Source organism: Dicentrarchus labrax, unplaced genomic scaffold (genome assembly GCF_905237075.1).
Source record: "Dicentrarchus labrax unplaced genomic scaffold, dlabrax2021, whole genome shotgun sequence".
Taxonomy (NCBI): Eukaryota; Metazoa; Chordata; class Actinopteri; family Moronidae; genus Dicentrarchus; species Dicentrarchus labrax.
In genome coordinates this window covers 28,735,601-28,807,270 of record NW_026136715.1, presented here as the reverse complement: position 1 = coordinate 28,807,270, position 71,670 = coordinate 28,735,601, and the positions used below count along the sequence as shown (strand labels likewise).

Sequence of the window (71,670 nt, the reverse complement as noted above, 5' to 3'; positions counted from 1 at the left end):
CCAACTTTTTAAACTTTGGTTTAATAAATCCTTAATTCACCAACATAGATGAGGAAAAACAGCAGTTTCAGTCGCTCTATTTGGAAATGGAGGAACTTGCATCCACTAACACATACACGCGGCCAGACCAGCTTTCTAAACAAACCAGAGAGGCTGCTAGAGTTCGATGACCCAAACATGCCCAAGGGCTGGGTTATGTTACACTGCCATGGGGCGGCTGTGGCTTGGAGGCAGAGCAGGTCGTCCACTAATTGAAAGGTTGTTGGTTCGATCCCCAGCTCCTCCCGCCACATGTCGAAGTATCCTTGAGCAAGATACTGAATCCCAAATTGCTCCTGGTGCTGTGCATCGGTGTGTGAATGTGTGTGAATGCGTTAGTTTCTGTTTGATGGGCTTTTCCATCACTGAGTGAATGCGTGTGAATGTGGCGCGTAGTGCAAAAGCGCTTAGAGTGGTCAGAAGACTAGAAAGGCGCTATACAAGTACAGGTCCATTTACCATTCAAAGCCCCCCCCCCCCTTTGGAACCTTGGTCAAAATGCAGTTATCTAACACACCAGTTTTCTACTTGTTTCTGTCAAGGTTTGATGCTGGAAAGGACAACTACATAGACCTGATGGAGCTGAAGCTGATGATGGAGAAGCTTGGAGCTCCACAGACACACCTCGGCTTGAAGAACATGATCAAGGAGGTGGACGAGGACCTGGACAACAAGCTCAGCTTCAGAGAGGTAATGCAGGAAAACTGGATTGGAATCAGTCACGTTATGTGATATTCCGTTTTGTTTACATCCATATCTTTCTGTTCTTCCTGTGCCCCTCAGTTCCTGCTGATCTTCAGGAAGGCAGCAGCAGGAGAGCTGGCAGAGGACAGCGGCCTCTGCGCCCTTGCTCGCCTCTCTGAAATCGATGTCTCCACAGAGGGGGTCAAAGGAGCCAAGACCTTCTTTGAAGCCAAAGTAAGATGACACCAAACTTTTCATAGTACACTGTGTCAGTCAGTTTTAGAAAAAGAGCGATACTAAACATATGCACACAAAATGACATATGCATGCAAGTTACCTTCGAGGTAAGCATCTAAGCATCAGGTTTCTATGTTCAGATCTTCTGAGGTCAACCATGTTTTCAGAATCCAGTAGTTACGCATGAAAATGGTAGAATATGGACTTGAAGTTGCTATCCACAATGTTGTTGCTACCCACAGGATGAAGCTTCCTTACAAAGCCCTGAGCCTTACAGGCAATGGGTCTTTGAACCTGATTCTTTGGCTGAGGAGCTGCACTGTTGCTATGCTCCGTCACCTGACAGCTGTGTGTCTTCCTGTTGGACAGGTCCAGGCCATCAATGAGTCCAACCGGTTTGAGACAGAGATCCGCCAGGAGCAGGAGGCCAAGAAGAAGCAGGCGGAGGAGCAGAAACAGAGACGCGCCGCTTTCAAAGAGCTGCAGTCAGCCTTCAAGTGACCGCCCCTCTCTCCTCTCAGGACCCGTCGCTCTCTGTGCTGCACTAATGCTGTCAGTTTGTCAATGTGTGTGTGTTTGAATGCGTGTGTCTGTGCGTGTCAGACAGCGGTAGTCCCGAGTCTCACACAGGCTCTCACATGCTGGTCACTAGTCTATGATACAACGGGCTGAATACCTTCTGAAAAATCTGCCCTGTTTATGAAGATAGCAGATAAAGAATGATCTGTTCATTTAGCTCTGTAGCTCTAACATCAAAACTAGTATAGCAGTCTGTACTGAGCTAAATGAACAGATTAATCTGTATTCCACCACTGTCTCAAACATCAAAGAGACCATTTTTATCGAAGTCCAGGCTCTGGGGCCCCGTGTGCACAGGGCTCTGGCAGCTTTAATCTTGCCTCACGTTTTGGCCCCTAATAAACCTTCAAACTCTGGATCTGTTATCTCACCTGAACCTTACGCACTAACTCAGCCACCTATTGTGGGCAGTCTGAACACCCAGTACCTGTAGTGTTGGGAGCTAAGATATGCATCTAAAAAGACAGTGTCCAGTTCTTGATATTTGACTAGTGGTGAATTCACTTGCTGCCCTGTCCTTGCTAAAAAGTATAAGTCTGAACTGTGTTTGACTTCACTCGTTCCACAGTGACATTTAAATGTTTAACAAATCGCTGAGCTCTACATTTTTTACTGTCAGCTCTTATTTTTGTACGATTGGGTTGGGTGGGTGTAGAATTTGGTAGTTGTGGTTAGGGAAGCTTGTGGTGGTGGCTCATTCTTTCTCTGAAGTACAAACAACTTTAAAATCTTTTTTTTTTTGTAGAAATGCGGGTCTTTCTTTTCTAGTTTCTGGCATTATTCCTATCACCTTTTTAAAGGGACAGTTCATCCCAAAATCAATCAATTGAGAGGAACATTTTTTATTTTTGTGGAACATTTTATGCAGTGCTGATATGTGAGGATCAGAATCTGGAAGTGAACGTTAAACATCCATATGGACCAGGAACTGTTTCCTGTATTTGAACATAAAAACAAACATTTAGCTTGTGTGAGTGAGTGAAACATTCTCTTACCTGATTGGAATGATAGCCAAAACTATGCAAAAAAGGCCCAGGCTTTTATTTCTCTCAAAGAAAATGTCCCCACTGTATGCGGGAGGTGGACACAGAATATCACGTGTGCCATGATAGCGGTTAGACCTGTACCACCTACAGTGTTTAAAAGCTTCTGCTGCTTTACTATTTGGCTGTTGTGCGCTGTAAAAGTCATATAAGTTCTGACCGTTTGAGTGTCAGTATGTGTGGTACGGAAAAGGAAGTGCGAGTTCCTATAGAGATGTGAATGGTGCTTCCTCTTGTCTGAAATTCTGTACTCACATCTTATCAAAAGAAGAAGAGTATGACTTCTTCTAACAGAGATCACCAAAATCCTTGTTCAGGAATTGAAACCAGCCGCGAATGCCAATCGGCTCATTTCCTGTGGCCCCTTACTTGTGAGATCCAGCTTGTTGGGGCTCGAGTGTTGTCTGTAATCAGGTAAATCCTTTTTAGCCAAGAGATTTCCACAATTTGCACTTACTTGGTCATTTGATGTCTTAATCAACAGGTAGTAGATTTAACCTTGATTTAATTATTAACTTCAATTCAATATTATCTTCTTGTCTTTGCAACTTTAAGTGTTAATCCTGAAGATGGTTTTGTTGATTGTACTAATGGATGCGTGGTAGCAACCCTTGATTCCACCGGCCACCCTTCTAGTCAGTGCTTTGGTTCCACAAGAATGCCGCTGTGTTTCAGAAGTGTGAGGTGGCTCTCTGCCGAGAATCATGGTCTGTGTCCAGGGGGACATTTTTTGGCACTTCCCAGCATTGCACACTCATATTGACCAACAAAAGGCTCTCTTACCATGCAAACACTTTCTGGCTGCACCTGATTGGATGAACGCTTTCTGGCCTGGGATTTCTAACTAGACCAACATGGCAGCTCGTTACATTCCGAAAATAATTCACTGAAGTGTGTTTTCTGAAAACATCTGAGGCGAGAAATGAACCATGCAGTTGCATGAATCAATCTTCATTTTAGATCGACAGCCAAGATGAAGATAGATTCAGCAACTGCATGGTTGAGTTTCCAGAGTAACGCTGCTCCCAATGGAATGCTCTCAAGGAATAATGCCAAAAATGAACCAAATCTGAGAAAGTTAAAAAAAGATCTGGCGTGCAAAACACTCTTGAAACACTCCCGGTGGGGTATGAAGTGGGACCAAGTGATGTCAGAGCAGTGTCCAGTGGAATGGAGGTGTAAACAACATACATAGTTACTATTAGACGATAGATTACACAGAAAATGTGCTGCCATGTATGATAAAGATAAGTCCAGCAGTAGTATTGCACTCTTTTTCACAAAAACTAACAAAAATATGGTACCGCTAAACTTGTGTGGCTGTCTTTTATTTCAAAAATAAAGTTCAAACGAATGAACTAGTATAAACCAACTGCAAATACATAATTTGTTCAAACTTATTGTAATGGAACACACATAGCCTATTCACAAAACATTTCTCCATTAATTCTCTTACTGAGAGACAACAGTTGACTCAAAGCCCCGTCCAGTCAGAAATCAGTGTCTCTTCCTGTCTCTACAGTGTGCTGTTTGAATGCTGTATGTGCAGAGTTTGACTCTAGAAGGATGTTTTCACATTCATCTGCTGAAAGAGGAAAGTTTCTCTAGTCTGGAAGTCCATCCTGGTCCAGTAAGCAACTCGAAACAGTGTGAAGTAGAAACTTGAAGCCACCAGTGCACATCCACTGAGAATGGACTTTACAGTGAAGTAGGAGACATCTTATGTCCAGCAGGAAAACTTTAGAAATCAACAACATTTGTATATTCATAGATTCTGGAGGTTTTAATGAGGTGGAAGGAGGAGATTACTTAAGGATTTTAATGTGGAAATTATACTTTTTTATTTGCAGACACACATAAGTGTTACAAGCAGACCGTTTGTATATATGTCTTAATACATGTCTGGAGGAGATCTTTGACAGTTGTTGCCATGCTAACGTTACTGCAAGGCAGATGCATTTTAAAAAAGGGAACAAAACAATTATTCCACATCTGATGTCGAGTCCCAAATGCTGCCTCACATCAGATGGTTTGATGTCATGATTACTTGTTCAGTGTTACTCGTTAAATCCCTCAATTTTCCTCTGGCTCCTCCTAGTGCTCCTAATGGTATTTGCAAGAATCTACCGGGCCTGACCAGAAACAACCAATCAGAGCCAAGAATTATAGCAGATTGTTGAGTCTCATTCCCAGGTTGTCAAGTATCGATAGAGACTCAACTATCTTTAAGCCAACAACCCAAAGTGTCTTTCCATCTTTCTTACCTCTATTTGGTTGTCTTCATTTAGGCCTGGTGGATTATTTTCAAATTCCATGAGGAGCACTAAGAGGAGCCAGAGGAACCTGGTTTTTACACAGATTATCTGTCTCATGTACTACTGTCAGGATATAGTGAAAAAATGACAGTTATTTTTATAAAAATTACATACTGCAGCTTTAATGCGGAGAAGGACAAATAGCCTCAGTCACTGACAGGACAACAGGACATGCAATAGGAGCTTTTTTTCTAAATGCCTTGCAGTAATATTACTGAGTGATTGCAATAGTTTACACATCAACTGTGTGAATGGTCTGTTACTTCCTGTAGAGATAATGGACCACATATGCAATCCATACATGGATCATTTCCTGTCAATAGTGCACCAGCAGTGGAAAAACTGCATACTGTATGTGTGGGACTGGGTGATAACCATTTCAATGTTTATTGTATTGTAATGAATTGATCATATTGTTGTATATTTTACAAAATTCTCTTGCCAAAATAATTACAAGCAACTGAAGTAAAAAAATATTTTTACTGATGTGAAACATTTTGTCATACACTGTGACAAGTGCAGGTCGTCTTATGTATCAGAGAAATACTCTTATGAGTGATGAATAGCTCTACATATATTTAAAAGCATTTCTTAAAGCTGTGTATTGAATGGGTGAGTCCTCAAACACACAAACTCACATTTTTATGTTTATAAAATGATCACTTCTAAATCTCTAAAAATTCCATTTATGTATCATGGCACAAAGCAGTTTAATTCTTTTTTAGGACACATTTGTCTACTTAAATGTTTATTTGGAGCCATTTTATAAATGTATGAGGGAGCAACTTTTGCTTTGTACTGTGTAAAATAATCAGTCCCTCCAGAATGCGATCGCATAATTTAAATATTAAATATGCGGGGCTTGCATGATTTCATAATACCCACATTTTCGTTGCAAAAAAAGTCACGTATATCTTAGAAAGTTGAAAAATGTTGCGTTTACTTAACACGAGCAGCCATTTTCCCCTGTTGCCATGGGAACGTTATGAAGTGAGGTAATTACGCGACATGAACGTCATCGAAATACTGCAAACCCCGCGATGAAGCCGCAATTTTTGCAAGTTCCCGCAATTTCATCGCATAAAATTGCTGCATATTCCATCGCGTTTTTTAAGAAAACGTGCCGCATAATCAAGGATTTTGGCCCACAACAATCACAAAACTGCGTTTTTCTGGAGGGACTGAATAACGTGCAAGCTTCCATAGTGTTGTCTCTTGATGCATGCCAGCACTTCATAGCTCATTGTGACTGAAATGTTCTCAATGAACAGTCGAACAAATATTTCATCACTGTATGGAAAGTACAAGAATGAGGGCTTTCTTTGTAATGTCCTCCCAGTTCATTGCTGATGTCTCAACACCAGTGAGGTGGGAGGACATTTTGGGATTTCAGGGTTTACATGTTGGTTTCTTGTGTAAAGCAGGGTGGTTGGTGAGTAGTCGTGATTTGGGGTTTTGTCAGATCATCGTAATTTTTCTGGTGTGTATGATATATACAGTAAGGCTCATTGTTTTCGGTGTTGACCAACTTTCAGAGTTCCCACGCTATCAGAAACTGCTGTGTTGTCTCGCTATAACTAGACACAATTTTGTGGGGTGTATTATGTGGGGGATTTATTTTTATTTTTTATTTTAAATTTCCTAAATATTTACTTTATTTTGTTTTGTTTTCTCTTTTCTCTGGAAAAATTAAAAATCTGAAATGATGAGCCCTTATTATATATATAAATCTGTCATTGTTGTCTCCTTGGTCATTCTCTATAAGGTGCTGCAGGAATGAGTCCTAAAACCTGGAACTGAGTTAGCATTTTAGCACTTCGGGTTCCCTAATCTCAGTCAATGCGTTTTTCTTAATGAGTTTTTGGCTAGATGTCTGAAATAGTCTGTGGTTTTTCTGTGTCTTAACAAAGGCGTTTGCTTCCAAGTGGCTAAAAGAGACTATTGAGGTTGACTGTGGGTTAGACTTATCTACTCAATAGTCCACCTTAACAGCCTCATTGTGTTTATACCTGTGCTCTTGCAAACTATTCTAACTCAAACTTTACAACTTGTAGATTTTAATTACAAGGTTTAATTACAAGTTGGAAGTTTGGTGGTGGTGACGTTGAGGTCATGTGACTGCGGTGTAGCTCGTTCATAGCCTAACATTAGCTTTTTACTTCTGGTGATCGCTTTTACTCTTCAAAAATCTTAAAAGTTGTGTTCATTTGTGAAGATTATCTTGCTGAACAAAACATGCACCATGTTATCATGTTCCTTTGTTCACCAGAGTTTATTTTTTGTAATAATCCAAAATCAAATGGAAAATTCCCATTGGCTGTGGGTAGAAGAACCCAGGATGATGCTAACTTCCTGCAACACTCTACTGATCCTGTCCAGGATTATGCCGGCTCTTGTAGTGGAGGGGTAACGGAACAAAAGTATCATGTATTTTAACTTCATTCCATTAAACATGACCTACTTACTGATGGAGAATAGAGACTCTGAGTTGGGCTCACACACAGTGGATTCCATGAATTGTTATTAGTCCTTCCAATGAAATGTCCTCCCACTTTCCTCAATGTCCTTATTGTTACCAGAGCAGTGCCAAATGTTCAAACTACTGTCATTATGCCCAGTCCGGTGGAGCTTTTCACTCCACGGCAGCAAAAATGTGAATGGAAGTGATATTAATATTGATGACAATAAAATAAAGTTATCTAGAAAGCTGGTGGCTAATTCAGTCTACTCACTGTAAAACCACATAACTCAATTATACTCAGAAAATTGTTGAAACTCTTATACATGAACTCAATTTTGTATGTTAAACAAATTCTTGATCAAGTAGCTAATCTCCATCAATCATTTGTTGTAATGTAAAAACTACTCTTACCATAAATTGTTAGTTAGCAAGTGAGGTAACCTATTGTTAACAGGTACTGTGACTATTGTTGCTTTCATCTTTTAACAATGTTAAAGATTGAAATGAGCCTAGCACATAGCATATCTAATAAGGCATTCCATTTAAACTGGGAAAGTCTAGTCACTTCTAGTGACACACATTTTGAAAATGTTATACTGTGAAAAATACCTAGTAAAAAGTGCTTTTCAACTTAGAAAACTATGAACGTGTCAAGCTAATCAGAAATATATTTTTTAACTTACAAAGTTTAGTGTTTTTAAAATTTTATGTAATCCATTTCAAATTTTTTTTTTTTTGAGTTAAAATAACATCGCTTTACAATGTTGGTTCATTCTATTATACTATTCTTATGAACTCCCACAGTGGCATGGATAGATAGGGGGCGGCAGTAACTCAGTACGTATTTACATATCTTCTGCCGCAATTCTCATTCCCCGGCATGGCATGCATCCACTTGGTGTGAAAGTTAATCACTCAACTGTCCACCCTGTGTTCAGAAACTCAGCTGTGAACTGTGAATCTGTGAACTTTAAAATAGAGCTAGGTGTGTAATATGACAGTGGTTTTCCATCTATAGTTTGACTTTTATTTTGTTTTTCATTCCTTGTTTTTTGTCATGCTGATGAGAAGTGACTCTAATACACCTGTATTCTGATTTTCAGTAACACGCATCCTTTTGTTGCAATAAATTGTCTAAGTGGGCCATCGCCATCTTTCTGTTCGCATTTAAAAGAGAACAACAGAGTTATCCACCTGAAACCCAGCTTTGTGAATTTGTTTTTGTCCTATTTTGTGGCATGATTCTAAAAATAGTTTGAGAAATTACATTTTTTAGCTATGAATCATTTCAGAGTGAGGATTGTTTTCCATATTGTGAAGAATGGAAACCATTTTTTTTTTTCTTTGATTTTCTGAATTTGTACCGCACACTACACTGAACAATTTCATTGAATTAATTAAATTAACTTGTTTTTGTCAGTTTCCAGTCAGGTCAGCTTAAATGGAGCCTTCCTAAGTCCCGCCCCTTTTTGCTCTGACTGCTCCAATAAGAGTTGAGCAAGCCTCAATATATGCTATATGCTATGCTAATCTATGTTAAAAAGACAACCACATTTTGAAGATGGTTAAAAAGACATATAGACATATATATATATATATATATATATATATACATACACATACGTATATATATATATATATATATATAAACGTATATATATATATATATATATACGTATATATATGTGTGTATTGTTTTTTTTTTTTTTTTTATATATATATATATATATATATATATATATATATACACCATAATATACATACATACATACACAACGTATATATATATATATACGTGTGTGTATGTATGTATGTATGTGTGTATATATATATATATATATATATATATATATATATATACATACGTGTATATGTATATATACATATAACGTTACATATGTATTTATATATATATATGTGTATACATACGTGTATATGTATACATACATATACATATGTATATATGTATGTATATATATGTATATATATATATGTGTATAGCGTTATATATATGTAAAATGTTTAGGTAGTTGATGTTAGCCAAATGCTACACAAGCTAGCTCATCTAAACCAGTGTTTAGCTAGTGAGGAGGGAAAACACAATTATCTGTCTGTTCAACTTTTTTAACTTAAAATAGACATTCAATACGTGAACCATGACAACAGGCTATCTGCTGACTGGATTAGGCATTGCCCTGGTGTATCGGAAAATTCGGAAGACGGTGTCAGCAGTCCAAAGCCCCATGAAGCTGCCCGACATGATCGATGGAGTGTACGGAGCTGTTAGTGCTCAGACTGTGGGTATAAACCGCAACATGGAAAACTTCTTGGATAGAGCTGTTAATGCACTGATGGTGGTTATACACCGCAACATGGATCACACCTTGGATAGAGCTGTTAGTGCTCAGACTGTGGGTATAAACCGCAACATGGAAAACTTCTTGGAGAAGTTTTCGGCTTTGCAAAGGAGAATGAATCGATCTGAAGACCAGAATGGACAATCAGAGTAAGTCGTGTCTATTGAAATGTGACTACTCGCCCCAACCCAAACAGTCATAATGTAATCTGCCTTCCGGCCCTCAGTAGCACGCTGCTGGAACAACTCCTCCAGGAGATCGCTGCAGTGAGACGCTCGGCCCTATTCCTCCCTCCCCTCCCTCCCCTCCCACACGGACACCTGTAGATGACTCTGTTTAGGACCCGATCAGGGACGTCTCCATGGCAACCTGCTGTGTTATCGCGATGACACCACGTGAACTGAGGCACTGATTGAGAGGCTAGACGAAGAGACTCTCCAGGCTTATGTGCACACACGCACCCATGGACACTTACACATGCGCATATGCCACACACCCCTCTACCCCCCCCGCCTTCGCCGCTTTTTACCCTCAGTGCGACAGGCGGGGTTCCGCTGGTGCGCCTCCACCCCCCCTTTCCCACCTCCCCGTTGCAAGTTGTAAAGTGTGATCATATGTGCTTATGTTGCTGAGGTTTTTTTCCATGTCCCACACTGTACTCCCCTACAGGAGCAGAGTCTGGGAGCTGCTTTTTTCTCCTCCCCTCTCCTCTTGTTTTTCTCCCCCCCTGTTCCCCCCACAAGTAATTCCCCCACGGGATTATTAAAGTATATCTGAACTTCCAAAACGTACACAACTGAATGATCTGCATTTGTATCCATACTTGTAATCGGCAGGGCTTAATCAGGACATAGGTGGTGCTTAAACCTAAAATGGGCGGGCCAACCTCAAGTTACGTCTGAAATGATGGCTTGATCATAAATTGATACATTTATTAGAAGACTATTAGAGCAGTGTTTTTAATCAGAAGAACGAGAGAACTAGCCTATTTATAGAACACATACAAGAAAGTTTAAAAAATTGTAGCCTCCAACTTCATACATACTGATTCAGCTGTTTTCACTGGCTTTATATAGCACGGCTAGGAAAGTGACCTGTATGTGTTAAATTGATACACTGATAAAGTTAATACTCAACTGGAGTTACAAATGACAGATAATAAAATGATGAAAAACCTGAATATGTACAGATACATATGACTGTATATGTGTTTGTTAAATGGAATAAATGAGGTAAACTGGTTGTAACAGTGTCCTGGAAAACTTTGCAGTTAATATTATTTGATAGTAAAGCAACATTTTATATTGCAGAAATGAGAATCCCAGCAGCAGTGTGTCAGTGGTATCATGACTGTTGTATATAAACAGAAACAGAAAGCACAGTCATCAGTACTGCAATGCATCAACTCCTACTTGTCGAACAGTGTCTCCCTGTTGACTGTGAACATGAGGGGCCGGACAGTAAGCAAGTGCCACATTCAGGGCTCTCAAGTAACACTGCTCTCAATAGTATCGCTGTCCGTCAGCTCCACGCGATGGCTAATGTTCTCAGACAGCAGCCTCTCATGAAGGACCGGTACAGCACAGGTAGGGCCTGTATGCATTTTCTTTCTTCAGATTTGAATGCATTATGTGAAGTATACAGAACTACATGCAGCTGTTACTGTCTCCAATTGTCACATTGCTCCACTGTGGAGTGACCTTAAATTTCAACATGCTCTTAAGACACATGATTGAATGATTAGGATGAGAAATATAGTCCGCTTATTGTAATTTGTCATTTTTGTAACATTAAATTTAGTTTTTTATGTGCTATATATATATATATAAACATATAGTTCTCCATGTGAAACATTTGTGTAATTCTCACTTTTAAGTAAAAAATAGAGCAAATTTAGGGTTGGTTGTAAATTGATGTAACTGCTAGTGTGTGTGCATCTGTTTTTTTTTTTTCCGTAATACTTTGTCACTTGTGATGCCACATGCTTTTCATCAGTTTTTACATTTTCTAGCTCTATAATCGTACACCATTTCTTTTCTCCTGCCTCTTCTAGCTCAGTGAGCTCGATGGTAGATTTGGCATTGAATCTCTGTCACTGTATCATTGCTTATCTGCTGTGTGATGAGTCATTTACATATACGCCTGCTCACTCGAATGATAAATTATACATATCTACGTAAGATATCTGTTTCCACGCTGCTGTGTCTCTGTCTGCTCTGCTTTCTGATTTCAATCTCTCTTCATCACCCTTCGCCCCCCAGCAGCTACCCAGCATGCAACAGGAGCTGGGGCTCCACACCAGGTCCTCAGGTGCTGCCCTCCATCAAGCCTGCACTGAGAACCTCTTCTGCCGCCCCGTTCTTTTGTCTCCCCTGACAATCAAACCGTCCCATCCCTGGTCCAAGCTTCTTACTCTAACTGAATACACCTCACGCCTCACTGGCCACCATGTCCCTCAATGGTTCATTTCCTCACAGCAATAATCACATGCATACGGAGATCCAGCTGGCCTCCAGAAGCAGGATGAACAATAGTCATCTGCAGAGCAACAATCACAGAAGAGGTCAGTGAAACTTGGACAGTCCTCGCAAAATGGCCATCTGAGGTCGCTTATGACATAATATCTGTAGCCCCTTCCCACAGATGGGATTAGAGATATATTCTTCGTTGAGCAGCTCATATTTCAATCAGTTCCTTCAGGATTTCTTTTTATTGGGATCGTTGTGGCCTAAAATGCCTGATTTCATTTTCTAAAAATTGCTTTGCATGTTGGAAGAGTGATTTTAGTTTATTAGTTTATTTTAGTATCCTAAACCTAAGAGCAAGATGTCAAGATCAGTATCAATCTATTGTCTGTCCTGTAAGTGCTGAAATCAATTATATGTGTGTACAGATAAAGAAAAGATACAATGTGTTAATTAGTGAGTTTTAGAGGGGTTTAGCTTTGGGCTAAGCGAGGCATGGTTTGACTCCATACACAGACACGAGGTTGATACTGATTGTCTTATGACACACTCAGAAATAAAGCAAATTTAAGAATGTTTAATTATTTCTTCAGGATGGAATTATCACAGTATCATCATAATGTCCCATCCTTAGCAGCCAAGCTAACAGCAATGCAAACATTATTCAGTGAGGAAAGTAACTGACTCCTTCCCGCCCCTTGTATGCTGTACTCCAATCACAGCTGAGCAAGCTTCAATGAGAACCTCGGTCAACTTTGTCCTTTCCTAGATATGCTATGTGCTATGTTGAAAAGACAACCACATTTTGAAGATGGTTAAAAGTCACATGTAGTTGAATTTAAATTAGTTAGCAATGTTAGCAAAATTCTAGCTAACTCACGAGATAATCCACATCAATTGGCAGCTAACTCATTAGAGCCAGTGTATGGTGTGTCTGTTCCGGGCTACTGTAAATAGCATGGCGGCTGAACATAGAGGACTCCATGGAAAGCGACGTGCAATGTCTTGTTATTTTCAGGTGTTTATACACTTATGAAAACATAGCTATGAATATTATATTCCATTTCTGATAATAAATCCTCCTAAATGTTACACACTGGACCTTTAAGATGTGACTATATGACACTTATCTTTTAACCATCTTCAAAATTTGGTTGTCTTTTTAACATAGATTAGCCTGGCAATTGCATATCTAAGAATAGGAAAAGAGAAAGTTGACCGACGTTCTGACTGAGGCTTACTCAACTGTTATTGGAGCACAGAGCAAAAACGTAAAAAGGGTCAATTCCATGTCCACTCAACATTGTAAAGATCATATCAGCTCTTAAATTTCACTGGGTTCTTGAAAGTAATTCTACCATGCACCATCTCTTCTCCCTGCTGCACAGCAGAGTGAAATCAATATATCTGTATTTATTCAATGTTGTTTTGATGTGTGTTTTTGACATGATTTTCCTGTCAGATAATGGAGTCAAAGCTGAAGCCTCCTCAGGTCAATCAAACCCCATTAAGGCTTCCAGGACTCACAACGAGCTTCACAAAGAACTGCTCCTGGCCCACAAGAAGTAGGTACCATAGAGGAGCAACAGAACGCTCAGATCCTTTCTAAAACATGACTGGTAGAACACTGATGTGATAACCACAAACAAGCATTATTCCTTTGTAATATGAGGAGAAAAACAAAGGGCCATTAAACTATCTTGACTCAGCTTTTTGTAAGGATTTATGTGCTTTTGTGTCTGTCATCAAAATGCACCCCATGCTTCAATCCTCAGTCATTCTTCTCTAAAGCAGGTGTCATTAAGTATACATGAGTCTCTTTCTCTCTCTTACAAACTTGGAATCATACACCTTCTCTCCATGCTGCTGCAGGCCTTTAGGCCACTGGGAGCATGAAGCACTGTAAAGTGATATGTTCATAGGAGGACTGACCTGGCTCCACAACCACCTGATAGCACACATTGTAGCAGTGAAAGCAATGGATCTTGTTGTTGTTGCCTGTTAATCTGACCTCACAGTTCAACATTGGAACAAGAAAAACTTTTTAGCAGAACTTAAAAACGAATCTATTTTAACATCTCAAGTTTGTAATGATCCTAATATAATTTTGCCATTAGTATTTTGGTTCGTCAATTATCATGCAGACAATACAGTATCTGAGACTACAACTATAATACAATATATATCTGCAAAACAAATGTGTGAAAAAACGATTTACAGTTACAGATTTTTCACAGTATTTTACATTAGACATGTAAATTTACAGGCTATTTTTGTAATGTTATTAATATATCCATATATTTCAAAAACACCCCAAAAAATATCAGTAAAATAAACAATAAACCCCTGTAAACATTTTTATGATTTTTTTTTATAGTATGCATTTCAACACGGCACTATTTTCAAAAATTGGTTTAAAACATTGAGAGTACATAATTAGTGGAGCTTCCAGCTCTGTGAAGTGAAGCCATCGCAGAAGTGTCTTAAACCTGGATTCTTTTTAATGGCCAGCAGGGGGCAGCTCCATGGGCAGCAAAAAAGTCATTTAGAACTGAGTCTTATGGAGAAATGAGTCTACTTCTGACTTGATTTATTAGCTCAGTAAACAGTTTCTTAATGAGTTTACGGTCTTAATCTTTAGTTTCAGTCTTCTTCCATACAGCATGATGTTCATTTAGGAAATGATGGTCCCATTTAGAGTAAAATAGACGACAAAGCAGGGTATATTTTAGGGTGTGGCTACCTTGTGATTGACAGGTCATTCTCAGTGAGTCTGTCCAGCTGAACGCACCAAACTCAGATTAAATTGTCAAACTAGGCAGTGCTGATCAAATACCAATCAAGATCATAATATGAGATTGTGTGTGACCAGGGAAGTCGCCATTGTTTTCTGCTATGGATGATTTGAAACCAAGCACAACCAATGAGAGCAGCTCAACTCGCAGTCAACACTACTGGCTCCAAAAAACCAACATGGCGATGGCAATTATGCCAAACTTGAGGCTTCAAAGCGGTACTCAACAAACCAATAGGTGCGTCATGATAGGCTCACACTTGGTTCAAACAAAGATGATTTATTTATTACTGGCTGGCCCGGTTTTATCATGTATGGGAGACAGCAAATTTATTGCTGCCTTGTATTATATTGCCACCAGTTTATGAGTTTATGGGTAAGTTGAATCACAGAGGCCCGAATGTGGTTCTATTAACACATATACTCAGATAAAGCTTGAAAGATGTGAACTGATGTACAGTTTTGGTTAAATATTTCAAGTAAGTCCAGTAATTCCCTAGCAGGAGTCACCATGCAGCAATGCACAGGATTTTAATAAATCAAGTAATTCAATAATGATATATGAATATATATATAAACAGAAAGGACAATCCTAAATGTAATAGCCCTGGTTGATTTGAAGGTCCTTCAAAAAAGAAAACTTAGCAGGTGATTGGATGAACCATCTATCACTGTCTATCATGGGCGAACTTCAACCAATCAGATCAACAAAGCCTATAAGGTAGTCAGACTCTTTCCGAAGTCAATCTGGAGAAGAGCAAAAATGTCTTTTCTATCAGGAAAAGCTTTCAGTGCCATTCTTTGATCTTCTTTCAATGAAGAAATACTCTCCAGTTCTGATAGAGCTGGTGCTAGCAACATCTAGTCTAACCTCTTTAGCAGCTGTCATTGTTGTTTTCCAACAAATAGTCACTTTTCACACAGGTCAATATGCACATAGCGTTGAACCACGCCCTCAGCTACCAGTAGTTCCTCATAGGATGCTGATTAGTCTAAATCACTGTGGTTGGACACAAGCACATAGCTTGAAGCCTGGCAAGACAGAATGTAATGTGATCTTGTGATTTAATGAGCTCCAGTCCAGCGGCTTTGCAAGGTTAGGTTGATTTGGTTGACTTGATCTGTGCTTAGTGAAAACAGCAAATGTGTTTTATACTTGTCCCAAGTTCTGTTTGAAGCAACAAGTCAGGTTCTTAACTTGACATATTTCATAGTTAATGTGTCAACTGAAAATGATGTCATCTAGATGGATATGTCACTGGCTACTGATAATATCGATTCCATCAGATGTGTGCAGTTATTTAAGATGTCGAGATAAAGAGGCACTGTATGTAGTCTGTACTGTAACTAAATTATTGTGATTAGTTTGGGTTAAAATGCATCTTCTTTTTTTTAATTGATTTTTAAAATTTGAGAAAACTAGACCCTGTCTTACTGTCTAAAAACAACCAGTCTTTTGACTTCTTCCACCATATCTCTTCCTTTATGGGCTAAGGGGTCTGGCACTTAGCAGCAGGTCAGAACTTCAGCAGGTGCTGGAGAGGAGGAAGAGGGTCCAAAGTGACCAGGAAGAGGAGGGACAGGGCAGGACTCCTCTGGAAGATGTGCTACTCAGACGTCAGCAGAAACAACTTGAGGTAATAAATTCTGTTTATAAGGAGTCCGTTTAGCAAGGGCAGAAAATGCTTAATTTAGTATTTTCATGCAAATGATCCCTCACTGACTTCTATAGTATGTATATTCTATATTATCTAATATTCCAAATATGCCCTTATTCTGAAAAAGACAATGTTCCTATTAAGCTACTTCCTACTTTACATGGCACTTGAAAATGAGTATTCCACTAAGGTTTTCACCGGTGGCAGACTTGTTCGACCGTGCAAACACAGCCTACCTTTTTTATTCATTCAGCCATCATCTTGAGAATGTTGGCATTGTGACAATTTTGCAGATCCAAAAACCTGTTGATATACAAGTCTTTCATAATATTTAAAAGTAGCTGTATGGAGCTATTATTGTAGCAAAACTAGTCACAAATGTGAGTGGAGAGCTGTGTAACTGTATCTCAATCCATGTGTGTGTAATCAGATTTGCAAATGTATAGAGTTTTGTAAATATCTAGACAAATCTGTAAATGCGTATATATATATATGAAAACTGTAAATGCAGACAAACACAGATCAGCCATTACATTGTGACCACACTGAATAACACTGATTATCTGGTTACCATGGCTCCTGTCAGTGGGTGGGATATATCAGGCAGCAAGTGAACATTTTGTCATCAAAGTTGATGTGTTAGAAGCAAGAAAAATGGGCAGTGTGAGGATCTGAGCGACTTTGACAAGGGCCACATTGTGATGGCTAGACGACTGGGTCAGAGCATCTCCAAACCTGCAGCTCTTGTGGGGGGTTCCCGGTCTGCAGTGATCAGTACCTATCAAAAGTGAAGTGAAGGCTGACCTGGTGGTCCAATCCAACAGACAAGCTACTATAGCCCAAAAAATCTGAAGAAATAAATGCTGGTTCTGATAGAAGGTGTCAGAACACAGTGCATCGCAGTTTGTTGCGTATGGGGCTGCGTACCAGACCAGTCAGGGTGCCCATGCCCCTGTCTATGTATGTTACACATTTTCAGATCTATACATACATTTGTAGATTTTTCTACATATTTACAAATCTCAATACATATTTACAGATTATTTTACACATCTGATTACGCACACATGGATTAAGATAGTTACACAACTCCCAACGCACATTTGTAAATACACTGAACAAAATTATAAACGGAACACTTTTGTTTTTGCACCCATTCATCATGAGCTGAACTCAAAGATCTAAGACTTTCTCTATGTACACAAAAGACCTATTTCTCTCAAATATTGTTCACAAATCTGTCAAAATCTGTGTTAGTGAGCACTTCTCCTTTGCCGAGATAATCCATCCTCCTCACAGGTGTGGCATATCAAGATGCTAATCAGACAGCATGGGTATTGCACAGGTGTGCCTTAGGCTGGCCACAATAAAAGGCCACTCAAAAACGTGCAGTTCCATCACACAGCACAATGCCACAGATGTCGCAAGTTTTGAGGGAGCGTGCAATTGGCATGCTGACTGCAGGAATGTCCACCAGAGCTGTTGCCCGTGAACTGAATGTTCATTTCTCTACCATAAGCCATCTCCAAAGGCGTTTCAGAGAATTTGGCAGTACATCCAACCGGCCTCACAACCGCAGACCACGTGTAACCAGACCAGCCTAGGACCTCCACATCCAGCATCTTCACCTCCAAGATCGTCTGAGACCAGCCACCCGTACAGCTGCTGCAACAATCAGTTTGCATAACCAAAGAATTTCAGCAAAACTGTCAGGAACGTCTCAGGGAAGCTCATCTGCATGCTCGTCGTCTTCATCTGGGTCTCGACCTGACTGCAGTTCGTCGTTGCAACTGACTCGAGTGGGCAAATGCTCACATTCTATGCCGTCTGGCACCTTGGAGAGTTGTTCTCTTCGCGGATGAATCCCGGTTTTCACTTTACAGGGCAGATGGCGTCGTGTGGGTGAGCGGTTTGTTGATGTCAACGTTATGGATCGAGTGGCCCATGGTGGCGGTGGGGTTATGGTATGGGCAGGCGTGTGTTATGGACAATGAACACAGGTGCATTTTATTGATGACATTTTGAATGCACAGAGATATTGTGACGAGATCCTGAGGCCCATTGTTGTGCCATTCATCCACGACCATCACCTCATGTTGCAGCATGATAATGCACGGCCCCATGTTGCAAGGATCTGTACACAATTCCTGGAAGCTGAAAACATCCCGGTTCTTGCATGGCCAGCTTACTCACCGGACATGTCACCCATTGAGCATGTTTGGGATGCTCTGGATCGGCGTATACGACAGCGTGTTCCAGGTCCTGCCAATATCCAGCAACTTCGCACAGCCATTAAAGAGGAGTGGACCAACATTCCACAGGCCACAATCAACAACCTGATCAACTCTATGCGAAGGAGATGTGTTGCACTGCGTGAGGCAAATAGTGGTCACACCAAATACTGACTGGTTTCCGGACCCCCCTGGACCCCCCCAATACAGTTAAACTGCACATTTTCGAGTGGCCTTTCATTGTGGCCAGCCTAAGGCACACCTGTGCAATACCCATGCTGTCTGATCAGCATCTGGATATGCCACACCTGTGAGGTGGATGGATTATCTCGGCAAAGGAGAAGTGCTCACTAACAGATTTTGACAGATTTGTGAACAATATTTGAGAGAAATAGGTACATAGAGAAAGTCTTAGATCTTTGAGTTCAGCTCATGATGAATGGGGTGTTGCATTTATAATTTTGTTCAGTGTAGTTTCGCTACAATAATAACTCCATACAACTGTGTTTCTCATTCCATCCAGCAATGTGAGTAGGAATGTAAATATCTATCACAAGACAGTTAAATCACAATATATATGGGCTAAGGGGTCTGGCACTTACAATATAAATATGTAAAGATTCAAATCAGAGATTAAAAATGTATCTCTTTTTAAACAGCAGAGGGCGCTTTCTACTTTTGACTTCTCTTGTTCAATGTCCTATGTCATAATCCCAAAGTGTCTGTATTTGATAACCTGTGAATGAGACTCAACAATCAACTAACTTTCTTGGCTCTGATTGGTTGTTTTTGTTAGACCCGGTGGATTCTAGTAAATGCCATTAGGAGCACTAGGAGGAGCCAGAGGATTATCTGTCTCATGTTCTACTGTCAGGATATAGTGAAAGTTTTAGCAAATATGACAAAAGGTTATTTTTATAAAAATTACCTACTGCAGCTTTAATACCCAGCACACTGCGACTTTAATTAAATTAGTAGAATTATAACAGTATATACAGCATATACAGTAGTGCATTTCAAATGCAAATACAGAAATAGAAAGCAAGAATACAAAATGAATACAGGAAATATAGGAAAACGAAATGTTTATTACAGACATGCTATGTATTTTTTGGGGCTTTTTAATGTTTAATTAAAGGTATTTAAACATGTAAAAACAATGGGGGTTTTTTGTCTATTAATACAGGCAAACACTGCTATAATACAAATTTACAGAAGAGTGCTGTTATTATTATATCTTTCTTATTTTAATCAGAATTTTAAAAGTTATAGAGCTGTAATTAAAGTCACCATCTGTGAAATTACAGTGATTATTGCTACTTTCAGTGGTGAAACTATATTTTGACAGTTTACCATTGCCTATACACTGATAAAAAAAAAACATTTAATCAGTGTTTTTTGTTGTGAAAACATCTGTATTTTATTAATATTTAAAAAAAATAAATATAATACAATTATATTTAAAAAATAGAAAACTTTTTTTTAAATAAACAGGAAAAGCCCTGTACATTTACAGATTGTGTACATCTTTCTGTTCACATTATGTTTCTCAAATCATACATTTTGCCCTCATCTTGAAATAACAGTTTCTGCCATCTTTACATGCTGTTCTTTTCTCTTGCAGAGGGAGAAGGAACAGGAGGAGAAGGTACGAGAGGAGGCCCAGTTGATGGAGTTTGTTAGAGTCCGACAGAACCTGAGAAAGATCCACTCAGCCATCCAGGGCCAGGCTGCAAACTCCTTAAGTGCAACAGAAGAACGTTTTTTAAAATGAACTCATAACTTAAAACCTACTCCCCTTCACTTCAAGTAATGAGGAGCATGCTGAAAGATAATAAGTATTATAGTTCAATGATAGAGATTTTTTTAAACACACAAATTCACAGATACTTATTGAAGGAGTGTTCTTTTATAGCAATGTGTAAATTTAATCTGCATGTTTATAGCCAATACAACAGATCACTATATCTTGACAGTAGTACATGAGAAAGATAATCTGTGAAATAATCAGGTTCCTCTGGCTCCTCCTAGTGCACCTAATGGCATTTACAAGAATCTACCGAGCCTGAATGAAAATCAGATCAGAGCTCAGAATGATACTTGATTGTTCAGTCTCATTCCCAAACAGATTATCTGTCTCATGTACTACTGTCAGGAAATATTCTTATATAAGGTTACCTACTGCAGCTTTAACCAAATGGGCAGTTCAGGGTTAGGGTTAAGGTTACTGTGGGCAAATGAAAACCAAGAAAAATATAATGCTGCAGCAAGCACAGGTTTGGACATGTGACCACGCTGACCAGAACAGTGCAGGAGAAGAAGTAATTTAGGGACTGAAGATTTGGAGAAACAGAAACCAAATGGAGACTGATGCCCTGGCTGTTTGTTTGCAGAGCACTGGGAGAAATATATTGTAATTGCATGAGTTCTGCACAGGTTCAAAAACAGTTTTCCTGCTGTATCTGTATATTTGTTAAGAAAATTAAATGTCCTAGTTTGATCCATTTATATTTTTTAGCATTTATCAGAGAAATGAGCTTTGTTGGAAGTAGATCTTTTCTACATGGATCTCCCCTTTCTAATGCCTGCTTTGATAATCCATTAAACATCAGCAGTTAAAAAGTAACTTGAGAAGAATACTTTGAAACAATTACCCACATTGGTTTGGTGTGGAAGACTGTGGAAAGACTGTTTTGGAGTTTGTTTTTTTTTTTCTGTTGCATTGTTTTGGTTTGAGATGCTGGTGCTCTGGTGAAATCCAGTGGTTATTTCATACAGTGCATCCGGAAAGTATTCACAGTGCTTCACATTTTGTTATTTTACAGCCTTATTCCAAAATGGATCAAATTCATTCATTTTTGCGAATTTATTAAAAATAAACACCAAAAAAATCACATGTACTTAAGTATTCGCAGCCTTTGCCATGACACTCAAAATTGAGCTGAGGTGCATCCTGTTTTCACTGATCATCTTCTCGATGTTTCTACAACTTGGGGGGGGTGACACACAGCAAAGGGCCACAGGTCAGATTGGAACCCTTGGCTGCTGCAGCAAGTACTCAGCCTTGGTACAGCAGGCTGCTGTTTAATGATAAATCCATGGCACTGTCCATGGTGGTGAAATAGCACACATTGTAATCCACATTTCTCTCTGTTCCGTAGTCTCAGCCTATAGGTTGTATAAGGGCCCACTACAAGTACTCGCCCCCTCTACAATGAGCCCTCAACTCAAGGGCGTGTCCAGAAGGTAGGCCTGGGGTGGCACAGGGGCGGAGCTAGAGGGGTGGCCGGGGTAGCACTGGCCACCTCTGGAACCTGATTGGACACCTTGGGTGCAACCCCAGTTGTTTGACAGGTCACTGCACCTCACGTCGAAAACAGCACAATTTTTAAACGCAAACAGAGAAGACAGAATAAATGTCTTTCAAGTCACTGGCATGGATGGAGAAGGCACACTTTCAGTGAATACTTCATATTTAAATTTTCTGAATGAATGACGGTGCGCCAGTTTAATTGCTGCGCCAGAAACTGAAAGTGAAACTTAGGTCCATTTCCTCCATCCACTTTCAGTTCGTCATAAAGCTCTTTTTGTGTAACTCAACAGTCAAGACGGCATGTTAGGTACCAGGTTAAAGTATCCCAGTATTTTCCTTTATTAGGCCTAGTATATGGCCCCCCTTATAAAGCCTTGACCACCCTCTGGCCACCCCTTGTATAAAAGTCTAGTTCTGCCACTGGGGTGGCACTGCCTGAAATCTGATTGGCCACCCAAGTCCCACCCCATTATTCTTCCTTCTTCCTTTCCACACTGTCTTTCTGAGGTTGTAGCAGGCTCTGCTTTCTAGAGTGAAAATACTGGTATCATATGAAATTAGATGACCTACTGCATCCATTGGCAAACATGCTGTGCTAGCATGCCACCCTACATTAGTCAGTGCCGGTCCTGTGCCACCTCAGTCAAAAAAGTCAGGAAACGCCCCTGACTGGAAGGACACCTTAGAGGTCACTTTATCATGTTTAATCCACCAGTGATCTCTGGTGATCTTTAAAAAAAGGAGAACCTAGCATTTGAGTGATCTGTCAGTATTTACTGATGCTATTTGTAACTCTCTTCCGACTTGAAGCAGTGTGATAACCTGTGAAGCTACAGTTTGTTGTCATTTTTGTCAGTACATTTTGTCAATAGATTAGTAAAATTATCACTGTCCATCCATACAGACCAGGCCTAAAGTCAGAGGCTTGACCTCTGACCTCTGAGCTTACTCTGCAGCTGCTACACATTGGCAGGTGTGATCTGTCTATCCTGCATACTGTTAGCCTTACAACAGAGATTTATTACCCTCCCCACTAGTAGAGGACTACTATTTGTAGTCAAGGACACATTCAGAATAGCCCTGTCTTTGTATGTATTGTTATGTAGACATCTGACGCCACTCTATACTCGGGGCATAGAAAATAAGGAAGATTATATGTAGTTGTGAAAACTAAACATTTAATTTCTTTCAATATCACTAGAGTGGCTGCCCTTCAGAAAGTACAAATATGGAGAGCCTATGTATTTATGGTGAAATGGATATGAGTGACCTAACAAGCATTTTCTGTGATGCCATCCCAATTGTTGGCAGGGCTTTTCAACTGATCCTTCACTTCACCCTGTGAACAACACTTAGCCTGACTGATGAATGCATATTGGCTGATGTTAGCTTATTGCAGATAGTTCGGTTTTGGTATTAAGTGAAAATAAATGTCAGTACATTAAGGCAGAAAATAAGTCTGAGGTGTTGCTGCCAAGTTTATTTTTACACTCTAACTGTCATGCTCAGTACATACATGTATCTGGGTCACTATTCCTTTATAACAATATTCAAGGGATCCTTATTAAAAATGGTTATTTGTTCATGTTTAAAACTAATATGACAGATAAATTGTGATTTTTCTTTTTTAACTCTTGTCAGCCAATAGTTCTCTATTGTGAAATGTTGAGTACCCCAAAGTTATATGTTAGAAATGTACAGTATGGATCCCCAGCATTTAGAAACTGTCAACTTGCTTATGTTAGGCAATTAGCATAATTTGCATTAATAAACATATTTCCCCTATATGGACAGTATTTCAGCAATATTGGCTGATTTGGACAAAATACAAAATGGCTGTTTAAACCAGAAGTGGCCATATTTCAACTGCCAGTGGGCTGATTTAGATTTTGAGTCAATTTTGAATTATTTATATGCTTGATACATAACAACAACACAGGTCAAAAACATAATGCTGCGCAGCAAAACAATGGCAAGATATTTGAAGAAATAATAAGTCTGAACTTCCACACAAATGACATTGAGCTCTCTTTTTTTTGTAAATTTTATTTATGAACATGTTTTATGCATACAGGCACACACAATACAAAAAAAGGACATGGAACCAGACAAAAACAAAAACAAAACATACAGCCAGCACTTACTCATTACATAGAAAAGGAAATGTATAATTATACATGTCAATTCACTGAACATATGTCTCAGAATGTCCACTCACACAGATTAAGTCCAGGAGGCCTGAGCCGAAGGGGAATGGCAAAGTCTCAGTATGGACTAACAAAGGTAAAAAAAAACAGTACAGTGCATTTAGGTCCAAGTTTGTGGTTCAATTCAATTTCAATTCAATTTTATTTGTATAGCGCCAATTTATAATAGAAGTTATCTCAGGACACTTTTCAAATAGAGTAGGTCTAGACCAAACTCTTTATAAGATTATTTACAGAGACCCAACAGTACCACCATGAGCAAGACCTTGGCGACAAGGGCAAGGAAAAACTGCCTGTTAAAAGGCAGAAACCTAGGACAGATCCTCCGGCTCTAGGTGGGTGGTCGTCTGTCTCAACCAGTTGGAGAGAGAGAGAGAGAGAGAGAGAGAGAGAGAGAGAGAGAGAGAGAGAGAGAACAGCAACAACAGTATTGGCAATGGCAATCTAGCAGGACCATGGCAGGAGGCTCCACCAGGATCGATAAGAACCTGCGAGACGAGAAAGCACAAGAACTCCGGGGAAGAAGTGAAGTTAGTAACATGCATTAATGGGACATGAATGAGTGCAAAAAGAGAGAGGAAAAGAGGAGCTCAGTGCACCATGGGAAATCCCCCTGATAGTCTAGGCCTATAGCAGCATATGCAGCAGTGGTCTATCCTTCCTGATGTATTCTATGAAAGGGCCCCAGATGTTCTTAAACTTATCTTGGAAGTTAGACATAGAAAACCAAACTTCTTCAAGGTGTAAACAGGAAACCATATATTTTAGCCACCTCTTGAAGCAGGGAGGGGAAGCTGACCTCCACTCCTTTAGGAGGACCCATTTTGCAATGGCCATACCAAACATGAGGGCTTCTTGTAAAGTAGATGGAAGAGCCAAAGAACCGTTGGAGCAGCCCAGTATCACTAAGAGACAGTCAGGAACCAGTTGTCTATTATAAACAGCACTGTACAAACTAAAAATATCAACCCAGAAACTTGTGAGCTTAGAGCAGGACCAGAAAAGATGCCCAAGAGTTCCATCAGATGATTTGCATTTATCACAAGTGGGAGAGACAGCAGGAAAAATTCTATTCAGTTTAGTCTTGTAATAGCCTATGAACTACTTTAAACTGAATGAGCTGAAGTCGAGCATTAATAGAGCATGCTTTTATCTTATTTAACCCGTTGGCCCATTGCTCGTCAGAGATTACTTCACCGGTGTCCTTGATCCACGCCTCTTTAATATGGAGAGAGGGGGTTGCCATAGTGAAGAGGTTAACAAACCGAGAGATCAAACGTTTGGCGGTGGAAGGTCTGGTCATAATATCATAGAAGACATGTTGTATGGGGGTCGCATCTAGGCAAGAAAATGATTGCTTGACGAAGTTCCTAATTTGTAAATAACAAAAAAATTGACATGTAGGGAGTTTGAACCAATTTAAAGTCCTTCTCCTCACTCACAAAGCTCTCCACAACCAGGCCCCCTCCTACCTTGCAGACCTGCTCCATCGCCATACTCCTTCCCGAAGCCTCCACTCTTCTGATGCCAACCTCCTGTCTCCACCACTGAGGACCAAACATCATACCTGGGACGACAGAGTCTCCTCCATTGCTGCCCCCTCCCTCTGGAACTCTCTCCCCAAACAAATCCGAGATTGTACTGATCTATAAATTAAATGTATTATTATTATTATTATTATTATTATTATTATTAATCTATTCTCCTCTCTGCTGCTTTCAGCTGTCATTTAAGAGTAAAATCATTGCAACTCTTCCTCCACCCCATTTACCTCCAGTTCATCATGTCCAGTGTCCAGGCTGAGCTCATCAATTCAATTCAATTCAGTTCAATTCAATTCAATTCAATTCAATTCAATTTTATTTGAAAAGCACCAATTCATAACAGAACACTTTTCAATTAAAATAATTATTCCATTAATTGAACATGAATGTGTGCAGAAAGAGAGAGAGAGAGGAAGAGAGGAGCTCAGTGCATCATGGGAAATCCCCCGAAAGTCTAGGCCTAGAGCAGAATAACTTCAGGACTCACCTGATCCAGCCCTAACTATAAGCTTTATCAAAGAGGAACGTCTTAAGCCTACTCTTGAATGTGGAGAGGGTGTCTGCCTCCCGAACCACAACTGGAAGCTGGTTCCACAGGAGAGGAGCTTGGTAACTGAAGGCTCTGGCTCCTGTTCTACTTTTTGAGACTATAGGAACCACAAGTAGCCCTGCATTCAGAGAGCGTAGTGTTCTAGTGGGGTAATAGGGTACTATGAGCTCTTTAAGATATGTAGGGGCCTGACCATGAAGAGCTTTGTAGGTGAGGAGGAGAATTTTAAATTCTATTCTAAATTTTACAGGGAGCCAATGCAGAGAGGCTAATACAGGAGAGATATGATCTCTTTTCCTAGTTCCTGTCAGTACTTGTGCTGCAGCATTTTGAATTAATTGGAGCGTCTTAATGGACTTATTTGGGCAACCTGATAATAACGAATTGCAGTAATCCAGCCTAGAAGTAACAAATGCATGGATTCGTTTTTCTGCATCCGTCTGGATGTGTCTAATTTTTTTAATATTACGTAAATGAAAGAAGGCAGTCCTAGATGTTTGCTTTATGTGGGAATTAAATGAGATGTCCTGATCAAAGATAACTCCAAGATTCCTGACAGTGGTGCTAGAGGCCAAGGTAATACCATCTAGAGTAACTATATCTTTAGACAGTGGGTCTCTAAGGTTTTTGGGGCCAAATTCAAGAATTTCGTTTTTAGTTTAACATCAGAAAATTGCACCTCATCCAGGTTTTTATGTCCTTAAGACATGCTTGTAATTAAGATAGTTAATCATTTCATCTGGCTTGATAACTGGGTATCATCTGAATAACAGTGAGAGTTAATGGAGTTATTCCTAATAATGTTGCCTAAGGGAAGCATATATAAAGTGAATAGAATTGGTCCAAGTACAGAACCTTGTGGAACTCCATGACTAACTGTAGTATTTACGGAGGATTCATCGTTAGCGTGTTCAAGCGGATAATGATCTGATAAGTATGACTTAAACCAACTTTAATGCCAATTTGATGCTCAAGTCTCTTTAAAAGAATATTATGGTCAATGGTGTCAAATGCAGCACTAAGATCTAATAATACAAGTACAGGGACAAGTCCATTGTCAGAAGCAGTCAGAAGGTCATTATTAACTTTAACCAGAGCTGTCTCTGTGCTGTGATGAACTCTAAATCCTGACTGAAAATCCTCAAATAAGCTATTGCTATGTAGAAAGTCACACAACTGCTTGGTGACTACTTTCTCCAGAATCTTAGAGAGGAAGGGGAGGTTAGAAATCGGTCTATAGTTGGCTAAAACCCCTGGGTCAAGAGTGGGCTTTTTAAGAAGGGGTTTAATTACAGCTACTTTAAAGGACTGTGGTACATATCCTGACAATAAAGAAAGATTGATCATATCCAGTAAAGCAATTAACCAATTAAGAGTGCAACTTCTTTAAGCAGCCTAGTTGGGATGGGGTCTAACAGACAGGTTGATCATCAGAAGTCCACTCCTCATCACAAGTCAGAACTTCAGCATTGTCTTCATTCTTTCATCACCACCACCACCAGTGTCTAGACTCCATCAGCGGGTCTCCTATTCTAATCAGGGCTTCCCCAACCTCTTCAAAAACGATGATGTCACGATGGGTTCTAATTGCCAAAGACTTTTCACATTTCTCATCTTCATTATGCACATATTATTTAAATATATTTGTTAAGTCTCTCCTGATTGAACTAAGACTTAAAAATTTAATTTAAAGGCAGCCACAAAAATCTCATGATGCAGTTATGCTGGTGATAATTTTTTCATCATTACTGGATTTTACTGCCTCATTATAGTATAGCAAACTTACTTAAACTGAGATTTTATTACAGACACAATTAGATCAAATTTAGCTGTATCTAAGGCTACGTATGACTACTCTACTTGCCAGCTTTAAATAAACATTGCTGTCTTGCTTTAGCCTAGTTGGCTGTCTCTGTGTGACAGCGTGCAGTAAAGCTGCAAGTATCCTTCTTCAGAAGTGCTTGTCAGATGGTAGAATAGCTCCGGGAACCCCCCTCCCTCCACACCTTTCTGACTTAAGAGGCTCTGCGTGCAACAATTTCTGAAACTGACAATCTGATATTCATACCCAGTTCACACTGTGATTGGTCAGCTGCGTGCAGGTGAGAAAGGGGCCAGTGTTTGAACCTCTCTCTCTTGCTCTCTTTTTTCATTCATGACTATTTCTGTCACTTTTAATGTGAACAGCTAAATATCTTCCAGGAGAGGCTGCGTGATATCTCCCATTTTTAAACGATATTGTGTCTCCCCCCTATCTATGAATGCCTTTCACGCCACCTTCCAAAACTAGATCTGTTTGAGCTCCCAGCTCTCTGGTTGTTAGTTTAAATCTCAATTTTGAAGTTAACTTACTGAAGTTGCTATATGTTGTTTTCTCAGAAGGCATGATTATTCTCCATACAGTAAAACACATGTCACAAAGTTACATTGTAGTGTTAGAAAAAATGCCTTTAAAAAAACAGAAACCCTAAAGATTATATCCCCAGTCATATTGTACCCAATCCAACATGACATCCAACGTCAATAAATATTCAACTTTTAGTCACACAGAACTAAGATTCATTAGTTGGCTAGCCAGCAACAGCATGGCTTCCTGCCCACAGATGTATAAAGAGAACTGGATACAGCGTTGGAGATGGCGCTCCGTTTATTCCCATGAAAGCTGCTCAGTGGCATGAAGCCTAAAATGTTACTGCCTGCTGCAAAATAAAAACATAATTTTATCACTGCACAAAAACAAAACTTTATTATTAAAATACAAAAATACAACTTTATCAGTGAGTTGGGTGAAACTGTATCATATTTTATGGAAAAAATATATTCTGGCTTTCCCTCTGACATCAGCTCTGCTAACTGCTGTAGCTGCCGTCAAAGTGCAACAGAACCAGGCTCTGAAGCCTCTCAGTGAACACAACCGGACCGGGATTGAACACAGTCTCCGAGACAGACGGAGGCCAGTTTGACGTCAGCGGTACCAAAATTATTTATGGAGTTCCCAGATGGACTTGATGCTATATCAGATGCTGTTAGCTAGTTAGCTTGTGCAGCTAACATTAGCTGACTCACATCCAGGGTGCCAGGAATCAAACCCACAAATCAATACTGTATTCCCTGTTGTCAAACTGTCCTCCGTCGGCATCAGTTGCTGTATTTGGTCCCAGTCCAGCCATGCTGTTCACTGGTACAGCTGACATGGCCAACTGCTACAGCTAATAGGACCACTGTAGCTGCTTGGCGAGGGAATGTAACACACATTCAGTGCTATTGGCTACCACGACCTGTCCCTCTCTAGTTGCCTGTTTCTTCAATATGCAGAAGCAAACAGCACTCTGCTTTTTGTTACATGTGTATGTAAATAGCTAAATGCCATGTTTAGGAGTTGTATGGCAGTGGGAGTAAAGTCTGAGAAAAAAAGCATAAATGTAAAACTTTCAGTTAATGGAGCTGAGCTGAATACAGAGACAGCTTGTAACCCTAAAGCAGTGGTTCCCAACCTGCTTTCCACCTAGGGGTTGCCAAAGCTTAATGCAGGGTCGCAAGGCCGTCTTAAATTAAAGGGGTGTAAGAAAACGCAGTAGGGATATATCTCAGCATTTAGTTAAATGAGAGAGCCTTCAGTCTCTGATTAATAGCCTTGTCCTTCATTAGAAAAGTATGAGGGTAAAAGTGTCAGGGAGAAGAAAACACAGAATTTGTCCCAAAAGAAGCTTCTTAAGTGTGTATGATTGTTAAAAATATATATTAAAAAACATAATGCAGTCATATAATTGTGTAAAAAATATTAGGAAAACTTATCTCTGATGCAATATTCACAGGAAATGATTTGCTCAAAATTCATCCAAATTGATTGTTTTACACTTAGTCAGGGGTCGTCAGTTTAGACAATGATGAGGAAATATTTGGGGAACCACTGCCCTAAAGAGCGCATTTCCACTTGTAGGTGCTGCTGTCAGTGCCCCACTAATATTGGATGGCTTCTGTTGTTTCCTATTTATAGATCTCTCTCTCTCTTTCTGTCATTCCCCCCTCCATCACCCTTGGATCTTGCAGGATGGGTCAAGAGCTTTTTTGGTTACACACTCCTCCAACAATAAAGGCTGAGGCACTTACTGCTGGCTGTATTTGTCCTGCGTCTGTGTGCGGCAGTGAGTGTAGCGGTGTGTCAGAGGCAGGGAAGGAGCAGCAGACATGGATGACGTATATAAAGCAGCGGTGAGTACACATAAGACCAAGTATGATATGATGTTTGATGATATTGAGGTGATGACTTTTAAAGTATGTAATAGAACAACAAACAATTCAATGATACTGGCACACATGTATTTGATAAAGTTTAGGCGCAGTTGTGACAGCTGCTAACAGTTGCTCATGTAATTCCAATGTCAAGTTCAACAATGATAGAACAAGATCCTAAAAGGAGCTGTGGCGACATTTACATTCTAACATTTAAACGTACTACAAGGAGCTTTTAACTGTCTCAGTTAAATACTAATGCCTCTATAGCACCTAGAAGATTGGCTATTTCTATATAGTTATTCTTAAAGCCTGCCACCAATAATAATATCAATATAATGATATAATAAACTTTATTTATATAGCTTTCAGAATCGTGCTTGCAAAGCTCTTCACAGAGTAAAAACAACAGGAATCAAACAACACAACCATCACTAACAATATATAAAATAAGCATCAAACACTGTAAAAAATAGCAATCGGTCGGATACAGTGAGATTCCCCTTGAAATCAATGAAACGAGGTGGTACAAACACTACCACTTTTGTCCACAGGGGCCACCGGAATCAACAACACATTAAAGTTCCTTATAAGGGGCTTTAAAGTAGAAAATCATATCATAAAAAAAACATATTTTTCCACCACAGTTTTATTCCATAACTGTGTAGAGAACAGAATTGATTCAAATAATGAAAAAAGTTGAAATCAGGTCCCTCCTGTGGCCCATCAATGACTGGAGTTTATAGTATATCTTTCTGTGATGACCACTTACATAATGTTTATTATTTTGTAAAATAAATATATGTATAATTACTATGTTTGACAGTACAAAACCAAGTGTGTGTTCCTTCCACTTGCCTAAAACTGTAACAATAGGTGCAATAAGGTCAGACAGAGCACAGGGTGACAGGCTGCTTAGGTTAGTTTGTATGTCTTTGCCTGACAATAGAACAAAGAACAGTTGGGCGATCAGAGAGAAGAAAAGAAGGGACAGCTGATGGCTATTAAAACAAACTGGTGTCAGACCCACCAGCCCCACTCACCCAACCCTATTGTACCCACACAACAAGAATAGTAAGTGAAGAAGGCCGTGTGACATAGCAGTCATTGCAGAGATTGTCAGTGTAGTTGCTGAGCTGTTCTACAGTGATACAAGTAAACACAGTGATATACTATATATAACGTTCATCCCGATTTTGTTTCCCTTAAGGTTGAGAACTTGACAGAGGAGCAGAAAAATGGTAAGAAAACTGCTACTACTATTACTTCTTGTTACCAGGGTTGGAAAGAGATATTCATGTGGTGTTCAGACAATGTGCATGGAGACTTTAAGGGGTGTTAGAAATATATGCTGATTTAATCAACAATGACATATATCAATATTTGCTTGTCCATGTGGCTACAGAGCGACCAGAGGGACAGACTGACTACCGTTCAGTAGAGCACGAGTATAGCTGCCAGTAGTCAGAGCCAACCAGCCATTAGCAGCAGTCCCCTGGAGTTTTTCCAGTCACTAGAAGCACTTTCATGACCCTTTGTAAAAGTTTCTGTGTGCCACATGTGTTGTAACGTTAGCTAAGCTGGTAGAAAACAGCAGAAACTTGTAATTGCAATTGCTGGGTTTCAGGCTGTAGAGGGCAGTCGCTATGCAGTTTTATAGCACAATATGTAGAATTCTAATACTTTGCACTACAAAGTCAAAATTTGGACCTTAAAAACACCACTAAATACCCATATACATAGGGTTTAGTTACTATAGTTATCTATCTATCTATCTATCTATCTATCTATCTATCTATCTATCTATCTATCTATCTGTCTGTCTGTCTGTCTGTCTGTCTGTCTGTCTGTCTGTCTGTCCTTCATTAAAAAAAATCAGAATCTGCTTTACTGCTGCAGCACATATACTAAAAATCCAGAATCTATAATTGAACTGGTGGACAACAGGTGTCTCCTACTTCACTGTGGATGTGCACTGGTGGCTTCAAGTTTCCGCATCACACTTTTGCACATTGAATACAGGACCAGGGTTGACTTCCCAACTATTTGTGATGTCACAAATCATGTTAGTAGGCCTGCCCCTTAAAATCTGATTTTCAGTGAGCACAGAGAAACTTTCCACTTTCAGCAGATGAATGTGAAAACATCCTTCTAGTGTCAAACTCTGCACATATAGCATTCAAACAGCACACTGTAGGAACAAGAAGAGACACTGATCTTTGACTGCAGGGGGACTTTAAAGGTCCAGTGTGTAACATTTAGGAGGATCTATTGTCAGAAATGGAATATAATAGTCCTTTAAGTTTCAATGACTTCCACACAATGTAAAAGTTCATAGCAATCAAATACAGTATACCTATACATTCTTTATACATTATTGTGTACAAGCACATCTACTGAATGCATAAAGGATGAAGGCTGTCAGTATGGCCCTCCCTTTGAAACATGAGATCATTGACTGCCCTTTCATGGACTTGGCACTGAGCCGCAAGACAGTGCAGCTGATTTATTTTATGGACCTGCTGTAACACTGCAGGAACTTTTCCAAGAACCCCTATTTTGGGAATAACTTTGAATTGAGTTTAGACTGAAGGAACTAGGGACTATGTTTTGTTCCTGGTCCATACCTCTCCTAATATCAAGCCTAGTGGTACTGCAGAGCAGAGAATATCTAGTCAGATACAGTGACAGTGATCTGACTACCCTAACTCTGTGATACTGCTGTGTGCAAAAGTTACGTTCCAAACAAAGCCACCATTTTTTTTATACATTACTGAGCTATTTGACTAATCTTAAAGGTCCTCTGGACATGTATTAAAGCTGCAGTAGGTAGTTTTTATAAAAATAACCTTTTGTTATATTTGCTGAAACTTTCACTATATCCTGACAGTAGAACATGAAACAGATAATCTGTGAAAGATCAGGTTCCTCTGGCTCTTCCTAGTGCTCCTAATGGTATTTGCAAGAATCCACCGGACCTGAACGAAAACAACCAATCAGAGCCAAAAAGATAGATGTCTCCTGAAAAAGAAATGGTATTGGTATTGATTATAGTTAAAATACAGATAATTGATATACCTTTAATTTCTAACCTAACTTAGAGAATCTTTTAGTTTGTCACAGCAGGTTGGCTGCACATTATGAACTATATAATACAAGTTGTAGTGAGCTAAACATCCTTGTAAATTATAAGGAAATTACAGATCTCTATAAAAAAGCATTAATTCATATTGTGTAGGGTCCAAAAAGACTTGGCCACTCCTGCTTGTATTTGTCCCAAAAAATACTGGAAAATATCTGAAAATAACTGACTCATAAAAATACACACATTTTCTATACTTTCATTATAGTTTTAGCTTTAATTTGACATACAATCTTATTTTTGGGACTTTTTAAGACTTAATCAAAGATATTACATATGTAAAAACAATTAAATTACCTATAATTTCATTATATTATAATATATATTATATTATATTATATTAAAATATAATTCATGGGCGCAGCTAACGTAGCGAGCCTATCACTCCACCATCTCTCTCCCTGTTGCATGTCCACAAGTGTGAAGTGCATATTTCAGCCTGTGTGTGTGTGTGTGTGTGTGTGTGTGTGTGTGTGTGTGTGTGTGTGTGTGTGTGTGTGTGTGTGAAGAATAAAAAGAGTGAAAAGAAGAATTTCCCCTAGGGGATCAATAAGGTATATGTCTTCTATAAATACAGGCGAACACTGCTATAATACACATATTCAGGCTTAAATTTAAAGAAAAGTGCTGTTATTATTTAATTTTATTTAATTTTTTCTTATTTTATTCTGAATTTAAACTAATAAAAGTCACCATCAGTAGAATTACAGTAATAGTTATTGCTCTTTTAAATTTTTTTTGATAAAAACTGTATTTTAACAGTATACCATGCTTAAACACTGATAAGGAAACCATTTATATAAAGTTTTTTCTTGTGGAAATGTCCATAATTATACAATATATCAATATGTCAATTAACAAACAAATCCATGTAAAATTACGGTACTATTTTTACTGTTTATTGTCACAAATTTTTTAAATCTAATTAAACTTGAATTTACCAGTTGAATGTATTATATAAACAGTAAATAAAGATTATCGATTAGCAAATGTATCTTTTTATGTGAAAAAGATTTAAACAAAAGCAATAATTTTATAATTTACAGTTCCAGATTGTTCCCGTTATTTTACATTAGACATGTAAATTCACAGGCTGTTTTTGTAATTTTATTAATATTTCCATGTATTTAAAAAATACAGAAAAATCTGTAAAATAAACAAGAAACATGATGATAAGATGGTTGTTATGTTATATAAAATTTCAGCACTCTGTGTGACACACTGTCTGTAGTCCTCCATGTCAGACAGTAACAGCTGCTGATTCGTTTTGTAGAGTTCAAGGCTGCATTTGACATCTTCATCCAGGATGCAGAGGACGGCTGCATCAGCACCAAAGAGTTGGGGAAGGTGATGAGGATGCTGGGACAGAATCCCACCCCTGAAGAGCTACAGGAGATGATTGATGAGGTGGATGAGGATGGTATGTCAGTGCCATTAAACCTTTCACATGACTGTACTGTGGACAGGATAACTGCTGTATTATGGAGTCTTAAAATCATGTTGTGTGTTCACAGGCAGTGGCACAGTAGATTTTGATGAGTTCTTGGTTATGATGGTCCGCTGCATGAAGGAGGAGAGCAAAGGAAAATCAGAGGAGGAGTTGGCTGAGCTGTTCCGCATGTTCGACAAGTAGGTTTCTCTTTCACACATTGTTGTGGTGATTTACATGTACATACTGGTGTTTAGGAAATAAAAGTGGTTTTACCTTACCTTTAGCTTAACTGTTAAAAGGTTACAAACTTTGTGTAAATTATTATTATAATATGAATTAATTAATTAATTATTGTTGTAAATATTAAATGGGTTAACTCACTCAGAACAGTTTGGTGTTAAAGGTTTCAACCATTGATAGTGTTGGGCTTCAACTCAGCAGTCATGCCAGATGAGAAGACTGATTTCTTTATCTTGTGTTAAGGAATGGCGATGGCTACATAGACTTAGAGGAGCTGAAGGCCATGCTGGAGTCCACTGGAGAGGCCATCACGGAAGACGATATCGAGGAGCTGATGAAGGATGGAGACAAAAACAATGATGGGAAAATTGATTATGACGGTACGTAAGTAGTACACGTTATGTAAATTTACAGGAATTTCCTGGCTACTGAGTTGCAGTAATAATACAGTAAAATGTTAAATAACAACTAATTATTGTTATTTGTAAGTAAGTTATTACTGTCAGGATATAGTGAGTTAATAAAAGTTATAAAAGTTACCTACTGCAGCTCCAATACAAGTAAAAAATTACACGTTTGACATTTTGGGAGCCTTACATGGCTAACAGTTGCATTTATACCATATATGACGTATAAAAGTTTTAATTTTATCATCATATATAAATGACAGATAGATGGTATTCCACTTCCCATACGAAGGAAATATGCATCATGTGTAGTTCTGGGTTCCTTCAAGGGACCTAAGCTCAGGAATGGCTTTATCCTAAGTAGCAGATTTTTTTTTTTTTACAGAGATGGTATATATATATGTGAGAGACTGCAACTGGCAAAATATAAAATAAATATAAAAATTACTCAACAAATTAAAATGCCATTAAATGCACAGAAAATAATGTTAAAATAAATGTTTATTATATTAATAATAATTATTTTAATAAAATATATTACGTATACATCTGTTTTAATCTCAGTCTGTATTTATTTACCTTTGAACTAATTCCCCTATTATTTTGCTTTCCCATTTAATTTTAAATCATATTTATTAATTAATTACATTTTAAATATATTTATGTATTTCTTTCTGTATTATTTTCCCATTGCACCGCCTCCCCCCACCATTTATTTTATCAAACTTATTTATTTCTGCTTTTACCTTTCTGTATGCATTTTTGCTTTATTATGCAGATTATTATTATTATTATTATTATTATTATTATTATTATTATCAAGCTGTATCATTAGGGCAACTTTTTGCCTTCATTGCCAGGGGGATTTAGTGTTACAGCAGCTCCAACTAGGAGTCTACTAAAATAATAATTTTTAAGGAAAAAATAGTTACTTTTTTCCCTTCAGCTGCTCTGCCTCAACTCTGTTATTTAGTGAGTTTCATGTTAATGGACATAAAACACAATAAAATGAAAAATTAAATGTGAAAGTAAATAAATAGTAGAATTGATACAAAGGTAAATTAATACAGAAGCAAATTTAAACAGAAATATAAATTTATAACACATTTTATATCCCATATATGGTATACATACATCTCCTAGGTACACAGCTTCTTAAGGTACTTCGCAGAAGGTTGTTCTAAGCATCTTGGAGAATTTGGAGAAGCATCTTGCAGGATATATATACACACACACACACACACTACACTAGGGCTGTAACAAATAATTTGACTATGTTATATGGTACTAATTGTCTATGTGCATTCACTCTGACAGAGTTCCTGGAGTTCATGAAAGGTGTTGAGTAAAGGATTCGGCTAGAGGCCTCACACTGCTTTCCTCTGACTGCATCATCATCTAAGGCCATTCCTGAAGACATGCCTCCACCTTTCTTCTGCTTTCAACAACACAAACAACACAGCGGTTTCTTAGCCGACACCTGTCCTGTCAGTTATTTGCTGAGGCCCTGAAAGGTTTGCAGTGAGCTCATTGACTGCAAATATCTTCATTTCAGATAGTGATGATAAATAAAAGTGTCATATTTAAAGACTATTTTCATTAAAAAGATTTTATAATTGCATCTTTTGTCTGTCGTAATATGTGATGTGTCCATTAAACCATATTTTACACAAAATAACACAAAAACTTTAACAGCCAACACAGGGGAGGTGGTTCTGAATGTGTAGTCATGTTCATTCCAGTGGGTGTTGTGATACAGATGTTAACTAGATGTTAGTAAATATAACTTAATAAGTTAATATAACCATTTAGATTTTTTAAAATTAAAAGTTAAAATTATTTTTATGAATATTTGATGATAATTCTATCAGCCATTATACCTTTTTTAACATGATTGTTTTGGTCGTTCACTTGCTAAGATGGTCTATTTTGGGACCACCCAGCAGTTGAGAACCGGTGGATGAAGGTTCAGGATCCACTGCTTTTCTGGCTGTAGTAAAGGATCCTGACCCTGTTTTGTGATGCAGCTTCTGCCTAATGCTCAGTCACAGGTGTGGTTGTAGAGTCTGAGTGGGGTCTTGGTCTTTTGGTGGTACTGTGCATGTAGTTCAATGCACCCATCAGCATGTAAGGAAAGAGATGAAAGTACTACCTAATCCTGATCTCACATAAACTTTGATCTCCAGATGAAGGGAAGAATTAACTTGTTAACTGGTCCAATCCCAATCTCCACACTCATGGACTTCAAATCATTAAGTGTATGTGGGCTCCTTGGCAGACATTTTGAGCGAGTTAGAGAGTTCCAGGACTTTACTCCTCTGACAGTAAAAGCTGTCTGAACAACACTTGATCTGCTGCAGCTCTCTTAATATATTTTCCGACAGGCTGAGGGGCAAGTCCATTTAAACATTCAAGACAAGCCTTACATAGTGAAAATCAGTCTAAGTTGCAAAGCTTAAGATCTGTATTTACCTAAAATGCAGTGATGCTGGTACCTTATTTGCTTTTTGTCCAAGATTTCCAAGGCCTGATTGTAAACACACTCTATGGATTTACAGATCAGTTGTCTGGGACCAGGTAGTTAAACTCCAGGACATATCTGAGAAAACCATAGAATTCTCAAACACAAAGGCACAATCAGGTGTGAAATGTTTTCGTATCATCTTAAAAGATGAGATAAGATAGACTTTATTGATCCCAAACTGGGGAAATTAATTCGCTATAGCAGCTCCAACACAGCAGATAAGAAAATACACATAAAAAATTCAAATGAAAAACTGAATTGAGAAATACAAGATACAAAAATAAAAAAGTGCAGTATTGTACAATGTACACTATATACAGCTGTTTTATATATAGATGTGGTTGATATGGTACATTGCACAGGTCACAGCAGGAAGTAGTATCCAAAACAGGTAAGATTAGTCTTAATGATTATACAATTCTTTTTAGCGTGACTTTTTAATGTCACTGATGGGTAGAGTGCTGTCACATTACTATGTATACAATTTTGGGCCATTGCAGCCTCTCACACTTGGGTTTAGGCTTTTAGTTGGAGACTAGGATCATTTGGTGTACTGCTTTCCACATGACAACAGCATAACCAAGTGTAATTGTAACACTCGTTGCACTGGGGATGGACACACCATCACCAGTACAGCATGCACACACTGCCACCTAGTGTATGTAGAAGAAAAGAAAGAAAGAAAAAACTGATTGGATTGTTCTGAAATCTTGAAAAAAGATAACCAGGCATTCTGTAATATCATTTTTAATAAATGGCCTGAGTCAAGATGTTTTGGAGATTTTCTGATACCATATCTTGCTGCACCATGTGCCTCTATACTGGATATTTTTAACATAAAATACAATTTACATTTCTGTCTGAAACTTGTTTGCACAGTCTAGGGATATTCTGCCACTGGCACTACAAGAACAAAGGGTTTATATCTCTTTATATATATGTTTTCATTAGTGTTTTATCACTTGAAAATAAAAAATCGTTGTGTTTTCATTACCTTAGAATGAGATGTTTTTATCTACAGAGCCCTGTTCTGGCGGAGTCTGCCATGTTTCTTCAGTAGCCCAGAACGGACAAACCAAATGCTGGATCTAGATAGGGCCTTTCCTGTTTTTCCCAAGTTTTGGGGCCACCATTGTTTCATCCACACACTTGGAATGGAAGGGTGAGGCGAGGGGTTTGCATTTAGCAACTACACTGCTGGAAGTCACTAAAACCTACACACCGGTCCTTTAAGTGCAAAAAAAAAAAAACTAGATACATTGACAGTTCTTCTTACATTTTTTTTTTGTAGCTTTGTTGATTACTCTTGTTTGAAGCAGCATTTTTATATTACGTTGAAGTATTAGCCAATCAGCTGTCTTTCTTTCCTTCAAACTACTAAGCAACAAACAGCCCAAGCCAGATTCTCACACAACACACCCTACAAGGTGCACACTGTCTTACAACAGCTACCACAGTCCTCACACTAACTCACCAGGAGTCAGCTATGGATTATCATCAGCAGGTAAGAACCAACAACACAATGACCTGAATTATCTCTCAGTGGCACAGAATTAATAACTAATATAGATACATATTTTGAGTATGATCAGCCAACTTATGATAGCTGCTGTTGCACCTGTATTCCTGATGAATCAGAGTTTGTTATTCTGTAGGTAACGTCATGTGAAATTATCAGTGTAATGTAGAATGTGCTCATATACAAATGTGACTTCATCCAATGGAACTGTGAGGAAAATATAAAACACATCATGCATTATTACATTATATATTACACATTATTGTATTAGTTATGGGCTGCAGTATTTACCATTACTGAAGAACATTTTACAGCAGCTCTGCCTTGTCCTGAATGAAATGTAGCTAAACCTGCTTTCAGACTGGATAGGGAGTGGAGCAGGGTGAAGGCAAGTCTTTTATTTTTTTTTCTGTCTTGTGCTTTGTAATTAATGCAGGTTGAAGAAATTGTGTCCACTGCCAAAATCGGGGACTTGATTGAATTTTCCTACCCCATGGGATATTCACACTGGGGGGTGTATGATGGAGATGGACATGTAATCCATTTTGCTGTTGCAGGTGAGTACAGCATCCAGTACATTACATCAGTGGTTAAGGACCCTGACACTGACACAAACTAAAACGATGGTTCGCAACCTGGGGGTCGAGGCCCCCATTAGGGTTCACTACAGCTTCACGGGGTGTTGGAGGCCTCCTTTATTTTAAGGGGTGTAAGAAAACTTAAAATATATACACAGTAAGCCTCTACTATCTCAACATTTCCTTAATTTCTGTGAAGAAAAAAGTTTAGGTTACACTGTAAAACCAGATAAGTTTATTTAATTCAAAAAATTGTTGAAACGGATTAAAATTTTAAATAAAACTAATGCAATTTTGTTTGTTAAAAAACATTCTTAATCAAATAGCTTTAGTAATTAAAAAAAAAATGTTGTGAAAAAAATTACTTTATTGAGAATGTTTTTTAACTTAACCAAATTAAGGTTTGTTTAACTCAAAATCTTAGATGTAAACCGTTTCAACAATTAAGTTAATTAAGTTAAAATAACATGACGCATTACAGTGTATTGTTTAACATCTCCCCGGCTCTTGCAATGTGTTGAATTAGAGCAAGATACTGAACCCAAAATTGCATTGGTATGTGTATGAAAGAAAGTCACCACCTAAAATACAGTATAGAAATCCCACCGATACGCCCAGCCGACTCAATCTCAAGTAGGGCCTTAGCTGTCAGTCATGATGTGAAAACTCTTTTATAGCTTCAAATAACTAATTTAAACCAAACTGATCAGAAAAATGAACACTTTGACATACATCAATGTGATAAGAAATTCCTGATAGGACAGAAACCATCTTTGGGAAAAATGTATATTTGACCTGTACTTAGATTTTTTAGTTTGGCCCATGTCAAATCCGTTAACATTGAGGCAGCGAGTTTTATTACCCATAATGCAGTCGTCCATCTTTTATATGTCAAGGAGGTAACACCATCACCTTCACAAACCTGTAACTCTAATCGTTTACACACAGTGTTAATACACTGATTTATATTTTTCCTTGATTATTGTCCTTGTTCACTGAAAAACTAAATGTTATACTGCTTCCACTGGAGATAATAGAAGTGACAACTTGTAAATTTATTTAGTTGCAGCAACTCAAGAACATGGTTGTGAGAGCAAGGCTGGTTTGGTGAATTTGGTGTATTTGATGTATTATGGTGCTATTGGACAGTGGTCTAAAAAGATACATCTGATTGTTTGTCAAATTGTTGCACATCCTGAACTGTCCCTGTTTATCTTTAGATGAGGGGCAACTGATGAAAAGTGTACGTACTTACCTGCAATCAATCTTGCCTATATGTGGGGACCTTCTGCTTGGGGAGACCAGGATCCGCAGAGTGCCTCTCGGTGAGGTGAACGTCCCAAAAGGAGCCCACGTCTTGATCAGTAACAACCGCCATGCCTTCGCGCCATCTGCACCTGAGGACATGAAGTTACGGAGTAACACCCTTCTTAATCAGGACTTCCCGTATGATCTTTTCGGTCTCAACTGTGAGCATTTTGCCACGTTTGTACGCTATGGAAAAGCTGTGTGCAACCAGGTATAAATTTGGTACTTCAAAAATGAACATCTTGCAGTGTTTCTATTGACTTTTTATTATTTTAACAGTAATTTCCTGTTCCCAATACATAATGTTTGTTGTGTGCTGCATTGTATAACTGGATGAGTTAGTTCAGCTCAAACTGCTTGAGGAAACCTTAAACTGTTTAAGTTTATTAACTCAAACAACTTAAGTAGCTCAAGTATTTGTTGTTAAGGTAACTTGGGTAAATTAAGTTAATTGTACTAATTCCATTCAGTTAATTAGTGAGTATATAACACTCATATGCAAAAAATATTGGAATAAAGACTAACTTAAAGAAAGTTTAACTAACTCAGTTTTCTTCCTCCAAAGCAAATCATTACATTACCTGTCAAAACAGCTGACATAGGACAACAATTTATGATGAATGGATTATTAATATTTTTTTACATTCAAATGTTGTATATATTATTATTAAATGGTAGCAAATTAATTTTTTAAATATTTTTTAGGGAGAAGCCAATTAATTTTCTTTGGATCAACTAATCTAATTACTGCTGTAATTTAGTTGTTTTTTTATGTGACTTCACATATTAGCAGATCTTTAAGAATCATTTGGATGCATACTTGGAAATATGATGACTTATAAACTGTAATTTTAAAAAAAATTAATAAAATCTTAAGCATCATAGCGGTCCTATGAAGTCAACTTAAAGAAAATAAGTCAGTGGAACAAACTGGAATTATATGACCAATTCTTAAAATACTGCACAAATTGAAGTTCACAAAAAGTTATTACATCAATAGTACATTTTTGAGTTAGGTTTAATTCATGAGATTGAGTGAAATTGTTTTATAAAGATATGCTGTCAGGTTTTACAGTGTGCTTTAAGTGGCATAAAATACATTTTAGGACCTTTCTGACAATGAATGAGCACTAAGAGAATTTTGTCCTGCTTTTCCTCACATAGATTCCTACAAGACCTAAGAATGTAGAGTGTGTGAAGGCAACTTCTACCTTCAACGACGCCATCTGCTCCAAGGAAACTCCAAAAGATGATCTTTTGGAATGGCTTGAATGACTCTTATATTTCCCATTTGAATCATTAACTGAACTCAAGCCTGGGCAATATTTTTTGTGCTATTAGAGACATGAAAAACTCAGAGCAAGTTATATTTGTGAATCATGCCAATTTCAGGATTTTATTTTGGACCCCCTGTATAGCTGGGATGGGTTTCTTTTGTCAGTGATAAATATATACACTATGCAACTAACAATGTTTTTTTCATTATTGATTATCTGCCAAAAAAAATGCTCCTTGGCAGACATTTTGAGCGAGTTAGAGAGTTCCAGGACTTTACTCCTCTGACAGTAAAAGCTGTCTGAACAAAAGATGTGTTGTAGACCAAAACTTTTCCACTTGATCTGCTGCAGCTCTCTTAATATATTTTCCGACAGGCTGAGGGGCAAGTCCATTTAAACATTCAAGACAAGCCTTACATAGTGAAAATCAGTCTAAGTTGCAAAGCTTAAGATCTGTATTTACCTAAAATGCAGTGATGCTGGTACCTTATTTGCTTTTTGTCCAAGATTTCCAAGGCCTGATTGTAAACACACTCTATGGATTTACAGATCAGTTGTCTGGGACCAGGTAGTTAAACTCCAGGACATATCTGAGAAAACCATAGAATTCTCAAACACAAAGGCACAATCAGGTGTGAAATGTTTTCGTATCATCTTAAAAGATGAGATAAGATAGACTTTATTGATCCCAAACTGGGGAAATTAATTCGCTATAGCAGCTCCAACACAGCAGATAAGAAAATACACATAAAAAATTCAAATGAAAAACTGAATTGAGAAATACAAGATACAAAAATAAAAAGTGCAGTATTGTACAATGTACACTATATACAGCTTTTTTATATATAGATGTGGTTGATATGGTACATTGCACAGGTCACAGCAGGAAGTAGTATCCAAAACAGGTAAGATTAGTCTTTATGATTATACAATTCTTTTTAGCGTGACTTTTTAATGTCACTGATGGGTAGAGTGCTGTCACATTACTATGTATACAATTTTGGGCCATTGCAGCCTCTCACACTTGGGTTTAGGCTTTTAGTTGGAGACTAGGATCATTTGGTGTACTGCTTTCCACATGACAACAGCATAACCAAGTGTAATTGTAACACTCGTTGCACTGGGGATGGACACACCATCACCAGTACAGCATGCACACACTGCCACCTAGTGTATGTAGAAGAAAAGAAAGAAAGAAAAAACTGATTGGATTGTTCTTACCATTGCATGGTGGGAAATCTTGAAAAAAGATAACCAGGCATTCTGTAATATCATTTTTAATAAATGGCCTGAGTCAAGATGTTTTGGAGATTTTCTGATACCATATCTTGCTGCACCATGTGCCTCTATACTGGATATTTTTAACATAAAATACAATTTACATTTCTGTCTGAAACTTGTTTGCACAGTCTAGGGATATTCTGCCACTGGCACTACAAGAACAAAGGGTTTATATCTCTTTATATATATGTTTTCATTAGTGTTTTATCACTTGAAAATAAAAAATCGTTGTGTTTTCATTACCTTAGAATGAGATGTTTTTATCTACAGAGCCCTGTTCTGGCGGAGTCTGCCATGTTTCTTCAGTAGCCCAGAATGGACAAACCAAATGCTGGATCTAGATAGGGCCTTTCCTGTTTTTCCCAAGTTTTGGGGCCACCATTGTTTCATCCACACACTTGGAATGGAAGGGTGAGGCGAGGGGTTTGCATTTAGCAACTACACTGCTGGAAGTCACTAAAACCTACACACCGGTCCTTTAAGTGCAAAAAAAAAACTAGATACATTGACAGTTCTTCTTAAATTTTTTTTTTGTAGCTTTGTTGATTACTCTTGTTTGAAGCAGCATTTTTATATTACGTTGAAGTATTAGCCAATCAGCTGTCTTTCTTTCCTTCAAACTACTAAGCAACAAACAGCCCAAGCCAGATTCTCACACAACACACCCTACAAGGTGCACACTGTCTTACAACAGCTACCACAGTCCTCACACTAACTCACCAGGAGTCAGCTATGGATTATCATCAGCAGGTAAGAACCAACAACACAATGACCTGAATTATCTCTCAGTGGCACAGAATTAATAACTAATATAGATACATATTTTGAGTATGATCAGCCAACTTATGATAGCTGCTGTTGCACCTGTATTCCTGATGAGTCAGAGTTTGTTATTCTGTAGGTAACGTCATGTGAAATTATCAGTGTAATGTAGAATGTGCTCATATACAAATGTGACTTCATCCAATGGAACTGTGAGGAAAATATAAAACACATCATGCATTATTACATTATATATTACACATTATTGTATTAGTTATGGGCTGCAGTATTTACCATTACTGAAGAACATTTTACAGCAGCTCTGCCTTGTCCTGAATGAAATGTAGCTAAACCTGCTTTCAGACTGGATAGGGAGTGGAGCAGGGTGAAGGCAAGTCTTTTATTATTATTTTCTGTCTTGTGCTTTGTAATTAATGCAGGTTGAAGAAATTGTGTCCACTGCCAAAATCGGGGACTTGATTGAATTTTCCTACCCCATGGGATATTCACACTGGGGGGTGTATGATGGAGATGGACATGTAATCCATTTTGCTGTTGCAGGTGAGTACAGCATCCAGTACATTACATCAGTGGTTAAGGACCCTGACACTGACACAAACTAAAACGATGGTTCGCAACCTGGGGGTCGAGGCCCCCATTAGGGTTCACTACAGCTTCACGGGGTGTTGGAGGCCACCTTTATTTTAAGGGGTGTAAGAAAACTTAAAATATATACACAGTAAGCCTCTACTATCTCAACATTTCCTTAATTTCTGCGAAGAAAAAAGTTTAGGTTACACTGTAAAACCAGATAAGTTTATTTAATTCAAAAAATTGTTGAAACGGATTAACATTTTAAATAAAACTAATGCAATTTTGTTTGTTAAAAAACATTCTTAATCAAATAGCTTTAGTAATTAAAAAAAAAATGTTGTGAAAAAAATTACTTTATTGAGAATGTTTTTTAACTTAACCAAATTAAGGTTTGTTTAACTCAAAATCTTAGATGTAAACTGTTTCAACAATTAAGTTAATTAAGTTAAAATAACATGACGCATTACAGTGTATTATTTAACATCTAAACTTTGATGACTTGAACACACGCTGTATTAGAACAATGGCCAAGATTTTTGCTTTTAGATGTTTTATTTCAGAAGGTGTATGAAAATAGTCATACATTCTGTAATTATTAAACTTATGAATGGAATTATAGTGAAAATGATTAATTCCCCTTTTTGCTGGGGACCCCCTGGAACCCTCTCAAGAACCCCTGGGGGTTCTGGACCACAAAACTACTGTATAACATACAAGTAGAAGCAGAAGACGTAAGCAGTAGAAAAAGAAGAATATATAAGTACAACATCACCTTTTCAGAACTAGATTTTGTATGAATTGTCCTGCAGATAGGGAATATGAAATTTTGGTCCAATACCAATATTTAGAATTACAATTTGGTCGATGCCAATGTGTATCCGCCCTTTTTCCTCCAATATTCAGGTTGGAAATAACCAACACAACATTTAACCTGTGCAAAAGTGATCCTACACAACAGATAAACATTTTATTTCATCTTATTAAATGCCAACCAATATAATATAATGTAAATCATAGAGGCTATGGTTTATTTAATCATGTTGGCAGGAGTAAGAGCCAGGGCAGCTGTAGCTCAGAAGCAGAGTGGGTCGTCCACTAATCGGACGGTTGTTGGTTCAATCCCCGGCTCTTGCAATGTGTTGAATTAGAGCAAGATACTGAACCCCAAATTGCATCGGTATGTGTATGAAAGAAAGTCACCACATAAAATACAGTATAGAAATCCCACCGATACGCCCAGCCGACTCAATCTCAAGTAGGGCCTTAGCTGTCAGTCATGATGTGAAAACTCTTTTATAGCTTCAAATAACTAATTTAAACCAAACTGATCAGAAAAATGAACACTTTGACATACATCAATGTGATAAGAAATTCCTGATAGGACAGAAACCATCTTTGGGAAAAATGTATATTTGACCTGTACTTAGATTTTTTAGTTTGGCCCATGTCAAATCCGTTAACATTGAGGCAGCGAGTTTTATTACCCATAATGCAGTCGTCCATCTTTTATATGTCAAGGAGGTAACACCATCACCTTCACAAACCTGTAACTCTAATCGTTTACACACAGTGTTAATACACTGATTTATATTTTTCCTTGATTATTGTCCTTGTTCACTGAAAAACTAAATGTTATACTGCTTCCACTGGAGATAATAGAAGTGACAACTTATAAATTTATTTAGTTGCAGCAACTCAAGAACATGGTTGTGAGAGCAAGGCTGGTTTGGTGAATTTGGTGTATTTGATGTATTATGGTGCTATTGGACAGTGGTCTAAAAAGATACATCTGATTGTTTGTCAAATTGTTGCACATCCTGAACTGTCCCTGTTTATCTTTAGATGAGGGGCAACTGATGAAAAGTGTACGTACTTACCTGCAATCAATCTTGCCTATATGTGGGGACCTTCTGCTTGGGGAGACCAGGATCCGCAGAGTGCCTCTCGGTGAGGTGAACGTCCCAAAAGGAGCCCACGTCTTGATCAGTAACAACCGCCATGCCTTCGCGCCATCTGCACCTGAGGACATGAAGTTACGGAGTAACACCCTTCTTAATCAGGACTTCCCGTATGATCTTTTCGGTCTCAACTGTGAGCATTTTGCCACGTTTGTACGCTATGGAAAAGCTGTGTGCAACCAGGTATAAATTTGGTACTTCAAAAATGAACATCTTGCAGTGTTTCTATTGACTTTTTATTATTTTAACAGTAATTTCCTGTTCCCAATACATAATGTTTGTTGTGTGCTGCATTGTATAACTGGATGAGTTAGTTCAGCTCAAACTGCTTGAGGAAACCTTAAACTGTTTAAGTTTATTAACTCAAACACTTAAGTAGCTCAAGTATTTGTTGTTAAGGTAACTTGGGTAAATTAAGTTAATTGTACTAATTCCATTCAGTTAATTAGTGAGTATATAACACTCATATGCAAAAAATATTGGAATAAAGACTAACTTAAAGAAAGTTTAACTAACTCAGTTTTCTTCCTCCAAAGCAAATCATTACATTACCTGTCAAAACAGCTGACATAGGACAACAATTTATGATGAATGGATTATTAATATTTTTTTACATTCAAATGTTGTATATATTATTATTAAATGGTAGCAAATTAATTTTTAAAATATTTTTTAGGGAGAAGCCAATTAATTTTCTTTGGATCAACTAATCTAATTACTGCTGTAATTTAGTTGTTTTTTTATGTGACTTCACATATTAGCAGATCTTTAAGAATCATTTGGATGCATACTTGGAAATATGATGACTTATAAACTGTAATTTTAAAAAAATAAAATAAAATCTTAAGCATCATAGCGGTCCTATGAAGTCAACTTAAAGAAAATAAGTCAGTGGAACAAACTGGAATTATATGACCAATTCTTAAAATACTGCACAAATTGAAGTTCACAAAAAGTTATTACATCAATAGTACATTTTTGAGTTAGGTTTAATTCATGAGATTGAGTGAAATTGTTTTATAAAGATATGCTGTCAGGTTTTACAGTGTGCTTTAAGTGGCATAAAATACATTTTAGGACCTTTCTGACAATGAATGAGCACTAAGAGAATTTTGTCCTGCTTTTCCTCACATAGATTCCTACAAGACCTAAGAATGTAGAGTGTGTGAAGGCAACTTCTACCTTCAACGACGCCATCTGCTCCAAGGAAACTCCAAAAGATGATCTTTTGGAATGGCTTGAATGACTCTTATATTTCCCATTTGAATCATTAACTGAACTCATGCCTGGGCAATATTTTTTGTGCTATTAGAGACATGAAAAACTCAGAGCAAGTTATATTTGTGAATCATGCCAATTTCAGGATTTTATTTTGTATAGCTGGGATGGGTTTCTTTTGTCAGTGATAAATATATACAGTATGCAACTAACATGTTTTTTTTTCATTATTGATTATCTGGCAAACATTTTTTTTTATTTTGTCTGTAAAATGCCCATTATTTACATTCCCAGAGCCAAATATGAGGTATTCATATTTTATCCAACCCATCAAATCTCAAAGATATTGAGGTAAATACTATGTAAGACAAAGAAAAGCAGAAAATAGTAACTCTAAGAAGACGAAACCAGATACTAATTGTGAAGATACCCCAGGATTAAGTGGTAGAAAAAAAGAAAAAAACTTGATGTGGAAATCTGTGCGAAAGAATGAATAAACTTGTCATTTATATTTTTCTGTTACTGTCAGATAACGGAACTAGACAGACACAAAATGTACTTGAGATTGGCTGCATTTAGATTTCAAGCTGCTGTAGGTAACTTTTCTAAAAATAACTTTTTGTCTTATTTGCTGAAACTTTCACTATATCCTGACGTACATGAGATAGATAATCCGTGAACAAATCAGGTTCCTCTGGCTCCTCCTAGTTCTCCTAATGGCATTTACAAGACTCCACCAGGCCTGAATGAAAACAACCAATCAGAGCTTTTGGCTGGTGGCTTGAAGATAGTTTCATTCATGAGAAAGAAAAGAGACTCAAAAATCAATTATCTTTCTCTGCTCTGATTGGTTGTTTTTGTTTAGTTGAGTGTAATACAATAAGGAACAGCACAGTTATGGCAAAAATAATGGGAAGTAGTAAACAAGGGCAGGTTTTATTCTTCAATACATCCGTCACTAAAACACCCATCATTTACAGGAAATTTGTCAGGAGGGACAGTGTGGTAGTGACCAGGCTGAGACTAGGTCATTGTGGTGTGCCCTGCCCCTGATGGCTCACCTGGTAGAGCTGACACCCAATGTACTCAAGGCTGAGTCCTTGCTGCATGTCATCCTCTCTTTCTCCCCCTTTCCTGTCTACTCTCAGCTGTCCCATCCGATAAAGGCAAAAAGCTGCAACCCCACACCCCCAAACATATATATGTATAAGAATGGGCTGGCACTGGTTGGTAAGCCCCTGGATGGAAAATGTATCTGTAGGCAGGCAGAAACTAGCAGTCATGTTTTAATGGAATGCACCAATTATCAAACAGAGAGAAGCTTCATGCAAGCTGAACTGGCAGAAAGTGGAGTCACAGATCATTATTTTAAGTCAATACTCATCGCGGCTCGTGGTGGTATAACATAAACTGTAATAAATATTATCCATGCAAGGATTCACACACTATGCAAGAATTTTAGTAATTCAATGGAGTGAGCTGTAGGGGGCAGCAATACGCCTTTGCTGCGTCCTGCCTGCCGCGAGCATCGACAGAAGAAAAAGACGGCACAACTCGCAACAACACCGGAACTGAACGGTACCGTGAACTGGAAGTTCTTTCATTTTAGCTGAAGAACGAAAATTGTCTGCTTATTTTCTCCATGATGTCTGTTTGAGGACCAAAAGCATTAAACCAACTTGTATGTGTGGAATGAAAGAATCCGTGCTGCCCAGCGAGAGACCGGGAACATATCTGTTAAAGACTGACCGTGAACAGCGCCGTTAAACGGAGCCGTTAAACGGAGCCGTGTTTTCCGTCCTGGAAGAAGCTTTGCTGTGCCATCACACACTGGAAGCTAACTTCGCGTTAGCTGTCTACCGAACTGTGATAGTGTCGCACTCGTCACGAATATCCAACGAGACGGGAGGTAATGTAGAGTTCTGGTTCCATAATGCAGTTCGTTGTTTTCACCGGCAGTCTCACTGTGTTCGACGTGCGTTAGTTTACGTAGACAGAAACCCTGGACTAACTTAAGGCTAGCGATCAGGAGTCACAACAAACCCAGACGCAAATGAAGCGGATAGCGGTTTTATTATGCGCACGTTTACGGTACCGGAGCAAACTCCGGACTGGCTATTCAGTCGCTAACCGTGTAACGGGAATACTGTGCCGGTTCCCCGTCTGGTTGTTTAGCGGCCCCACGTCAACATCCTGCATCTGTTTATAATCTCAGATAACTACCGTTAGCTTACTAGCTTACTACCGATAGTCTACTGTTAAGTCATTTCAGCTGCCGTGTTGTTCCGTTGCTCTTGTTTTTAACGTTACATAAACGGCGGCTGCAGACGGTGGTTCAGCCTCCTCTAAGGCTGTCCATGGAAGGACTCTTTGTCTGACGGAGCTGAAGCAGGCTGGCTGCAGACGCACCTCGGTGGTTATGGGATGTCACCATTGAACTGTGAACAGGACGCACATTTTTACACAGATGACAATAAAGAACGTTAAAGAGTGAGACTCATGGAGATCCGTTTGGAAGGGTTGCAGCTGAACTGAAAAAAGAAGAACAATTAGTCAAACCTTTGTATTGAACAGCCGAAGCAGCCATGCTCTGTTTCCTCACTGTGTTCACATTCAGACATAAAACAGTTGCGTTGATGCTGAAGACCTAATGTAGGCCGTTTCCCACACAATAACATGTGATTAAGAAGTAGAATCAGACCGATAAAGAGAATCAGTACTGGTATTTGTATCAATAAAATCTTATCAATTCCCATCCCTATTCTGACCTCACACATTTAAAATTACAATGATGAGGCTCCCTTCAGCCCAGTTGTCCCTGTGAGCCATGATATTGTGACTGTGTGCCAGCATGCACAGTACTGGGGCCCTGATACTAAAGCATTCATTTTATTATTAACAGCTGTGCACTCTGGAGATTAAAATGTTTACTGTGAAAAGGCCTATTATCATTATTAGACAGATATCAGCAATATGTTTAGGCTAGGTTTAACATGTGAATAGAACATGCAGGAACAAGGCAGTGTAGCTGTGTTGTTGATATGTGACATGTTGGACAGCTTCATCAAGGCTACGTCAGGGCTGTTGCACTGGCATTAGCTCAGCTGTAGTTTATGTTTGGGAAGGGTTTACACAGCTGTTGTCTGGAACAACAATCATGTGGCGTCTTGAGTCGCTTGCTGTGCCCTCAGAATCTGCAGTTTAAGCTGCCCCAGTGGTTTAGTCTAAATCTAGCTGCGCTTTGGAGTGCTCAACTCAAAGATTAATTAATGTCATGGCATGAGGACATCTTGGTCCTATGCACGTACAGGGAGTCTATGTACAGTGTATGGTCTCATACAGGGCCACTCTTTATAAAGTAAAGGCTTGTGTGTAGTGATAGACCGATTAATCAGCATTTTGTGATAATCAGCATTGGTCGATATCTGTGTTCACAAGGCTGATACACAAAAAATTTCTTCAGAGACATCTGCAGGCAGCCTTGTCAGTGTGGCTGCCTCCACCATATCACTATATACTACCATATCATTAATCAATGCAAGATCAATAATCTTTGGGAAACCCTGCCTGTCTTTGGAGTTCTATCATGTAATTGAATATTGGAAAATAATGTTGTTCACTGAAGCTTGCGCTTAAATGATTGAACCATTATATGTGATCCCCCACTCTCTGTACACAGCTCATCAGTTGGAGCAGACGAAGACAGGAGGAGTTGCAGGGATTTGAGCATCCCTCATCACCATCGGGCCCTGAGATGACATCACAGCAGCCACAGCTCCCCAATGCTGTCATTCCTCCCCACCTCGCCCAGAACTCCTCTGCTCAGCAGGCACGGCCCCACATTCAGGCTAATCAACTGGACTCAAGTCAGAGCGGTGCAACTGCCGGGCCTCTGGACCACAGAGCTCTAACAGGCAGGCCGGGCTGCTCCGGTGTGGCAGCAACCAGCGGGGTGGTGGCCAACAGGAACGTTTCTGCCTCCTGCGCCAACTCCAGCTCGTCTAGAAGAGATCGGGGCTTTGAGCCGTGGCCTGAGGAAGCAGTAGATAACTCACACGGGCTGTACTCACTCCACCGCATGTTCGACATAGTCGGAGCCCAGCTGACGCATCGGGATGTCAGGGTGCTGTCATTCCTGTTTGTCGACGTGATTGACGAGTACGAGCGTGGTGGCATCAGGAGTGGAAGGGATTTCCTGCTTGCCCTAGAGCGCCAGGGTCGCTGTGATGAGACCAACTTCCGACACGTTCTCCAGCTTCTAAGGATTATCACCCGTCACGACCTACTGCCTTATGTCACACTCAGGAAACGACAGGCTGGTGAGTATAGCATATCATCACAGGCTTAATATGCACATTTAATAACATTAAAATAATGTTATAATTTTTTGATAGCAATGTATCAAACTTAAACTTACGTGTCAAGTCGACTCATTCTCCGTTCAAGTAAATGGGATCAGTGTCTTATTGCAGCCAATGGTGCTGCCACCTGCTGGGATTTACATAGAATGCAGCCAATCCACATATTCCCCAATTATTGTAAGTTAGTAAATGAAATAATTGCAAAGGTTTCGATTTTGGAATTTCAACAGATAATTAAAGCCATGGTAGGTAATGTTAAAGAAACTTGCATGAGAGAGATAGATTTTGAGGGTATCTAACTGAAAAAGTCCTGCCCCTCCCTTAAGGTTTCCCTCCAAGCCTCTCTCTCTGAACACATTTTAATCCTCAGTGCAGAGTGCACGTTGGATGGGATTTATTGATTGCTGCTGAGGTGTAAACAGAATGTAATGACAAAACACTAGGCTGCACAATTAATCAAAATGTTGACATTTTCAGAACATCCAAATTGCAGAATTTGAATTGCAATTTTTTGATCGAGATGAAGCACTGTAGTGCTACAGAGAGGCCCTGGCAGTGTTTCCCACAGGATGACAGTTTACCTGTAGCAGGGGTACGACTACTCTAATCTGCTCACCTTGCTTTTCCCTTCAGTACTCTTTTCCATTGTTTGTTTCCATGTTCGTGGGACTTTTGTTGCACTTGCAGTGGCATTGTGAGTGTGCGTCTCTCTGTCTTGCGTCTCACCAGCACAGACAGACCAGCCTGTATGCTGCGCCATCAGGTTCGGAAGAATTGCATCCTCTCTCTCTCTCTCTCTCTCTCTCTCTCTCGCAGAGCATGTGGGATTGTCACTTTCCATACTAGGCAGGGTAGAGTGGGTGAGAGTACAGAGGGTAGGTTAATCGATCGCGGATACTTGTACTAGGAGTGAGAGATGCTTTGCTGAAACAACGGCACAAAACACAATTACCGAAAAGTGCAAAGATATTTCAATTCACTTCAATTTTACTTGTATAGCGCCAATTCATAACAAAAGTTATCTCAGGACACTATTTGTGGTTCATTATGAAACTGTGGCAGGACAAAATTAGTCAGTTTTTCAGTGAAAGAAATGATCATTCACAAATCACATTAAAATCACAGTACCTGTCAAAATAATCACAATGTGAAGCACACATTAGAAGCACAGTTCTGGCTGAGGATATTTGGCTCTCTCCTTTGCTCAATGTCTTCCTGTTTGTTTGCATGAGGGTGGGGCTTGGCTCTTCCACACACACAGAGTATGTGGACAGCATTGCAGAGAGGACAAAGCAGAAGAATGAATGCAGACTTGAATGCTGGTTATCCATAATCTGACTGAGGTGGCGGCTCATATCGACCCTGGCACTCAACAAAAACTGACTGACTATTGAAGCATTGTCGATTTATTTCACTTGTTCGGATGTGATGTTTAACTGAAAGCAACTGAAAGTAATGTCAGAAATCCACTTTGTTTTCAGTGTGCCCAGACCCCGTTGACAAGTACCTGGAAGAGACATCCGTGCGCTACATTTCTCCAAGAGGAGCACTACAGGGCAAGGACACTGCGCCTCACAGAAGAACAGGTGGGTGTTTGTACCGTATGTCTCTTCAGGTTAGTTTTTTTTGCACTACTAATTTCTTAATTTTGATCTTTCCTAAATCCCACCTCTTTTCACTCTGTGCTCTAACAACAGTTGAGCAAGCAACAAAAAGCATCATATAGTCACATCTTAAGTTAGCTAGCTAATGTTGGCAAAACACAGGGTAACAAGGTATAATCTAAATGGACTAATCTTATATAGCGCCTTTCTAGTCTTCAGACCATTCACAGCGCTCTACACTACATGTCACATTCACCCTTTCATACGCTGATTGCAGAGGCTGCCATGCAAGGTGCTAACTGCTCATCAGACACTAATGAATCCCATTCACACACATTCATACACCAGTGGGACAGCATTGAGGGCAATTTAGGCTTCAGTATCTTGCCGCACTTCGACATGCGGTGTGAGGAGCCGTGGGTCGAACGAATCACGCAAATTCATTCAAAGTATTTTTGCAATTTTCACTTTATCTCGCAATTTCATTGCAAAACTAGAAATAGCTCAAATTAGCTAACTTAAGATGTGATTATTTATATGTTGCTTCTATCTTGGCCGAGGTTTTGACCAAGGCTTGCTCAACTGCTATTGGAGCATAGAGCAAGAAGGGGCGGGGCTAATGAAGGGTCAATTAGCAAGACAAGGATGAGATTAGTTATGCGCGTCGTCTGTGGAAAGTCCTCAGGAGTAACTGCACACTGATTCAGAAGCTTGATTAACGTCACAACTGATGTCACTTTCTAGGTCCTCAGCCAGTCATTTGCTGTTCCCCATCAGGACCCCACGTGGGCCCCCCCCGAACAAAGCCAGCTCCTCCTGTACCTAACCGCAAACGGAGGAGAAGTCATTCCTCAGCTGACTGCAGAGAGAAGCAAACATGTGGTAAAACGAAACACAACACAGTGAAGGATCATCCTTTTTGTCTCAAAGAGTATGATGACGAGAACAACATAGGAACACGGTCACAGGCACTAAAGTAACCCAGACACTCTTATTTCATGTTTACATGTCTTAAGTAACAGTCGGCTTTTTAAAATGTAATTTTGATGAGTAACCCGGTTTTAGTAATCGTGGTAAGGGTTCAGAGAAACCTATCCTGAAGAATGCAGACTCTGCAATGTACGTGGGTAACTGGCTTTTCACAAGTACACGTGCAGAACACAGACTTCACACAGGAAAAGTAACAGCCGAGCAGGCGGGTGCAAAGAGAGACCATAACGTAACGATGCATCCTTATAGTTTAAATAAATCCATCTAAAGTCAGACTTAAACTGGAAGTAACACAAAGTAGACTCTACAAGTCTGAATTATACAGTATTTCGACTCGATTTATAATCTCAACAACACTGACGACTATTCCATTGTTAGACTGTGGAGGTAATTTATACTCTGCCAACTGTCATTTTAACTACGTTTAACAAGCAATTCGTTCAAACGAATTCAAACAAATAATCTGAAAACAGAAAATAACAATGTATGACACGGGAAAACATAACGGAAAGACAATACTAAAGGATAAGACATTACCACACCAATGGGGCTCATCCTTACATATAAATCTTGCTCACTTATTGGTGATGGCGTTTTTACAAGCTTCTGGCAGGGGACCTGCTGAAGCGGAGTTTGTGAATAGTAGTAGTCAGACAAGGTTGTACACTTTTACATTGCTCTCTTCGTCTGTGCTGCCTCAGTTTGTGGAAAGCTAATGTTAGCAAGTGAGTCCGGGGGCATCCTTCTAGCTGACCTGAAGAGCTGGTGCCCCATGTACCAAGGGTCAGTCCTGGCTGCAGTGGCCACGGGTTTGACTCCGACCTGTGGCCCTTGTCTGCATGTCATCCCCTGGCACCCCTTTCTAACTCTTCAGCTGTCACTATCCATTATTCATTAATTCAATTCAATTCAATTTTATTTGTATAGCGCCAATTCATAACAGAAGTTATCTCAGGAACTCCTTAAAACATTATTTACAGAGACCCAACAGTACCACCACGAGCAAGCACTTGGCGACAAGGGCAAGGAAAAACTGCCTGTTAAAAGGCAGAAACCTAGGACAGATCCTTCGGCTCTAGGTGGGTGGTCGTCTGTCTCGACCAGTTAGAGAGAGAGAGAGAGAGAGAGAGAGAGATGCACAGCAACAACAGTATTGGCAATGGCAATCTAGCAGGATCCATGAGAACCTGCGAAACGAGAAAGCAAAAGGGCTCTGGGGAAGAAGTGAAGTTAGTAACATGCATTAATGGGACATGAATGAGTGCAGAAAGAGAGAGGAAGAGAGGAGCTCAGTGCACCATGGGAAATCCCCCGATAGTCTAGGCCTATAGCAGCATAACTAAGGGATGGTTCAGGACTCACCTGATCCAGCCCTAACTATAAGCTTTATCAAAGAGGAATGTCTTAAGCCTACTCTTGAATGTGGTGAGGGTGTCTGCCTCCCGAACCACAACTGGAAGCTGGTTCCATAGGAGAGGAGCTTGGTAACTGAAGGCTCTGGCTCCTGTTCTACTTTTAGAGACTATAGGAACCACAAGTAGCCCAGCATTCAGAGAACGTAGTGTTCTAGAGGGGTAATAGGGTACTATGAGCTCTTTAAGGTATGAAAGGGCCTGACCATTCTCTTTTTCTAGTTCCTGTCAGTACTCGTGCTGCAGCGTTCTGAATTAATTGGAGCGTTTTAATGGACTTATTGGGGCAACCTGATAATAAAGAATTGCAAATCCTCAAATAAGCTGTTGCTATGTAGAAAGTCACACAACTGCTTGGCGACTACTTTCTCCAGAATCTTAGAGAGGAAGGGGAGGTTAGAAATCGGTCTATAGTTGGCTAAAACCCCTGGGTCAAGAGTGGACTTTTTAAGAAGGGGTTTAATTACAGCTACTTTAAAGGACTGTGGTACATATCCTGATAATAAAGAAAGATTAATCATATCCAGTAAAGAAGTGCCAATTAAGTGTAAGACATCTTTAAGCAGGTTGATGGCTTCGATGCAGAAATTATTGAAGTTAATTAATGCAGCTCGATAGCAGAAAAACAGTCCAAGAGTATATCTGATTTTACATTTGTTAAAATTCCTGTATTTGGAGAGACAGTCGCACCTGTCGAGTGCATTTGGTGATTAATTTTGTCTCTAATAAAGAACCGGAGACAGGGTCATGGATGGCCAAGGATGGCCTGCCTTCATTTCGAGCGTCCCTCGGCCTTGAACCTTCAGGATACATACGCTAGGCAGTTGTCTGATGCCATGCTGGCTGCCAGCCGTTGCTTAACTGTAATGTAATCACTGTTACCTTGTGCTCTCCTCCTTCAGATATCCGCCTCCGGGTTCGTGCTGAATACTGCCAGCATGAGTCTGCACTTCAGGGCAACGTCTTCTCCAACAAGCAAGAGGCAGTGGAGCGACAGTTTGAGCGCTTCAACCAGGCAAACACTATCCTCAAATCCCGAGACTTGGGCTCCATCATCTGTGACATCAAGTTCTCTGAGCTCACCTACTTGGATGCCTTCTGGAGGGACTACATCAATGGATCATTGCTAGAGGCCCTCAAAGGGGTCTTTATCACAGATTCCTTAAAGCAGGCGGTGGGCCATGAAGCTATAAAACTGTTGGTCAATGTTGACGAGGAGGACTACCAGGCTGGTCGACGCAAACTGCTCCGCAATTTGGTCACAAGTGGAGGGAGCCCACCAGGAGCTAGCAAAGACTGTGTATCTTAGAAACTCTCTAGGTGGTAGTATACGGGAGGAACGCTGCTGTGACACCCCCCCCCACCCCCATAGAGTGAGATGTGGTTGTTTGAGGTGCCTGAAGTGTGTGCCTGAAAGGAACTAAAGAACTTCAAGCCACCGCGTTAATTCCTTGAGAGCTGAGGTCGTAAGGTATCTACTCGGCACCCCTAAGCGTAGCATGCGAGGTGACTGGGAACTATGTTAGCAAAGAGAAGCAGGCGATGCATACAGGTTGACACTAATTTAAATGTTGAGCTGTATGCTAATTCATATGTGCATTGATAATTTCTTGTTTCTGGTATGTTAGCACATTGAAACACATTTGTTAACTCTAATGATACTCTTCACCCCTTTTCAGAAGTGTAGTTATTTTCAATACAGGAAACATGCTCAACGCTGAGTTACTCCCAGTGGGAGTTGTACCTTATTGTCAAACTGGTTCATCTTTTTTCCAGGTTTTCCAGGTACGTTACAGATTGATTGGATTAACCCAATGAGACAGTGTTCTGTATGTTATAGAAAGACGCAGCTTGTAGTTGACTTAAAATTAGTTTTTCTATTTCTTTCAGCTTATTATGCTACTTTCCCAAGACTTGTAGACTCCTTGTCTGTAGAGTCTGTCTTTTGGCTCATATTTGATCACTGTTTATGTCATTGTGTCTCGGCTTTGTTTTAACTAAGTTGTTTTACAACATGGCTCCTTACCAGCAGCTGTGATTCTGGCCTAATTTGACATTTCAGTTCAGTCACTGCCAATATTTAAAACGTTGTGGATCGTTCTAATGTGTCAAATCTTATCCAATGAAACATTGAGTCATTGTCTGGTGTTTTAGATTTGTGTGCATTTGCAAATCATTGCCAGTTTCATTGTCAGCCTGTACCTCTGGTCCTGTGCTCACTCAGCCTCTCACTTGTGTTCACTCATCATATAACACTGAACGTTTGAAATGGCACTCAATAACAATTCAACAGCAGGTAAAAAAACTCACAGCCAGTGTTGAGTCATTTCAGTCGTGCCTGTAGTAAGATGCCAGAACAAATCGAAATAATTCACAGGGCTTGTTTTTGTGAAAATATTTCACCCAGCTGTAGTTGAACTGCCACATTAAATCCTTAGCAGTCTTTTCTTTGCATGTGTCACGCCCCTCTGGTGGATGAGGATGGTCACGTACTTAAACTGTAATAAACCTCTAACTTCTGCTAGCTCTCCCTCCCAGCAAATAAAAAATGCAGCAGAGAGAATCAAGTAGTGGCCGCATGGCCTTGTGGCTACAGAGTGTATGACACAGGAGGTAATACCAACCAGAGCTAACTGAGCTAACCAGCCACAAGCCGCTGCTGTCAGACCTTCTGTGTCCGTGCTGGAAACACAGTCACTAGAAGCAAATTAGTTTGTAAAAGTTTCTGTGTGCTACCTGTGTTGTACCGTTAGTAGCGGCTAGCGGCTGAGACATGCTAACTCTCTGGTGTCTGTCAGGCTACGTAGCAGGCCACAGTCTGCAGAGTGAGATGTTGCTTTCATAGGAGGGAGCAGCTGGTAATGAAAAGCTGCAACGTCACCTGTCTCCAGATCAGCCAATAGTGAAATTGCAATATGTCGAATTCAAATAGTTTGCACAAAAATGTCCAGATTTGGACCTGAATCAGTCGATCAACACTACTAAATACCCATACACATAGGATTTCAGCTGGAAATCTTAAGTGGTTTGGGGATTAATGACTCCTTAAAAAGCAGTAAAAGCAGGTGTTGCAATCACTTCCTCACGGTATCTTTCTCTCTAAGGCTCCACAGGCATCCAGCAACCGAACTGGGGATTGTTTTGTTTAGGGTTTGAAACAGGAAAAAATAGTACTGTGCAGGCCACACATAATAGTAAGGTATATAGCATGTAAATCCTCTACAGTTTAGTGCAGATCTTAAACAGTGATATGCTTCTAGTGGCAGAAGACAATGTTTACAGTGTCATCTTAAACTAGCCAAAAGGTGAGTTTTTATTTATATATATATATATATATATATATATATATATATATATATATATATATATATATATGGTATCCATGGAATGAGGTGGATCAACAGGTGACGTTAGGTTTGGTGGGAGCCTGTGAGAAGCATGTGTTGACAGTATTACTGATGATAACTTTGCAGTCATGGAATACACTCAGTTATAAGGCACACCTTCTTGTTTTTTGGATGCCCCCCTGAACAGCACCAAATCTTTGGCATGGAATCATGGAGACTGCTTTATGTCGACATGATAGCCTCATGCAGTGGCCTCAGATTAAATTAGCTGTACTCTCACCTAAACTGGATTTATTTTTTCTCCAGGCTGCAGGGTTTCAACAAGGCTGGTGATACAATAACTCGGCTCATCTGAGATCATGTATAGCTGTGTCAGGAGATGAGTAGCTTATACGGGTTTGTACACATTCATCCCATACCGCTTGTTTTTTTTTAACAACTTTTTTTTGTTCATTAGTGTTGCAGTGTCAGCAAGCTTCAGAAATTAAACATTAAGTAATTAAAGTTCTTGACATAGTTAGCCAAGAGTCTGCCATTAAGTGCCGTCGAGCCCCCCCTCTACTGTAGTTTGTGTGGTGTCACCCTTTATCAACAGCTAACTGATCATGTATTATAAGAAGTTGATAATAAATCACTGATTTCACCCTTTAGTGCAGATTATCCATATATTTGCCTCTACCTGTCATTTTCTTGCAGAGGAAAAACACTGTGCCAATGCAAAGCAAAACTCAGTTCCAGTAGCAGTTTTTAAAAGTGTTTAATTGGATTAACGGTGGAGTCAAAATGGTGAACTTGTTTTGATTTGTTCATCTTGTGATATTTAGAATTAGGAATACAGACCACTACTGCCGGGCTACCATGTTTCCATGCTTGTTGGCCAAGTGGCTGTAGGCTGTTTCTGTGCTGTGTTCAAGTGCAACGTTAAACAAAAACGAGAGTCGACGAACCTTATCACCCAACAGACTGTCATTATTGGACGATCCTGCATTATGTTCAGCAACATCCTTCTAATTGTTGCTTTCTGCAATATCTGAGCACTAACTAGTATGTTGTGATTGGAGTGAGACTGGTTATGTTTAATAAATGAGCTAAAGTCAGTTGCAGGTCTGTGATTGGATGCCATTTCTAGCCTCCTGTATCAGAGTCAGACACATGCCCATAATTTATTCTGACCTCCATACACTCACTGCTTGAGTACCTGCATAAAAGACACACTACTTTCTACATTGGCATTTGACTTAAATCGCCATGTGCATAATCCTCCAGTAGCTTTTTTTGCAGTCACATGAAATTCAGATGGAGGGCAGGAAGTGACAGCAGAATGGCTGAGATGGAGGTTGTGCTGTACTCGTTTAAATGATATTTTAGAGAAAGGTACAAACAGAATCACAACGCATGTGTTTAAAGTGATTCAGGATTTGTCAACTGAATTCAAAGACTTGCCCTTTCTGTTGCGGAACTGAATTCATTATGTGGCCACCAGACTCCTTTAGAAAAAACTTTTGGAAAACAACTTTTGGTACTTGATAAAAGCTCCTCGTCGCTTATGCCAGTGGTTCCCAACCTTTTTCCTTAAGGGACCCTTTTCTATCATAAACTGATGACCCCTCACTAAGTAACATATTTTATGGATATTTCATATTATATTAAAAACTGTACAATGAACCCAAACAGTGAACTAAGTAACTGCAGGAAGTTTGTGTTTTTTTTTATACAATTCTGTCTGTATTATGTATTTTTTAAATCATTTTTAACAATCATACAGACTTAATAGGCTTCTTTTTTTGGGACAAATTCAGTGTTTTCTTGATCCTGATGCTTGGCCATTGTTCTGTGCGACAATTTACATTTACATTTCTTCACAGAAGTGAGCCTACTGTGTATATTTTTCTTCACTTCACTTCTTACACCCCTCAAAATCTAAAAGGCCTTACGACCCCCCCATGAAGCTTTGGCGACCCCCAGTGGGGGTCCAGACCCCAAACGGGGGGAACCACTGGCTTGCACAAAAAAGACATTTTGAGAGCTTGCAATAGCTCTTCCAGTGTAGAAAATCACTTCTTGCCTTCCATCTGGAGTGTGTACCACACAAAAACAAAGAGCTGTATGGACACAGTTAGTAGGGATACTGAGCTGGAGTCGACACCGATGCCAAGGGAGCGCTGTATTTATACATTTTACAATTCTGCAAATTGCGTGTTTTAAAAAGAGGAAAGAAGTTGACACCTTGAAATGTCATTATTGGTATAAGCTGACTGATTATGACTCAGTGCAAACTAAAAGTACCTTTGTTTTGGTTTTGTGATGAGATTATTTTGTAACAGGAGAAGATTACAGACTGAATGTCATTTTAGTAAGAATCGTCATTTGAAATGCCAGTCTAATGCTAACATTTGACATTTTTCCTTAATTCCTCTGTTACTCAGTGCATAGCCAAATGGTTGACATAAAAGAAATCTGTGTACCCTATTTAAAGTTCAGTGTATGTTTTTACCAAATATATTCTTCCCGCTAAAGCCCTATCTTATCTCTGCTATCATACCATCCACGGGTGTATCAGAAAACGCAAGTCATGATGGACAGGCCACTATTACTGTGAATTATATAGAGCAGGCCTACATTTTATATTTTTACCCCCAGTGGAACTTTATGTAAAGGTTGCAAGTTAGTATCTATTATATAGGTTGGTGTATGTTCTGTTGATTGTATGTTCTGTTAGTTAAATGCAGCTGTCTCGCAAAATTTGCATGTAACCTTTTATGATCTCCAGAAATGTCCTAGAAACTCACAGTGCTAACATTTTGTAAATAACTTTATTGGATGTCAGGTTTTTCTTACTTCAATTTTGCATTTCTTTCAGAAAACAGACAAGTAGGACTGTTAATAAATGAAATGGATGGGTTTTGTTCAAGTCCCAGCCCTTATTATTTTTTTTATGTCACATGGCACATATGAAAACAGATCTTTTGGTGTACAATGTCATGGGATGTGGCTTCCTGATAGATTATTCGGCTACACCGCTTTGACACACAAGCCCTGTGTATGATGCATTTCAATACATGTTCAGAGTGTATATGATCATTAGCCTTGTCCTCATTCCCTTCACTCATCTCTTCCTCCTCAGCTCCTCACACTAATGATTTGAGGGAGACAAATTAGGCAGAGCAACTTTAATCAACCACGAATGTTGCTGCAGAGACATGAATGTAATGTACGTGAGTGTGAACCGTACTCTGCCATTACGACGGTATTTCTTTCAACACATACGATCAATGAAATTATATAATATTTGGTGGTTAGTCCTGTTGACCAATAAAAGTAAAATTTGCTGTGTTTCTATATGCCATGGGTACTCTGCAGCCAGTTAATTTATTGATTGTCAGACTGAGCTTTGACTAACCACTTCTACAGCAGGTCCGCTGTCAGTCAGTATGATACAACTTTGCGCAAAAAATGGATTAAACAACATTTCTGAAAATATGCTGGCTGGTCCTGTGTACTTGTTGATCCATCGGTCAGTTCATTTACTCATTAAAGGGAGCTCAGGCACTGCTGTAGCAGATGCACATGCAGGGCAGCCAGGATCCTTCAACAGTCCACTGAACAGCTTGCTCCGTTGACAGCAGGGTGCGAACTACAGGGGGGTCAGGGGGAGCTCGGCTCCTCTTAATAAGACTCGAGCTCAAAACAGCATTGGTGAAATTTTGGGGGGTCTCTAAAATACTGACTGTGCTATTTTTGCCATGCATTTCTTTCTGTATCTTTATCATCTACAAACAGAATGTAATTTGGCATGCTGACTGCAGGAATGTCCACCAGAGCTGTTGCCCGTGAATTGAATGTTCATTTCTCTACCATAAGCCATCTCCAAAGGCGTTTCAGAGAATTTGGCAGTACATCCAACCGGCCTCACAACCGCAGACCACGTGTAACCAGACCAGCCCAGGACCTCCACATCCAGCATCTTCACCTCCAAGATCGTCTGAGATCAGCCACCCGGACAGGTGCTGCAACAATCAGTTTGCATAGCCAAAGAATTTCTGCACAAACTGTCAGGAACCGTCTCAGGGAAGCTTATCTGCATGCTCGTCGTCCTCATCGGGGTCTCGACCTGAGTTTGTCGTCGTAACCGACTTGAGTGAGCAAATGCTCACATTCAATGGCGTCTGACACTTTGGAGAGGTGTTCTCTTCACGGATGAATCCCGATTTTCACTGTACAGGGCAGATGGCAGACAGCGTGTATGGCGTCGTGTGGGTGAGCGGTTTGTTGATGTCAACGTTGTGGATCGAGTGGCCCATGGTGGCGTTGAGGTTATGGTATGGCCAGGCGTGTGTTATGGACAACACAGGTGCATTTTATTGATGGCATTTTGAATGCACAGAGATACCGTGACGAGATCCTGAGGGCCATTGTTGTGCCATTCATCCACAACATCACCTCATGTTGCAGCATGATAATGCACGGCCCCATGTTGCAAGGATCTGTACACAATTCCTGGAAGCTGAAAACAGTTAAACTGCACATTTTCGAGTGGCCTTTTATTGTGGCCAGCCTAAGGCACACCTGTGCAATACCCATGCTGTCTGATCAGCATCTTGATATGCCACACCTGTGAGGTGGATGGATTATCTCGGTAAAGAAGAAGTGCTCACTAACACAGATTTTGACAGATTTGTGAACAATATTTGAGAGAAATAGGCCTTTTGTGTACATAGAGAAAGGCTTAGATTTTTTAGTTCAGGTCATGATGAATGGGGGCAAAAACAAAAGTGTTGACGTTTATAATTTTGTTCAGTGTATTTACTGTATGTGTGTGGATGCTGCTGTGGCTGGTTTAATTTCATCCCTGAGGTTGAACTTAATGAGATCTTTTTGCTAATTTTCTGTATCAGATTGTAGAAAATCCACATCCTAATAATAACAACTCATCTAACTTGTACTTGTCATGTGACGTAAATCTTCACAGTCTAACTTCTATACAGACTGATATAGTTCATACATGTTGCTGTAAATTAAGGCTGTTTGTTGAATTTCTTCTTCAGGAGTGTATGTCAAGCCAAAATCTTGCCTGCACGCTGCAGGGTCCTGGAGGCGTACAGGTCCTGGAGGGATGGCAGATTGCAGCCGATCACCTTCTCAGCAGATCGAATGATACGCTGCAGTCTGCCCTTGTCCTTGGCAGAGGCAGCAGCGTACCGGATGGTGATGGAAGAGGTGAGGATGGACTCAGTGATGGCGGTGTAGAAGTGCACCATCATTGTCTTTGGCAGGTTGAACTTCCTCAGCTGCCGCAGGAAGTACATCCTCTGTTGGGCTTTCTTGGTGAGGGAGCTGATGTTCAGCTCCCACTTGAGGTCCTGGGTGATGATGGTACCCAGGAAGCGGAAGGACTCAACAGAGTCAACTGGGGAGTCACACAAGATGATGGGGGCGGGTGGGGCTGGGTTCTTTCTTAAGTCCACAACCATCTCCACTGTTTTCACACTGTTTAGCTCCAGGTTGTTCTGGCTGCACCAGGTCACCAGATGGTCAATCTCCCATCTGTAGGCAGAATCATCTCCATCAGAGATGAGCCCAATGAGGGAGGTGTCATCTGTGAACTTCAGTAGCCTGACGGACTGGTGACTGGAGGTGCAGCTGTTGGTGTACAGGGAGAAGAGCAGAGGAGAAAGAACTCAGCCTTGAAATGAGTGTGTGCACAGAGCAAACAACACAGAACATGGAATGATGTCTGATACATGACCAGCATCCCTTTCATGCATGCATTATGACAACCTCAGTCAGGAAGAATTTGTATTACTGTTTAGGTATATTTAAAAAGTCCACTTGAGTTACAACATACAATTCTCAACTGTATATTAAAAACCAATCTTATATATTATGTAAATATATATAAAATTAAAGCTGCCAGCTGCATTGGGCGGGACCTCGCCATCAAACTACGTTGGGGCCTGTTGACACTGGCTCGGTCCCTAATAATATTTATTTTATACTTGTGTTATGTGTTCACGTTTAATTCATTTAATTCAATGCAAAACTGTTATTATATAAATAATATGAATACATTGTTGCTCACATAATCTGTACAAATACACACAGTCTGATAACATAAATTAATTGATTTACAGCCAGAAAAGTTGCTGCAGATTAAGTATTTAAAATTTGCAGTAATAGTATGAATTGCAAATGCATGATGTCCAGTTTAGTGGATGATTAATCATAATTTCCTCCCAACATATAATCAATACTTGGAATTATGAAAATTGCATTACTTCTCAGTTGTTACTTGATACCTTGTTACTGACTTATTTACCTGACTTTCAGTCAGCTATCTTGGTTGGCTGTGTGTGGGATGGTGCACTAGCATCCACTGTGGTAGCTGATGTGCAAATATACCATCAAAACCCATTCATCTTCAAGAAGAGAACTTTTGAATAGCTGTCCACTGTAGTGAGCACTGTGTGTGAAAGGGTTAAACATCATTTAAGTTCCAACGTGAAACTATTCAGTTAGTTCAGACTCCATTTTGAGTGGACAGAGAAGAAACCTGAAGGCGGAGGCAGGGTGAGTGTTAATGCAAGATATTTATTCTGTTACTTTCAAAGTGTGTGACTCATTTGTCTCCAAAAGAAATGTCAGAATTAATTCAACAGTTTGATTGATCTGTGGACACAAAGTGCTGATTGGCTGAATAATACACATTGAACCTGCTGTAACCGAGAAAACAAACACATCCTGAAAGAACATAGAGCAGGTGGAGTTTGGCTGCTTTTATTATACTGTCTGTCTGTCTGTCTGTCTGTCTGTCTGTCTGTCTGTCTGTCTGTCTGTCTGTGTGTCTGTGTGTGTGTGTGTGTGTGTGTGTGTGTGTGTGTGTGTGTGTGTGTGTGTGTGTGTGTGTGTGTGTGTTATCGTGTTATTTAAACCTGATTCTGTGCTCTGAGCTCACACTGTTTGACTTTCAGATGAGGTCGAGATGAAGAGCTGTGTAGGTGAGCAGGAGGATTTTAAATTCTATTCTGAATTTTACTGGTAGCCAGTGCAGAAAAGCTAATACTAGACTCACTAGAACACTGCGTTCTCTGAATGCTGGGCTACTTGTGGTTCCTATAGTCTCAAAAAGTAGAACAGGAGCCAGAGCCTTCAGCTACCAAGCTGCTCTCTTGTGGAACAAGTTTCCAGTTTTGGTTCGGGGGGCAGACACCCTCTCCATATTTAAAAGTAGGATTAAGATGTTCCTCTTTGATAAAGCTGAGGGCGCTACCACACCACAACTCAGTAGGTCGCACCCCCAGTCCCAAGTGCCTGAAAGTATACAATACAATTTCCATGCTTAGTTTTATTTTCATTCATATTTTCATAGTCACTCCTCCTCCTTTTCATTACGTTTCTTAATGTTTCTATTAAATTGATTAAAAATGTAACACCAAGTAAGAAGAAAGGGTTTGTTTCCATTTAAAAACACAGGTATACTTCACTTGAAAGTTCTATATGATAATCTTTTTTAAATTCATAGGACATAGGGTATAGCAATATTCTTGTAACTGCCTAAGGACAAACTTCAGTCATTACTACAGAGTGTCTGACAAAATGTCACAGTAAAGATTTTAATAAAAGTACTTGACAGAAAATCAAACATGCATTGACGAAAACATGACTACATTAATGCAATCATCATCAAACATCCAAACTGTGATAAATATAATAAATAATTAAAGTCTTTTGAAAATGACTCTGATTAAAACTAACACCAGTATTAACAAGCAGGACTTATATCGTCCCCGCTGGTAGTGAGAGTAATACACAAAAAAAAAACAGTCCACCACAGTGTATTATACAGTCAGTTCTCCATACAAAAGCCACAGTTAAACTCACAATGAATGAGTCTTTATCTCAACAGAAAAACTCCTGTTTGGAATTAAAGCAAGCAAAAAGAAAATTCAGTTTGAGACTCATACAACCGTTGGCCAATGGAAATAATTCCTGATTCTAATAGAGATACTTAGTAATTTCCGGAGTCACCTCCCATCCAACCAGTGCCCTGCTGTCAGCTCTATGGAATGGTCAGCCTGGAACCAGCCAGGCGGTTTGATGGTGGGTCCAAGCAGATGCATTTATGATAATATGAAAAATAACTTTTAAATTGTATCTTTATTTGGGATGGACAAGTAAATACACCAGCATAGCAACATGAGTAGAAATAAAAACACATGTCCTTCCAGTTTTGTTTGTTTGGAGTCCAGAAAAAGTGCATCACCGGTCATCCAGGCATACAAGTCCAAAGAGAGTATAGTGATGGATCGTGGATCAGATTACGTTCATCCTTTGTAATGTCCACTCTCCTCTATTAACTTAAATTCCACAGTAATTGTGATAGAATAACATCAGTATGTACTCATTATCCTCTTAAGGACAGTACTGACAATTAGCCCGGGATAAACAGAGCCAGATGAGGTTCACATGTTCACTCATACAACTTAATTATAGATAGAACATTTTACATGAAACTATGTACAAGAACCAGGGTGGCCGCCTGCTGCTGCTGTCATAGAAATAATCATCAATAACCAGTCAGAAATTAAAGTAAATTACAAAACAATATTACCAGTGAGATCAAATAAAGTCTGTTCTTATGGGGGCTATGAATGAAATCCAGTTGTTCCAAATTTGGTAAAATTTGTCCTTTTGGATTCTTAATTGATAGGTCAATTTTTCCATCTTACATATCTCTAGAGTAATTCCAATCCAATCATCCAGGGTAGGCTGAATCGGGCTTAACCATCTCCATGTAATTGTTTTCTTACTTGCCACCAAGAGTAATTGCAACAGCTATATCTCGCTCCTACGTTCCAGAAAAGAAAAAGACCCAGGTACATAACATCAAAACTCAGAGGTATTTGAGTGTTAAAGATCGTGTTTAAGGAAGACTGGATACCCTTCCAGAAAACATTTAACTTGGGACAGTCCCAGAAGATATGATAATGGTTAGCAACAGTCGAGCTGCATTGTCTCCAGCATGGCATATGTGCACCTTTATACCTCTCCTGATACGGTGTCTTGAAATATCTAATAATATTCTTCCAGCAATGCTTTCTCCAGCTTATGGAGTTGGATGTTGTGCACTGGAAGGACCAGATACTGCCCCACGCCTCCTCAGAAATCTCAATCCCTGATTCCCTTTCCCATTTACCTTTAATGTATAGAGTGTTATTATCATTGGCATGGGAAAGAGCTGTCTATAGTTTTGAAATGGAGTTAGAAGGGGTCATGGTCATGGCATTTTTCAGAATGCAGTAAAATTCTGATTCAACATCTGAAAGGTCAGGCAATTTACATTCATGATCAATATATGATTGTAATTGCAAGTATCTATGAAATTCGTTTCGTGCCAAGCCACGTTTGACCCGCAAGGTCTCAAAACTGTGCACAGTGTTTCCTTGAATAAGTGAAAGGAGTGTTGTGAGACCATACACTGTCCATGATTTAAAGCTAGAGTCGTGTCTGTTGGGAATAAAATCTGAGTCATAAGCAAACCATCTAAACATTCTCAACATTCTATTCTATGTATTAATTACCTTCTGCCAGACTCGGAGTGTGTGGGTCAGCCAGGGGTTCTCCAACTTTTCTAAATGACACATTAGACCCTTATCCGCTATTACAGCTTGGATGGGGAGCTGATTTGACAGATTGGACTCCAGCTCTTTCCACCTAGCTATATAAGTTTCATTACACCAGTATAAAAGGGGAGCTATTTGTGCAGCATAACAATTCCTTAAACAAGGGAGACCCAACCCTCCACTTTCCTTGGCGAGTTGAAGGGTAGCATATTTAATCCTTGGTTTCCGGTCCTGCCAAATAAATCTGGAGATTTTGTCCCATTCCCTGAATTGATTTTCAGCCAGAAAAGTTTCTAAAAAGGTAAAGTAGTCAGGGGAGCATATTCATCTTAATTGCACTTATCCTAGAACTAAGGCTCAAGAAGGGAACCAGATTCCATCTGTGTAAATCAGCTTTTATACTCGAGGATATTGGCTTATAGTTTGCCCGGAAGAGCCCTGAGAGGTCCCCAGTCAGATGTATCCCCAAATATTTAATCTTATCATTTTCCCAGTTTACCTTAAATTTCTTATGTAAAGTCGCAGGAGCTGCATAATTTAGTGTCATCACCTGAGATAACTTCCCAAAATCAATCAAAGTATACATTAATTCACTGAACGACCTCTCCGGCTCCCCCAGGCAGACCAGCACATCATCAGCGAACATTGCTACCTTATGCTCAACACCTGACAGTGCAATACCTTTAATATTTTGATTTTGTCTTATTAATTGACCTAGTGTTTCTGTACATAAATCGAAGAGGAGTGGCGAGATTGCGCAACCCTCTCTGCACCCACGTTTCAGAATGAAGGCCTCAGATAGATCACCATTGATACGGGCTGAGGGTCTATCATATAGCGCCTGGATTACTCTGACAAACTTATCCTGAAAACCAAACTTCCCCAGCACCTTGTACAAGAATGCCCATCTGACAGAGTCGAAAGCTTTCTCAGCATCCAGGCTCCCTATAATTGATTGAGTTTTGTCCTTTTGTATTTGACCTAAGATGTGTAATATTCTTCTGATGTTATCAGTCGTTTGTCTATGATGAATAAAACCAGTCTGGTCTAAATTAATGAGGTCAGGCAACAGCTTCTCCAGTCCACGGGAAAAAATAGAGGTGAACAATTTGTAGTCTAAGTTGAGGACGCTGATCGGTCGATAATTCCCACATTCTCGTCTATCTTTCCCCTCTTTCGTGATAACTGAGATAGTTGCCTCCCTCCAAGAGGACGGGATTTCTCCCTCCTGTAGGATGTAATTAAATGTCTTCAGTAATAGGGGAACTAGTTCTGACCTTAGAATGCGATACCACTGAGAATTGTACCCGTTCCGGCCCAACTGCCTTTCCTGATTTTAGTCTGGTGATAGCTGCAGGGGGCAGCTGTGGCTCAGAGGCAGAGCGG

General features: G+C 39.4%; 6 protein-coding genes across 8 annotated transcripts in view; all 6 read left to right on the top strand.

Moving 5' to 3' along the window:
* Window positions 1-8,502, top strand: part of efhd2 (EF-hand domain family, member D2) — a 23,823-nt gene extending 15,321 nt beyond the window's left edge. For both annotated transcript variants that reach the window (XM_051426094.1, XM_051426092.1), the window contains 3 exons: window positions 582-729; window positions 823-957; window positions 1,330-8,502. In XM_051426094.1, coding sequence (XP_051282054.1) covers window positions 582-729; window positions 823-957; window positions 1,330-1,461 — 415 coding nt within the window. In that variant the 3' untranslated portion in view covers window positions 1,462-8,502. The remainder of the gene's footprint in view (window positions 1-581; window positions 730-822; window positions 958-1,329) is intronic.
* A 5,143-nt stretch (window positions 8,503-13,645) lies between these two features.
* On the top strand, window positions 13,646-21,857 carry si:ch211-218o21.4 (actin-associated protein FAM107A). The gene is given in 4 exon segments (XM_051426110.1): window positions 13,646-13,690; window positions 13,693-13,745; window positions 16,470-16,611; window positions 20,488-21,857. Coding segments are annotated over 4 exon segments (390 nt in total). The 3' UTR covers window positions 20,638-21,857.
* Window positions 21,858-30,540: 8,683 nt separating this feature from the next.
* tnnc1b (troponin C type 1b (slow)) lies at window positions 30,541-37,552 on the top strand. Its single transcript, XM_051426098.1, has 6 exons — window positions 30,541-30,689; window positions 31,921-31,951; window positions 35,126-35,272; window positions 35,367-35,481; window positions 35,768-35,904; window positions 37,249-37,552. The coding sequence occupies exons 1-6, from the start codon at window positions 30,666-30,668 to the stop codon at window positions 37,278-37,280; spliced, it is 486 nt and encodes a 161-aa protein (XP_051282058.1). The 5' UTR covers window positions 30,541-30,665; the 3' UTR covers window positions 37,281-37,552.
* Window positions 37,553-39,792: 2,240 nt separating this feature from the next.
* On the top strand, window positions 39,793-44,668 carry LOC127377826 (phospholipase A and acyltransferase 2-like). The gene is made up of 4 exons (XM_051426097.1): window positions 39,793-39,959; window positions 40,411-40,531; window positions 41,773-42,071; window positions 43,025-44,668. The coding sequence occupies exons 1-4, from the start codon at window positions 39,942-39,944 to the stop codon at window positions 43,133-43,135; spliced, it is 549 nt and encodes a 182-aa protein (XP_051282057.1). The 5' UTR covers window positions 39,793-39,941; the 3' UTR covers window positions 43,136-44,668.
* Window positions 44,669-45,001: 333 nt separating this feature from the next.
* Window positions 45,002-49,461, top strand: si:ch211-229n2.7 (uncharacterized protein LOC100002243 homolog). Its single transcript, XM_051426096.1, has 4 exons — window positions 45,002-45,168; window positions 45,621-45,741; window positions 47,617-47,915; window positions 48,868-49,461. Exons 1-4 carry the CDS (start codon window positions 45,151-45,153, stop codon window positions 48,976-48,978), a joined length of 549 nt encoding a protein of 182 aa, XP_051282056.1. The 5' UTR covers window positions 45,002-45,150; the 3' UTR covers window positions 48,979-49,461.
* A 1,055-nt stretch (window positions 49,462-50,516) lies between these two features.
* dedd (death effector domain containing) lies at window positions 50,517-64,144 on the top strand. Of its 2 annotated transcripts, XM_051426078.1 has the most exons (5): window positions 50,517-50,859; window positions 52,630-53,269; window positions 54,793-54,897; window positions 55,660-55,797; window positions 58,220-64,144. In XM_051426078.1, exons 2-5 carry the CDS (start codon window positions 52,705-52,707, stop codon window positions 58,624-58,626), a joined length of 1,215 nt encoding a protein of 404 aa, XP_051282038.1. In that variant the 5' UTR covers window positions 50,517-50,859; window positions 52,630-52,704; the 3' UTR covers window positions 58,627-64,144. The 2 variants fall into 2 exon arrangements, with proteins under 2 accessions (XP_051282038.1, XP_051282039.1); XM_051426079.1 differs by lacking the exon at window positions 55,660-55,797.
* The last annotated feature ends 7,526 nt before the right edge of the window (window positions 64,145-71,670 follow it).

What these genes read in the sequence shown, in the direction of transcription:
- si:ch211-229n2.7 (XM_051426096.1), top strand. An exon ending in AATCCATTTTGCTGTTGCAG is followed by an intron (nt 45,742 to 47,616) that starts GTGAGTACAGCA and finishes GTTTATCTTTAG; the next exon opens with ATGAGGGGCAACTGATGAAA. An exon ending in GAAAAGCTGTGTGCAACCAG is followed by an intron (nt 47,916 to 48,867) that starts GTATAAATTTGG and finishes TTCCTCACATAG; the next exon opens with ATTCCTACAAGACCTAAGAA.
- LOC127377826 (XM_051426097.1), top strand. An exon ending in AATCCATTTTGCTGTTGCAG is followed by an intron (nt 40,532 to 41,772) that starts GTGAGTACAGCA and finishes GTTTATCTTTAG; the next exon opens with ATGAGGGGCAACTGATGAAA. An exon ending in GAAAAGCTGTGTGCAACCAG is followed by an intron (nt 42,072 to 43,024) that starts GTATAAATTTGG and finishes TTCCTCACATAG; the next exon opens with ATTCCTACAAGACCTAAGAA.
- dedd (XM_051426078.1), top strand. Translation starts at nt 52,705, where the DNA reads ATGACATCACAGCAGCCACAGCTCCCCAATGCTGTCATTCCTCCCCAC. An exon ending in TGCGCCTCACAGAAGAACAG is followed by an intron (nt 54,898 to 55,659) that starts GTGGGTGTTTGT and finishes GTCACTTTCTAG; the next exon opens with GTCCTCAGCCAGTCATTTGC. An exon ending in CAGAGAGAAGCAAACATGTG is followed by an intron (nt 55,798 to 58,219) that starts GTAAAACGAAAC and finishes CTCCTCCTTCAG; the next exon opens with ATATCCGCCTCCGGGTTCGT.
- tnnc1b (XM_051426098.1), top strand. Translation starts at nt 30,666, where the DNA reads ATGGATGACGTATATAAAGCAGCG. An exon ending in CTGTTCCGCATGTTCGACAA is followed by an intron (nt 35,482 to 35,767) that starts GTAGGTTTCTCT and finishes TCTTGTGTTAAG; the next exon opens with GAATGGCGATGGCTACATAG. An exon ending in TGGGAAAATTGATTATGACG is followed by an intron (nt 35,905 to 37,248) that starts GTACGTAAGTAG and finishes TCACTCTGACAG; the next exon opens with AGTTCCTGGAGTTCATGAAA.